This window comes from Neofelis nebulosa, chromosome 9 (genome assembly GCF_028018385.1).
Source record: "Neofelis nebulosa isolate mNeoNeb1 chromosome 9, mNeoNeb1.pri, whole genome shotgun sequence".
Classification (NCBI taxonomy): Eukaryota; Metazoa; Chordata; class Mammalia; order Carnivora; family Felidae; genus Neofelis; species Neofelis nebulosa.
This window is the reverse complement of record NC_080790.1, coordinates 13,170,032-13,242,120: the sequence shown is the minus strand read 5'-3', so window position 1 is coordinate 13,242,120 and position 72,089 is coordinate 13,170,032. Positions and strand designations below refer to the sequence as shown.

The 72,089-nt window shown below is 37.2% G+C and overlaps 2 long non-coding RNA genes across 2 annotated transcripts; both read right to left on the bottom strand.

The window, feature by feature from the left end:
- Positions 1-17,207: 17,207 nt before the first annotated feature.
- Positions 17,208-18,823, bottom strand: LOC131486163 (uncharacterized). The gene is made up of 3 exons (XR_009249212.1): positions 18,612-18,823; positions 17,675-18,253; positions 17,208-17,365 (listed from the first exon to the last, which is right to left on the bottom strand). It is a non-coding gene; the product is annotated as an uncharacterized LOC131486163 (long non-coding RNA).
- A 12,153-nt stretch (positions 18,824-30,976) lies between these two features.
- LOC131486162 (uncharacterized) lies at positions 30,977-66,703 on the bottom strand. Its single transcript, XR_009249211.1, has 3 exons — positions 66,583-66,703; positions 64,464-64,563; positions 30,977-31,096 (listed from the first exon to the last, which is right to left on the bottom strand). It is a non-coding gene; the product is annotated as an uncharacterized LOC131486162 (long non-coding RNA).
- Between the last annotated feature and the right edge of the window lie 5,386 nt (positions 66,704-72,089).

Below are 72,089 nucleotides of genomic sequence, written 5' to 3'. Positions count from 1 at the left end.
AGTGAGATATTTAATTTTAAAAGGAGCTGCTCCATGCACTGAAGCGGAATGCATAATTTAAATTCATGAAGAAATTCTTTTAGCATTCCTTTTGTTTTGTTTTACTCCCTGGAAGACTACCAAGAATTGAAATAAGAAATACAGATTCTGCAAGGAAAATTTAGGAATGTACAGTATTCTTTTATTTCGCATTTCAGTTATTTAAAAAATAAGTTAGGGAAATGAGAACACCTTGGTTTTTTCACTGTGGAAGTTGTGACAATAAATGGGCACTGTGATCCGTTAGGGATGAGACATGAATCATTAATGGGATCCTTGGAGATACTGGTGAAGCTATTTCCTGGGCTGACTACTCTTTTCTAACTTTAAATATTATAAGCTTTTAGTTTTTTGAAATTTTCTGAGCTATTTATCTTTCCAAAAATGTTTACTTTTCCTATTTCCCTGCTGAAATCAATTTGCTGTTATGTTTGGTTGTTTTTGCTAAATGATTTCTCCTCCTAAAACCTGATTTTTTTTTTCAGCCCTTTCTTTTCTTGACCACTCAGAAGCATTCAAAACTTTTTTGTTCTTTTTTTTTCCTTGGGTTTTCTGACGTTTTTCTGACATTTTTCTGCTCTTGCTCCCTTATCTAGATCTCAGACAGAGTTGGGAGCTCGTCTACATTCTAGAGCTTAAAATTAGTTAAGTGTGCTGAGTGAGCACTAGAGACAAATCACAAAAGGAAATTTTCAGTTTCTCCATCTCTGACTGAAAATCAGAAACTAAGCATTAATGAAGTATTAGTTTCTTATGAAATGATCCACTTAAATGGATGACATCTTAGTACATGTCAATATTGGATTTTATTTAAAATTCCATTTATATTCCATAGGAGGAATATGCTCACTACAGGGAGTAAAAAACTTTTCCCGATGTTTTACTGTCAAGGACTCCTATGGATCATTTCTCAGACAAAATTTCCTTTATCAAAGAGGTACTAGTTATGGAAACCCCTACTGTGTTGCAGACACCAGGCTCAGTGTTTTGGTCAGTGACGGGTGGAGAAATGTGAGAAGGAGGTGCTGGTATTAATAAGATTTGTTCTGCATTTTCAGAAAGCATACCATCTATTTAGAAAGATCGAATGAATACTTCAATAACTCAAACACAAAGCAGAATTTTGATGATTATATGACACAGGAACTAAGTATTATTTCCAAAGGGAGGGAAAGCTCATGCCCAGTGGTGACAGAGGAAATTTTCAAACAGTGGTAGCATCTGACGGTGGTCTAATAGGATGCATACAGTGTAAACAAAGCAGGATGATAGCAATTGATTCTGAACTGAATGAGAGAAGTCCAGGGGTGAGGAAGGATGGAGTCTATGTAGGATATCTGGCTTACTGTCACTGACCAAACTTGAAAGTAAAGAGGAGAGGGATCAAATCGGTTAGAATAGGTATGAGGGCTTTCCAAATGGCAACATTTTCTAGTCACCCTTCAAAATCCAGCTTAGATACAGCCCCTTCTTTTTTTTCCTTTTCCAGTTTAACATACAGGGTTATATTAGTTTCGTGTGTACACCATAGTGATTCAATAATTCTATACATTTTTCAGTGCTCTTCTGTAGAAGTGTATTTTTTTTTTCAACGTTTTTTATTTATTTTTGGGACAGAGAGAGACAAAGCATGAACGGGGCAGGGGCAGAGAGAGAGGGAGACACAGAATCGGAAACAGGCTCCAGGCTCCGAGCCATCAGCCCAGAGCCTGACGCGGGGCTCGAACTCACGGACCGCGAGATCGTGACCTGGCTGAAGTCGGACACTTAACCGACTGCGCCACCCAGGCGCCCCTAGAAGTGTACTTTTAATCAATCCCCTTTATCTATTTCACCCAACCCTGACCCCCATCCCCTATCCAGCCACTCTTCTGAGAAGCCCTTCCTGATATTCTTTCCTCACCTTTAGAATCACTTCGTACTCTATGTCACTTACATACATATGCCTACTGATATATTTGGCACACCATGTGATAATTTATTTGCCGATAGTCAAATTGATTGTCCAGGTTGATCCAGAGTTCATTGAGACAGAAGCAGGATGCCATCTCTGTATTTCTTTTCCTTTTTTAAAAACTTATTTTAATGTTTATTTATTTTTGAGGGAGGGGGAAGGGGCAGAGAGAGAGAGAGGGAGACACAGAATCTGAAGCAGGCTCCAGGCTCTGAGCTGTCAGCACAGATCCTGACGCGGGGCTTCAACTTAAGAACTGCGAGATCTTGCATAACCTGAGCAGAAGTCAGACGCTTAACCAACAGAGCCACCCAGGTACCCCTGACCTCTGTCTTTTTGGTAGCAGGTTGAGTGCCTGCTGCATAGGGAGGAGGAAAGCAGTACGTATTTGTGGACTTCAGTTAAATTTAATTAACAGATCTTTTTTCTATCAGTCTTTTTCCGGGATACTATCTAGTTAGGTGTGGTTAAATACCTGATGAGGTTATTGAAAGGCCCCAATATAAACTTTAAAATACATCTTTGGTATTAGGGTGAATTTTAACTGTAGGTCTGATGCACAAATATATCGATGATATTAGTAAAAAAAATGCTTAATAATGGGCTGTGATTTTACCATTCCATAGCAGATAATAAGAAATATGGAATCTTCCCAAAGTCTAAAAGTTCCAGAATGACTCACCTAGAAACTATATAATTATTTCAGCTATTAAAAATTTTTTTTATCTAAGGCAATTTCTATTTAGAGAGCAATGTATAGCAGAGAGACATTTGTATGCCTAGATAAAATGGATGCATAATTTAAGTCACTTTAGATCATATTATTTAAATCTATTCAGCTCAGAATGGAAAGGGGTGTTTAACGAAAACTAGAGGTTAGAAGAATTAATCACTTTTAAAACCTCAATCTCATGTTTGATGACTCATAAATCTTCTCAAAGTAAATTTTAAGATAAATTATTAAAAAATTGAACTTTACAAGTAGGCAAACCATGGTTTCTCTCCCTGCCTGGGCCCTAGCAGGCTGTTTGGCTCTGTACAAATTACTGAACCACTCTGAAGTGGTTAACACACGTTTAAAATAGTTACAATATATAGCTTGTGGGATTGTTTTGAGAATTAAATAAGACTTTATGTGTGACATATCTAGCCCCCTGGTGATATGCGCTCAGAAAATGATAACTGTGGCAATCCCTACCACAGATGCATTGGAGTGGATGATACTGAACTATTCTCAAGAGAGATAATTCTGATAAGAAGTGGGGCATATTTTTAGCCAACATGAAGGAGAAAAAACAGAGGATAATGTGAGAGATATGTGAGATTATTTTAATAACACTGAGTGGTAACAATCCAATGTATGTCATTATATTGTTTATATTTGTGCCTTGGAGACATGTCTATTCTTATTCTCCATGACTTGGAGAATAAGAATATGAAGGAGTTATTTATTCTAACTCTGAAAACCAAAACCAGAGGCAGATGCTCTGATCAATAAACGTAGCTTTTAAGGGCAACAATGGTTTCAAGGGTGACAGCCTTGTTGTAAAGTAACTGGAATGAGGGAACATATGGTTTTATTTTTGTAAAGTTGTAGGATGGCAAATTGTCCTGGTTTGCCTGAGACTGAGGGATTCCTGGGATACAGGGCTTTCGAGTACTAACACCAGAAAAGTCCCCTGGCAAAACCCATCATCCATCCACTGGGGTGGGGAGGTAAATATTAACATAGAAAATACCCAGATCTGCTGGGGGTTTGGGTGGGGTGGGGTGGGCATGTGTGGTGGGAAACCTGGCTCTTTGAATAACATTCTGTTAGGTAAGCTGCAGGAGCTGCTGGCCTACTTGGTAATCGACATCTTTGAGTATTTGTGTGTGTCTGTGTGTGCGTATGTCCTTTGGCTGCAATAGCAATACATCTTATAGATTTATTGCCATCTGCTTTATTGTGTATTTTACTGCTCTAAGTTTTTTTTATTGAAGTATAATTAACATACCATGTTATATTAATTTCAGGTGTACAGCATACTGATTCAACAATTCCATACAGTACTCAGTACTCAACATGGGTAGTCATCATCTGTCACCATACAACATTATTATATTATTGATTGTATTCCCTGTACTGTACTTGTCATCTGTATGACTTATTTATAACTGCAAATTTGTACCTCTATTTAAAAAAAATTTTTTAAGCTTACTCATTTTTGAGAGAGAGAGAGAGAGACAGAGTGTGAGCAGGGGAGGGGCAGAGACAAGGAAACACAGAATCCAAAGCAGGATCCAGGCTCTGAGCTGTCAGCACAGAGCCCGATGCGGGGCTTGAACTCATGAACTGTAACTGACTGAGCCACCCAGGTGCACCAGAAATTTGTGCCTCTTCATCCCCTTTGTATACTTCACTCATTTCCGCACCCACATCCCCTCTGGCAACCACAAGTCTGTTCTCTGTATTTAAGAGTCTGTTTGTTTCTTTGTTTTTTAGATTCCATGTGTAAGTTGAAATCAGGTGGTATTTATCTTTTTCTGTCTGAATTATTTCATTTAGATGTCTTTAAGTAATTTTAATGTTTATTTTTCCAACCAGCTCTGTGAGGTAGCGATTTTTGTCTGTTTCGTGTGCTTAGCAGACTATAGAAATATATAAAAAGCAAACTAAAATCACTTATTCAAAACCCATTACTTGAAAATCATGAAAAAACCAGAACAGTTAAACCATTGCTATTATTTTATATTTTTCTGGCCATTTCTGTAAGTGTATTTGTTTATTTTTATAAGTGTATATATGTGGGCATATGCTTTTGACATGTATTTTAATGCTATATACATTTTGAACATCGCAATTATTATTAATTTGCATAGTCAATATTTAGTCATTATTCATTTATATCTACATAATCATATACCTGTTTTATTTCTCTTTATTCTAGGCTGCAATTACATGTTAGATTCTGGGATCATTTTCCTTCTGTTTGAACATTTCTCTTTAGTAGATTTATTTTAGTGCCGGCTGTTGGTGGAAGATTCTCTCTTTATCTAAAAGCATCATTATCTCATCTTTATTTTTGAATGACATTTTCACTGAGTATAGAATTTCATGTGGCATTTCTTTTTCTTTCAGAATTTTAAATATATATTTTTGTATTTTTGTCATTTTTTTGGTTTCTATCATCTCCATGAAGAAGTCAGCCATCAGTTTTATTATTCTTGTTTGTAGGTAATGCATCTTTATTTCTCTAGTTTTAAATATTTCTGTTTTCCTTTACTTTTCAGCAGTTTAACTATCATTAATGCCATTTCCTTTGCATATATTATTTTTTAGGATTTTTCACAGATCCTTGAATTTGGGAGATGGTATCTTTCATCAATGTTGGAGAAGATTCTTAGCCACTATCTCTTAAATGTTGCTTCTTCCCCATTCTTTCTGTCCTATCCTTCTGGGCTTCTAATTTACATATATATTGCATCTAAGCTAATTTCTGATGTGGGAGTTGTCAGTGGGGGGACTTCCATTCAGTTCTTTCCTAAAGATTAAAATTCTCTGGTAAATTCTCCACAATTTTTTCTGTTTTATTTTAAAATCTTTATGAGGAAATTATAATATCATTATCAATTGTATATCTGTTCCTATGTGTTTTTTCATGGATTACAGTTATATAGACTTTTGGTATGTCTATTAATATCTTTTTTTAAATTTAAATTTTAGTTAGCTAATATATAGTGCAATACTGGTCTCAGGAGTAGAATTCAGTGATTCATCTCTTACATACAACATCCAGTGTTCATCACAAGTGCCTTAAGTAGTACCCATTGCCCATCTAGCCCATCTCCCCACCCACATTCCTTCATAAACCCTCAGTTTGTTCTCTATCATTAAGAGCCTCCTATGGTTTGCTTCCTTCTCTTTTCTTCATCCTCCCTTCCCATGTGTTCATCTGTTTTGTTTCTTAAATTCCACATATGAGTGAAATCACATGGTATTTATCTTTCTCTGATTGACTTATTTCACTTAGCATAATATATTCTAGCTCCATCTATGCCATGGCAAAATGCAAGATTTCATTCTTTTTGATGGCTGAGTACTACTCCATTGTGTGTATATACTATATCTTCTTTATTCATTCAGTTCATGGATATTTGGGCTCTCTCCATAGTTTGGCTATGGTTGATAATGCTGCTGTAAACATTGGGGTGGATGTACCCCTTCAAATCTATATTTTTGTATCATTTGGGTAAATATCTAGTAATGCAATTGCTGGGTCATAGGGTACTTCTATTTTTAGTTTTTTGAGGAACCTCCATACTCTTCTCCAGAGTGGCTGCATCATTTTAGTCCCACCAACAGTATAAGAGGGAACCCCTTTCTCTGCATCCTTGCCAACACCTGTTGTTCCTTGTGTTGTTAATTTTAGCCATTCCAAAAGGTGTGAGGTGGTATCTCAGATCTTTGATTTGTATTTTCCTGATGATGAGTGATGTTGAACATCTTTTCATGTGTCTGTTAGCCATGTGGATATCTTCTTTGGTAAAGTATCTTTTCATCTCTTCTGTCCATTTCTTCTGGATTATTTGTTTTTTGGGTGTTGAGTTTGATATGTTCTTTGTAGATTTTGGATACTAACCCTTCATCCAATTTGTCATTTGCATGTATCTTCTCCCTTCTGTCAGCTTCCTTTTAGTTTTGTTGATTGTTTCCTTTGCTGTGCAGAAGCTTTTTATCTTGATGAAATCCCAATACTTTATGTGTGCTTTTGTTTCCCTTGCCTTCAGTGATGTGTCTGGTAAGAAGTTGCTCCAGCCGAGGTCAAAGAGGTTGCTACCTGTGTTGTTCTCTAGGATTTTGATGGTTTCCTGCTTCACATTTAGGTGAATCTCTTTTGAATTTATTTTTGTGTATGCTGTAATAAAGTGGTCCAGTTTCATTCTTCTGCATGTCACAGTCCAGTTTTCCCAACACCATTTGTTGAAGAGACTGTCTTTTCCCCATTAGATATTCTTTTCTTTTTTTTCAAAAGTTTTTAACATTTATTTATTTTTGAGAGACAGAGAATGAGTAGGGGAGGGGCAGAGACAGAGGGAGACACGGATTCCAAAGCAGGCTCCGGGCTGTCAGCACAGAGCCCAACACAGGGCTCGAACTCATGAACCATGAGATTATGACCTGAGTTGAAGTCAGACACTTACCCAACTGAGCCACCCAGGCACCCCTCCATTGGATATTGTTTCCTGCTTTGTCAAAGATGAGTTGGCCATATAGTTATGGGTTTATTTCTGGGTTTTCTATTGTGTTCCATTTATCTATGGGTCTGTTTTTGTGCCAGTACCATACTATCTTGATGACTTCAGCTTTGTAATATAGCCTGAAATCCGGATATATGATGTCTCCAGTTTCTTGGATTTTGTTTTTGTTATTGTTTTTTCACAATTGCTTTGACTATTCAGGATCTTTTATGGCTCTATACAAATTTTAAGATTGTTTGTTCTAGCCCTGTGAAGAATGCTGGTGGTATTTTGATAAGGATTACATTAAATGTGTAGATTGCTTTGGGTAGTATAGACATTTTAACAATGCTTGTTCTTCTAGTCCATAAGCATGGAATGCTTTTCCATTTCTTTGTGTTTTCTTCAATATCTTTCATATGTCTTCTATAGTTTTCAGAGTATACATCTTTTTCCTCTTCAGTTAGGTTTATTCCTAAGTATCTTATTGTTTTTGGTGCAGTTGTAAATGGGATTGATTCCTTGATTTCTTTTTCTGCTTCTGCATTATTGGTGTATAGCAATGCAACAGATTTCTGCATGTTGATTTTATATCCTGCAATATTGCTGAATTCATGCATTAGTTTGAGCAATTTTTTGGTGGAGTCTTTTGGTATTTCTATATAGCTTGTCATGTAATCTGCAAATAATGAAAATTTGAATTCTTCCTTGCCAATTTTTATGGCCTTTATTTCTTTTGGTTGTCTGATTGCTGGGTATGTCTATTAATTTCTCATTGAATGATATAAATTGTATATTGAAGCTATTTAAAGGTTATTTTCCTTCTAAATGGGCTCGCCCTTCTTTTAACTAGTAGTGTCAGATTATTACTTCAATTTAATCATGGACTGTCTCAGTGTAATCCCTAGTAAGGCTGAGTCTACCACTGATTCACTGTAGCTTTTCTGAGTTTTTAGCTGAAAGCCTGGAGTGAGTCATCTGTGTAGGGAGTTTAAGGGCTTTGATTTGGGGCTAACCAATTTAAAAGGTGTGGCCATAAGAGGTAGTAACACATAACAGACTTTATTGGTGGCCTTGGACAGGGTGACATGCGATGGGGTCACCATCCCAAAAAGGAGGAGGGCAAGGGAACTCCTAGGGTACAGAAGAATGGGAGAGAAGGCTGAGCAGTAGGTGGGGAGTCTCTGGGTCAGAAAACTCCAAAGGATAGCTTGGCAGGTATAACTCCAAAGACCCGGGCTATCAGTGGGAGGTGTGATGGGGTATTCAAATCAGGCCAGCTCTAAATGACTAAAACTTTGATTGTTTCAGCTATCTTTAAAATTATTCCATGTGTAAAAAATTGAGTTTGGAGCAATCAGTCTTTTGAGCTGGTGGGTCTCAGCCTATAGTGAAGAAATAAACAGCTTAGGGGTCAGTAACCAGAGGCCATCTTTGGCTCATTTGTATCTATAACAGTCTGCAAGTTCCTTTCCAGGTATATCCTGTAGTTTCCTTTTTGTGTGTGTTTCATGAGCACTGCATAAATGTCATTTGCCTTTTCAGAGGTTATTTCTTGGAAGTCATAGCTTCTTTAGGTACTGTTGCCCCAGCTGTCTTCAGGCAGAGGATATCTATTTTTTTTTAACCTGGTTTTAAAATTGGTCTAGGAGAGAGCAGTCGTCTACTATTGACTAGTTCTTTCTACTTACAGTTGACAGTTCTTCTCTAATACATTTAACCTACTTATATTTATTATGAATTACTGGCATATTTGCGCATGTTTGTAATTTCTGTGTGTCTCATACCTTGTTGTTTTTTTTTCCAGTCTTGTTTTATTTTGGAATAATAGACTTTTTATTACGATTCTCTTTTCCTTTACAAGTTTGGAAGTTATAAATAGAGGTTCTGTTTCTATTCAGCTAGTGATTACTCTGCCAAATAGACATAATTTCATATTTTAATCAAAATCCAAATGATATATATGCAACGAAATACATTCTTGTGTGTGTATACTCTTCTCCTGAACCATCTAGGAAACTCAGTAAACTTTCATATTTCTCAGAAGATTCCATTTCCACAATTTGCCCTATCCCCACACATATAATGCCCAAAAACAATCCTTCATTTTATGTTTTAATTTATTATACATTTTTTAAGACTTTAATTTTTAGAAGCAGTTTTTCAGAGCAGCCTGACAAGTGAAAATTGAGAGGAAGGTACAGAGACTTACCATATACCCACTGCCCCCCCCACTCTACATTCATGACTTCCCCCATTATCAGTATTCCCCAGAGTGATACACTTGTTACAATTGATGAACCTATATTGACATGTCATAATCACATATGACAAATTCCAAATTCCATAATTTACTTTAGGGTTCACTCCTGGTATTGTACATTCTATGGGTTTTGACAAATATATAATGATGCATATCCATTGTTATTGTATCACAGGGTAATTTCATGGCTTTAAAAATCCCCTGGGGGCACAGTTAGTTAGGTGTCCAACTTTGACTCAGGTCATGATCTCATTGTTCATGGGTTCAAACCCTGAGTCAGACTCGGTGCTGACAGCTCAAAGCCTGGAGCCTGCTTCGGATTCTGTGTCTCCTTCTCTCTCTGCCCTTCTCCTGCTCGTATTCTGTCTCTGTCTCTGTCTCTCTCTCTCAAAAATAAAATAAAACATTAAAAAATGTTTAAAAAAATACTCTGCCTATTGACCCCTGACCTCCATCCCCTGGAAACCACTGATCTTTTTATTGTCTCTACAGTTTTGCCTTTTTCAGAGTGTCATAGTTGGAATCATATAGGATGTAGCATTTTCAAATTAGCTTCTTTCACTCAGTAATATACATTTAAATTTTCTCCATTTTTTTATATAGTTTGATAGTTCATTTCTTTTTAGCACTAAATAATATTCCATTGTCTGACTGTATCACAGTGTTTATTTATCCATTCACTAACTGAAAGACATGTTAGTTGCATCCAAGTTTTGACAATTATGAATAAATCTTCTGTAAACATCCATGGGCAGATTTTTGTGTGGACATAAATTTTCAAATCCTTTGGATAAATTCCAAAAAGGACAATTGCTGGATCATATAGTAAGAGTATGTTTAGTTTTATAAGAAAACACTGATCTATCTTCCAAAGTGGCTGTACCATTTTGCATTCCCACCAGTGATGTATGTGTTCTCATTGTTTCACATCCTCGCCAGCATTTGGTGGTGGTTAGCGTTACAGGTTTTTGCTATTCTAATATGTGTGTGCAGTGGTATCTCATTGTTTCAATTTGCATTTCCCTGATGACATATTATGTGTCTTTTTATATTCCTTTTTAAAATATTCCTATTTGACATCCATATATCCTCTTTGCTGGGATGCCTGCTATGGTCTTTGACTTATTTTTAAATCAAGTTGTACGTTTTCTTATTGTTGAGTTTTTAGAATTCTTTTTATATTTCTATATTTACATTTACAGATATGCATTTTAAAATGTTTTCTCTCAGGCTATGGCTTATCTTCTCACTCTCTTGACATTGTCTTTTGCAGAGCAGAAGTCATTAATTTTAATGAAGTCCAGTTCATTCATTATTTCTTCATATATCATGACTTTGGTGTTATATCTAAAAAGTTATCACCATTTCCAAGGTCTTAAGTTATCTCCGATCTTATCTTCTAAGAGTTTTATAGTTTCTCATTTTACATTTAGGTTTATGATCCATTTTGAGTGATTTTTGTGAGTAATCCATTATGAGTACATTTTGTGTGTCTAGATTTTTTTTTTTTTTTACATGAGGATGCCCAGTTGTTCAAAAGACTATCTTTGCTCCATTGTATTGCCTTTGTTTGTCAATTGACTGTGATTAGGTCAGTCAATTTCTGGATTCTTTGCTTAGTTTCACAGATCTATTTGTTTATTCTTTTGCTGGTACTACAGTGTTTTGATTACCTAGCTTCAGAGTAGATCCTGAAGTTAAGTAGTGTATTGAATCTACATATTAAGTTGGGAAGAACTGACATCATAACAATATTGAGTCTTCTTATCCATGAACACTGAATAGTTGTTTATTTAGTTCTTCTTTGATTTTGTTCATCAGAGCTTTATAGTTTCCTCATAAAGATCTTTAGATTTCATTAGATTTATACCTAAGTATTTCACTTTTTGGATGCTAATGTAAATGATATTATGTTTTTAATTTGAAATTCCACTTGTGTATTGCTGATATATAGGAGAGAGTTTGATTTTTTATATTCACTTTGTATCCTGCAAACTTGCTGTAATCACTTTTAAGTTCTGGGAATTCTTTTGTTGATTCTTTCAGATTTTCAACACAGATGATCATGTATCTGTAAACAAAGATTTACTTTTTTCATTCTCAAATCTGTTTACCTTTTATTTCCCTTTCTTGCCTTATTATATTAGTTAGACTTCCAGTAAGAGGCTGAAAAAGCATGGTGAGAGGGAACATTTTTGTCTTATTCTTGATGTTACTGGGAAATCTTTGAATTTCTCACCATGAAGTATGATGTTTGCTGTAGATTTTTTTGTAGATATTCTTTATCAAGTGAGGGAGTTCTTCTCTATTCCTAGTTTACTGAGAGTTTTTATTATGAATAGGCTTTGAATTTTGTTTTGTTTTGCTTTTTATGCATCTATTGATGCAGTTGTGTGATTTTTTTCTTTTTTAGCTTATTGATGTGATAGATTTCATCACTTGATTTAAAAATTTTGAACCAGCCTTATATACCTGGGATAATTTCTACTTGGTCGTGGTATAATAATTATTTTCATACATTGTTAGATTTGATTTGTTAATATTTTGTTGAGGGCTTTTACACCTATGTTCATGAGATATTGGTCAGCCATTTTCTTTTCTTGTAATGTCTTTGTTTGGTTTTGATATTAAAGTAATGATGGCCTCATAGAATGAGTTAGAAAGGTTTTGTTTTTTCCACTTCTATCCTCTGAAAGAGGTTTTAGAAAACTGGTATAATTTCTTAATTAAATGTTTGTTAGAATTCATCACTGAATTCATCTAAACCTGACCTACATAGTTTTCCTGCTCTCTAAAAAACTTTTAACATTTCTTGTAAGGTTGGTCTGCTAGCAACAAATTCTCTCAATTTTTTTTCTGAGAAAGTTTTTATTGCTCCTTCACTTTTGTAGGATAATTTTGGAGGTTCAGAATTTAGGCTGGTTGTTTTGTGTTTCTCTCTCTCTCTCTCTCTCTCTCTCTCTCTCTCTCAACCCTTTAAATATCTCACTCTACTCCACTCCTCTTGCTTGTATGGTTTCTGAGGAGAAGTTAGATATAATTTTTATCTTTGTTATTCTGTGAATTTTCCTGCATCTTTGGCTTCTTCCAAGATTTTCTTTTATCTTTGTGTAGTTTGAAAATGGTATGCGTGTGTGTAGTGTTTTGTTTGGGATTTGTTCTGCTTGGTGTTTTCTGAGCTTCCTAGATTTAGACCTTGGTGCCTGACATTAATTGGGGAAAATTCTCAGTCATTATTGTCTCAAATATTCATTCTCCTTCTGACATTTCCATTACACATATTACACCTTTTGTAATTGTTTCTCAGTCATTGGATATTTGTTTTTTTCATTTTTTGTCATTATTCTCTTTGCTTTTTAGTTTTTGAAATTTCTATTGATGTATCCTTAAGCTCAGAAATTCTTTTTTCAGCTGTAACCAGTCTACCATTAAGCCAATCAAAGGTATTCTTCATTTCTGTTATGGTGTTTTCTATCTGTTACATTTATTTCTGGTTCTTTCTAAAGATTTTCAGCTTTCTATTTACATTGCTCATCTGTTCTTGCATGCTGTCTACTTTGCCCTTTGAGCCTTTAACATATTAATCATGGTTGTTTTAAGTTCTTGGCCAGATAATTTCAGCCATAATAATGCCATGCCTGTTCTGATGCTTGCTCTGTCTCTTCAAACTGTGTTTTTTTGCCTTTTGGTATGCCTTGTGATTTTTTTCTTGGTAGTCTTTTGTGATGTACTGGTTAAAAGTAACTGCTGTAAGTTGGTCTTTCATAATGTGGTGCTGAGGTGTGGGAGTAGAGGAAGTGGCTTATAATCCTAAGAGTAGATCTCAGTCTTTTTTAATGAGCCTATTCCTCTGGATTGTAAACTTAGCATGTTTTTCAATTTTCTTTCTCTCCTCCTTAAGATGACAGGATGGCTAGAATGAGCTGGACTTGGATATTTTCCTTTTTCCATATGGAAAGTTACAGGGGACTAGAGTTGGCCATTTCCCTTCCCCCAGATCAGTTAGGCTCTGATAGAACCCCAGCAGGCTAGGCTCTGGTTAGTTAGTTTCTCTTGAGGGAAAGAACTGTTAAGAACAGAGGACTGTGATGTATTTTAAAATGGTCCTAGGGGCACTTGGATGGCTCAGTCAGTTGAGCATCTGACTTTGACCCAGGTCATGATTTCAGAGTTTGAGAGTTCAAAGGCTGCATTGGGCTTACTGCTGTAATCACAGAGCCTGCTTTGGATTCTCTTTCTCTGCCTTTCCCCTGCTCATGCTCTTTCTCTCAAAAATAAATAAAATTAAAAATAAAAATAAAAACGGTCTTTGGATTAAATCTCATAATATTGTGAGTCCTCCATATGGATGGGTCCTCCTGGAGGATTTTAACTCTCAGAGTTGTCTACACTGAGCCTCCAGCAATTTGTCAATTACAGTTCAGGTTTTCCTACCTTGGAATGGGTTCTCACGTTGGCTTTCACTCTTGTGTCTCTACTTGGTAAGCCATGGCTCCCTGTATTTGCCTTCTACAATCTTGGAGCAGTGGTTCACTCCGTGTCCTGCCTTTTCTTATGTGTCCAAGAAGAGTTGTTGACTTTTCAAGCAGTTCAGCTTTTTACTTGTTAGGATGGAGTGGTAGCTTCTAAGCTTCTTACATGATTAGAATTGGAAACTGGAAGTCTTCTCTTTCCCTTTAATTTCCTCTCTCTCTCTCTCTCTCTATATATATATATATATATATATATATGTATAATTGATAAATTGCTGGAAGCCCAGTGTGGACAACTCTGAGAATTGAAAACCTCCAGGAGGACCCAGCCAGATGGAGGGCCCACAATATTGTGAGATTTAATTCTAGGACCATTTTTATTATATATATATATATATATATATATATATATATATATATATATATACATACACACATATGTAAAATTATATATATATATATATATATATATATATATATATATATAATTTTGAGTTTATTTATTTTGAGAGAGAGAGCATACAAATGAGCAGGGGAGGGGCAGAGAGAGAGGAGAGAAAGAATCCCAAGAAAGTTCCATGCTACCAGTGCAGAGCCAGACACAGGGCTGGATCTCACAAACCATGAGAATCAAGAGTCCAACGCTCAGCCCACTGAGCCACTCAGGTACCCCCACAATACATTTTTAAACATACAGTAATAATTAATTTCACTGAGTTTTTATTTAGTGAAATTTAAAATTTTTAAATATAATTTTACTTATGTCTTTGTACACCATTGCTTCTTATATTCCTTTTCTCCTTTATTTTTGAAATATAGCCTTTATTGATTACTTCAGTAGAATCTGAATAAAAATTCTATTAGTCTTGGTGACACAATTTTTAAAAATTTGTCCTTAATTTTGTCTGTGTATGTATGTATGTGTGTGTGTGTGTGTGTGTGTGTGTGTGTGTGTGTATAAAAATGACTGGTGGTTGTTTTCTCTCAATATATTAAAGTAGCTTTTAAAATTTCTTTACATTAATGGTGGCTGATGATAAATCTTATTGTCTTCCTGATTGTTGCTATTTTACAGATAAACATTTCTTACTCTATGATAGCTTTAAAATTTTTCTATTTATCCAGGATACTTTAAATTTCACTAAATATACATAGAGGTATATATATTTACTAAATATACATAGAGGTATTCATAGAGGTATACATAGAGGTATATATTTCACTAGATATACATAGAGGTATATAGTGATTACATTTCACTAAATATACATAGAGGTATATACTGTTTTGTACTCTGCCTTTTAAATCTGAAGACTTAGCTCTTCCTTCAGTCACAACTATTTTTTTCTTCAAATTTCTGCATATTAACTCTCTCCCATCTTCTTTACTTCTGGAACTATTTTATTGTATTAATAAACTAATTTTTTTAGGGAGAGAGAGCCCCTGTGTGCAAGCAGGGTGGGGGTGAGGTGTGCAGAGGGAGAGGGAGAGAGAAAGGGTAAGCAGACTCCATACTGAGCACAGAGCTCTATGCAGAGATTGATCCCACAGGTCAAGAGGTCATGACCTGAGCTGAAATCAAGGGTCTGGATGCTTAACCAACTGAGCCACCCAGGTACCTCTGGAATTCATTTTGAAGTTATGTTATAAATTATATCCATTATTCATGTTCTTAATTTGTTTCTCACATTTTCTCCCTCTTTAACTTTGAATGCTATGGTTTTGTTATTTTTTTCAGATATGCCTTCCAAATTCATGATTCCTGCCTTGTACTATTTAATTCTCCTAATGAGTTTATTTATTTATTTAAAAAAATTTTTTTTAACGTTTATTTATTTTTGAGACAGAGAGAGACAGAGCATGAATGGGGGAGGGGCGGAGAGAGAGGGAGACACAGAATCGGAAGCAGGCTCCAGGCTCTGAGCCATCAGCCACAGAGCCCAACGCGGGGCTCGAAATCACCGACCGTGAGATGGTGACCTGAGCCGAAGTCGGACGCGTAACCGACTGAGCCACCCAGACGCCCCATAATGAGTTTATTTTTAAATTATATATTTTTACTTGACTTCTTTTGTTTTATGATCTTTTACTTGGTCTTTATTTACGTGTTCTTTATTACCTAAACATTTCACATATACTTATTGTAAAATTTTGTTATCTCCATTTCTACAATGAGAAATCCTTCCATTTGTTAATTCCACAGACTTTCTTGGCATTATGCTTTTCCATAACTAACATTGTGGATACTTCCTAGAATTTCCACATATCTTTGGTCATTAAAGGCCTCTCTATTAAAAGATCTCACAGGTGACTCTGTACAAGTTTGATGGGATTCTTCATTGTTAACCAGCTTTCAGACTACATTCTTAATTCCAGAGTTTTTGAAATATTCAGTTAATATAAACTTAAGAGTAAAAGTAGGTTTCTGATTTCTGGTAGTTGGTTCTCTTTCCAATCACAGTCTGGAATAAGCAACTTTATTCTTTTCTGTGATCTAGGGAAATGGGCAGGTATTTTTCAGTTCAGATGATGTCCACTGCTGGATTCCTATAACATGTGGGCTCTCTGACCTAATTCTAGGTTCCATGTGGCAATTAAAACTCTAATCCCTAAGGTGTGCTTCAGATTCCAGTCCTTCAGTGAGCTCCATAGGTTCAAGGAGTAGTGACCATTACATCTAAGTGTGTCTTTTTCATTCCTTTGACCTAGAAAATTCCCTTTTTTTAAAATGTGAGCAAATAAAAAATCTATTTCTGGTGGTTTGAAGTTGGAAAGGAAGTTTTTGCATCTACTCATGTTGTGTTTTTGCCCATAAATTTTTATTTAAAGGCCATTAAAACATTGCCATTGACCCTGCTGCTAAGATTTCCTGCTAAGGAGGTAGTTTGACAAGTGCACAAAAATTTGAGGTTATCCATTGCAATAGAGAAAAGTAGTAAAGACCTTAAATCTCCTGGGAGAAGAAATCTTCAAATAAATGATGTACAAAAATATATTGATTATTATAGAGCCAGCAGATGCAATAGTTAAATCCTATTTTTTTCATAGAGATATAAAATTATGATGAAGATGATGAAGATGAATATGGTAATATTTAATCCTTGTATAGAGCTTGCTTTGTGCTGGATACTATTCTAAATAACACACACACACACACACACACACACACACACACACTTTTACTTATTTAATCCTCAAAATAACTCTAGGATTCCAGTAGTATAAATTTTCTCCCATTTTACAAATGAGAACACTGCTGTGGAAACTTTAATAACCTGATCATGGTAACAAACAATTAATATGACATGTGTATGTAAAATATGGGAACATACACATGTATTTACAAAATATCCCTCTTGATTGAAGAACACACAGGGGAATGATTCTCTTGGTTGCTTCTGTGGAGATAAGTGGTGCCTGGGGAACAAAAATGGAGGAAGACTGTTAAGGTTTGATCTACGTGAATAGGTTAATTATTTTAAAATTAAATGGGGCACCTGGGTGGCTCAGTTGGTTGTTTCTGACTTCAGCTCAGGTCGTGGTCTTGTGGTTCGTGGGTTCAAGCCCCGTGTTGGGCTCTGTGCTGATAGCTTAGAGCCTGGAGCCTGCTTCTGATTCTATGTCTCCCTCTCTCCCTGTCCCTCCCCTGTTCACTCAAAGGTGTCTCTCAAAGGTGAATAAATGTTAAAAAAAAATGTTTTTTAATTAAATAAATGAAGTAGTTACCTGGGCCTGGGCCTGGGTTTATATGAATGTAAAAGAAAAATATTGAGGATTTCAGACAGAAGAAGCATATGGGGCAAATGGTCTGAGGCACATGGTCTGTGCCTGACTCCACAATGGTCTGTGGAGAACAGTGAGTATTTGTTGGTGTCCAGGATGTAGAGCACATGCCGTGGAATGATGAGGACATAATCCAGATCGATTTGTGCTTGACACCAGTCCCTTCTATCACCATTGCTCGTTGCTTATATTTGACTTGTAATGTGGACACAGTGCTGTTGCAATAGCAGGTTTTCAAAGGTGTTGGCACCACTCTGATAGACTCCTTCTCCAAATTCCACATCCTCCTTCTATTCTTACTCTGAAGTTTATTTATGCATTTCAGAAGAAACCAGATGCTACGATTGAATTAAATCATTGCGGTGGAACAAATTTCCCTTCTTGTCACTTGAAGGAATAGCAAGTTTTTATTCCTTTTCTTTAAAATTCTTAGTAGATCATTTATGTTTTCTTTTAAAATTTTCAGCCACAATTGGTTCCCAAGATATTCCAGAAGTTCATTTTTGCTTCATTAAACCTCTTCTGGATGAAGATATTAGAAATAGTTGTTTGTCTTAAAATGGAGTGTTTCTGCTATGTAAGTCTATGCAGGGAGGAGAGCTGATGGTGCCCATAGGGAAGACTTGAGATGACCTTGAGAACACCAAGAGATTATCTTACCAAGATAAAAAGTGAGCATTCTGACAGTTTTACTGTATTATGGAGAGAGAGCAGGAAGAGTGGGAAGGAAGGAAGGAAGGAAGGAAGGAAGGAAGGAAGGAAGGAAGGAAGGAAAAGGGAGGGAAGGAGGAAAGGAAGGAAGGAAGGAAGGAAGGAAGGAAGGAAGGACAGAAGGAAAAAAGGAAGGAAGGAAGGGAGGAAGGAAGGAAGAAAATCTTACCTATTTAATAATCAAAGCCTGGATGCTAAAACTGACTTAGTCTTTGATTAGCTATACGATGATATTTTGATTCCTCTCTTGCAACACATCCCCTTATTGTATGGGTCATATCGTCTACATCAAAGCAAGAGGTTTTATATTGTATTGTTTTACATTATATAAGAACAATTCTATTCTAATTTGAAGAGTGTCTTTGAGAGTGTGACGTAGAGTTAGTGTCACATTCTAAGAACATTGCTGGGTCACAGACAAGCCTTAGATAAGGCTGTGAGAACATTCTGGTTCTCTCTGGTAGTCTAATTCTGGGAATCTTATTTCAGAGCTGTGTTCTAATTATTGTACTATACAACCATATCTCTGGTGGTTGGTGAGAGAGTGTGGAGACAGGAAAAGAGATTTCAGAGCTCATGCTGAAATATACCAGTGGTCTATTTGTTCATCTTTACATCAACAAATGTATTAATTTTTGTAGTTTTATAACAAATCTCGATATCCTTTAGAGTAAATTCTCGGACATTGTTCTTCAAACCATCTTGGCTATTCTTGACTGTTTGAATATTCATATATGCCTTAAAACCAGCCTGTCAATTTCCACAAAAGAACTTTTCTTTTATTTTAATACTAATTTTTATCATTTAATTTGCACTGTGGAACTGCAAGTATTACTTCCTCCTAATATAGGAACATGTATCACATATATTAAAAGAGATAGGAAAACTTCATTCTCTTCCTTTTGAGGTTTTGAACTCTCATTCAATTCATTATTTTCATGGGAACTAGTGTAATCTTTTCCATAGCCATTTATAACAGTTGGCTTCAGTGTGGAACACCAATTTTTAAATAGTCTTTAAAATACAGACTTTGAAGAGGACACAAAGAATTGGAAAAGTATTCCATGCTCATGGATTGGAAAAACAAACATTGTTAAAACGTCTATGTACATTTGATGTAATCCCTATCAAAATACCACCAGCATTCTTCACAGAGCTAGAACGAACAATCCTAAAATTTGTTTGGAACCACAGATGACCCTGAATAGCCAAAGCAATTGTGAAAATACACACACACACACACACACACACACACACACACACAGCTGGAGACGTCATGATGCTGGATTTCACGATATATTACAAAGCTGAAGTTATCAAGACCGTATGGTACTCGCACAAAAACAGATACATAGATCAATGGAACAGAATAGAAAACCCAGAAAGGGACTCACGAACTATATAGTCAATTCATCTTTGACAAAGAAGGAAAGAATATCCAATGGAAAAAAGTATCTCCATTTTTTAAAATATGAAATTTATTGTCAGATTGGGTTTCCATACAACACCCAGTGCTCATCCCAACAGATGACCTCCTCAATGCCCATCACCCGCTTTCCCCTCCCTCCTACCCCCCATCAACCCTCAGTTTATTCTCAGTTTTTTAAGAGTCTCTTTTGGTTTGGCTCCCTCCCTCTCTGTAACTTTGTATTTCCCCTTCCCCTCGCCCATGGTCTTCTGTTAAGTTTCTCGGGATCCACGTAAGAGTGAAAACATATGGTATCTCTCTTTCTCTGTATGACTTATTTCACTTAGCATAACACTCTTCAGTTCCATCCACGTTGCTACAACTGGACAGATTTCATTCTTTCTCATTGCCACGTAGTATTCCATTGTATCTATAAACCACAACTTCTTTATCAATTCATCAGTTGATGGACATTTAGGCTCTTTCTGTAATTTGGCTATTGTTGAAGGTTCTGCTATAAGCATTGGGGTACAAGTGACCCTATGCATCAGCACTCCTGTATTCCTTGGTAAATTCCTAGCCGTGCTATTGCTGGGTCATAGGGTAGGTCTATTTTTAATTTTTTGAGGAACCTCCACACTGTTTTCCAGAGCAGCTGTACCAGTTTGCATTCCCACCAACAGTGCAAAAGGGTTCCCGTTTCTCGACATCCTCTCCAGCATCTATAGTCTCCTGATTTGTTCATTTTAGCCACTCTGACTGGCATGAGGTGGTATAGCAGTGTGGTTTTGATTTGTATTTCCCTGATAAGGACTGACGTTGAGCATCTTTTCATGTGCCTGTTGACCATTTGGATGTTTTCTTTAGAGAAACGTCTATTCATGTCTTCTGCCCATTTCTTCACTGGATTATTTGTTTTTCAAGTGGGGAGTTTGGTGAGTTCTTTATAGATTTTGGATACTAGCCCTGTGTCCGATATGTCATTTGTAAATATCTTTTCCCATTTCATCGGTTGCCTTGTAGTTTTGTTGATTGTTTCCTTTGCAGTGCAAAAGCTTTTTATCTTGATGAGGTCCCAGTAGTTCATTTTTTGCTTTTAATTCCCTTGCCTTTGGAGATGTGGTAAGAAATTGCTGCAGCTGAGGTCAGAGAGGTGTTTTCCTGCTTTCTCCTCTAGGGTTTTGATGGTTTCCTGTCTCACATTCAGGTCCTTTATCCATTTTGAGTTTATTTTTGTGAATGGTGTAAAAAAGTGGTCCAGTTTCATTCTTCTGCATGTTGCTGTCCAGTTCTCCCAGAACCATTTGTTAAAGAGACTGTCTTTTTTCCATTGGATACTCTTTCCTGCTTTGTCAAGGATTATTTGGCCATACATTTGTGGGCCCAATTCTGGGGTCTCTATTCTATTCCATTTGTCTGTGTGCCTGTTTTTGTGCCAATACCATGCTGTCTTGATGATGACAGCTTTGTAGTGGAGGCTAAAGTCTGGGATTGTGATGCCTCCCACTTTGGTTTTCTTCTTCAATATTATTTTGGCTATTTGGGGTCTTTTGTGGTTCCATACAAATTTTAGGATTGCTTGTTCTAGCTTTGAGAATAATGCTGGTGCAATTTTGATTGGGATTGCATTGAATATGTAGATCACTTTGGGTAGTATTGACATTTTAACAATATTTATTCTCCCAATCCATGAGCAAGGAATGTTTTTCCATTTCTTTGTATCTTCTTCAATTTCCTTCATAAGCTGTCTATAATTTTTAGCATACAGATCTTTTATATTTTTGGTTTTGTTTATTCCTAGGTATTTTATGATTTTTGGTGCAGTTGTGAATGGGATCAGTTTCTGTATTTGTCTTTCTGTTGATTTATTATTAATGTACAAGAATGCAACTGATTTCTGAACATTAATTTTTATCCTGCGACTTTGCTGAATTCGTGTATCAGTACTAGCAGACTTTTGGTGGAGTCTATCAGGTTTTCCATATATAATATCATGTCATCTGCAAAAAGTGAAAGCTTGACTTCATCTTTGCCAATTTTGATGCCTTTGATTTCCTTTTGTTGTCTGATTGCTGAAGCTAGCAGTTCCAACACTATGTTAAAAAACAGTGGTGAGAGTGGACATCCCTGTCGTGTTCCTGATCTCAGGGGGAAAGCTCTCAGTTTTTCCCCATTGAGGATGATATTAGCTGTGGGCTTTTCATAATTGGCTTTTATGATGTTTAAGTATGTTCCTTCTATGCCAACTTTCTTGAGGGTTTTTATTAAAAAGGATGCTGAATTTTGTCAAATGCTTTTTCTGCATCGATTGACAGGATCATATGGTTTTTATCTTTTATCAATGTGATGTATGACATTGATTGATTTGCGAATGTTGAACCAGCCCTGCAGCCCAGGAATGAATCCCACTTGATCATGGTGAATAATTCTTTTTATATGCTATTGAATTCTATTTGCTAGTATCTTGTTGAGAATTTTTGCATCCATATTCATCAGGGATATTGGCCTGTAGTTCTCTTTTTTTGCTGGGTCTCTGTCTGGTTTGGGAATCAAAGTAATGCTGGCTTAATAGAATGAGTCTGGAAGTTTTCCTTCCCTTTCTACTTTTTGGAACAGCTTGAGAAGGATAGGTATTATCTCTGCTTTAAATGTCTGGTAGAATTCCCCAGGGAAGCCATCTGGTCCTGGACTCTTATTTGTTGGGAGATTTTTGATAACTGATTCAATTTCTTCGCTGGTTATGGGTCTGTTCAAGTTTTCTATTTCTTCCTGTTTGAGTTTTGGAGTGGGTGCTTAGGAATTTGCACCCTGTGTGGGTGCTTAGGAATTTGTCCATTTCTTCCAAGTTGTCCAGTTTGTTGGCATATAATTTTTCATAGTATTCCCTGATAATTGCTTTATTTCTGAGGGATTGGTTTTAATAATTCCATTTTCATTCATGATTTTATCTATTTGTGTCCTCTCCCTTTTCTTTTTAAGAAGCTTGGCTAGAGGTTTATCAATTTTGTTTATTTTTCCAAAAAATCAAGTCTTGGTTTCATTGATCTGCTCTACAGTTTTTTAGATTCTATGTTGTTTCTTTCTGCTATGATCTTTATTATTTCTCTTCTTCTGCTGGGTTTGGGGTGCCTTTGCTGTTCTGCTTCTATTTCCTTTTGGTGTGCTGTTAGATTTTGTATTTGGGATTTTTTGTTTCTTTTTTTTAATTATATTTTTTATTTTTAAAATTTACATCCAAATTAACATATAGTGCAACAATGATTTCAGCAGTAGATTCCTTAGTGCCACTTACCCATTTAGCCCATATCCCCTCCCCCAACCCCTCCAGTAACCCTCAGTTTGTTCTCCATATTTATGAGTCTCTTCTGTTTTGTCCCTCTCCCCCCCCCCGTTTTCATATTATTTTTGTTTCCCTTCCCTTATGTTCATCTGTTTTGTCTCTTAAAGTCCTCATATGAGTGAAGTCATATGATTTTTGTCTTTCTCTGACTGATTAATTTCACTTAGCGTAATACCCTCCAGTTCCATCCACGTAGTTGCAAATGGCAAGATTTCATTCTTTTTGATAGCCAAGTAATACTCCGTTGTATATATATACACCACATCTTCTTTATCCATTCATCCATACAGGGACATTTGGGCTCTTTCCATACTTTGGCTATTGTTGATAGTTCTGCTATAAACATGGGGGTGCATATGTCCCTTTGAAACAGCACACCTATATCCCATGGATAAATGCCTAGTAGTGCAATTGCTCAGTCATAGGGTAGTTCCATTTTTAGTTTTTGAGGAACCTCCATACTGTTTTCCAGAGTGGCTGCACCAGCTTGCATTCCCATGGGATTTTTCTTGTTCTTGAGATAGTCCTGGATTGCAATTTATTTTCCTCTCAGGACTGCCTTCGCTGCATCCCAAAGCGTTTGGATTGTTGTATTTTCATTTTCATTTGTTTCCATATATTTTTTAATTTCTTGTCTAATTGCCTGGTTGACCCATTCATTCTTTAGTAGGGTTTTCTTTAACCTCCATACTTTTGGAGGTTTTCCAGGCTTTTTCCTGTGGATGATTTCAAGTTTCATAGCATTGTGGTCTGAAAGTATGCATGATATGATCTCAGTTCTTTTATACTTATGAAGGGCTGTTTTGTGACCCAGTATGTGGTCTATCTTGGATAATGTTCCATGTGCACTAGAGAAGAAAGCATATTCTTTTGCTTTGGGATGCAGAGTTCTAAATATATCTGTCAAGTCCATCTGATCCAATGTATCATTCAGGGGTCTTGTTTCTTTATTGATCCTGTGTCTATATGATCTATCCATTGTTGTAAGTGGAGTATTAAAGTCCCCTGCAATGACCACATTCTTATCAGTAAGGTTGCTTATGTTTGTGTTTAATTGTTTTATATATTTGTGGACTTCCGTATTCAGTGCATAGACATTTATAATTGTTAGCTCTTCCTGATGGATAGACCCTATAATCATTATATATTGCCCTTCTTCATCTCTTGTTACAGCCTTTAATTTAAAGTGTAGTTTGTCTGATATAAGTATGGCTACGCCAGCTTTCTTTTGACTTCCAGAAGCATGATAGACAGTTCTCCATTCCCTCACTTTCAATCTGAAGGTGTCAGGTCTAAAATGAGTCTCCTGTAGATAGCAAATAGATGGGTCTTGTTTTTTTAATATATCCATTATGTTACCTTATGTCTTTTGGTTGGAGCGTTTAGTCCATTTACATTCAGTGTTATTATGGAAAGATATGGGTTTAGAGTCATTGTGATATCTGTAGATTTCATGCTTGTAGTGATGTCTCTGGTTCTTTGTGGTCCTTGCAACATTTCACTCACAGAGTCCCCCTTATGATCTCTTGTAGGGCTGGTTTAGTGGTGATGAATTCCTTCATTTTTTGTTTGCTTGGAAAACGTTTATCTCTCCTTCTATTCTGAATGACAGACTTTCTGGATAAAGGATTCTTGGCTGCATGTTTTTACTGTTCATCACATTGCCATTTTGTTTTCCTGCCATTCCTTTCTGGCCTGCCAAGTTTCAGTAGATATGTCTTCCACTAGTCTTATGGGTCTCCCTTTATAATTTAGAGCCTGTTTATGCCTCGCTGCTTTCAGAATTTTTTCTTTATCCTTGTATTTTGCCAGTTTCACAATGGTATGTCATGCAGAAGATCATTTCAAGTTACGTCTGAAGGGAGTTCTCTGTGCCTCTTGAATTTCAATGCCTGTTTCCTTCCCCAGATCAGGGAAGTTCTCAGCTATGATTTGTTCAAGTACACCTTCAGCCCCTTTCTCTCTCTTCTGGAATTCCTATGATATGGATATTGTTCCGTCTGATTGCATCACTTAGTTCTCTAATTTTCCCCTCATACTCCTGGATTTTTTTTCTCTCTCTTTTTCTCAGATTCCTCTTTTTCCATAATTTTATCTTCAAATTCACCTCTTCTCTCATCTGCCTCTTCAATTCGTGCTATGGCTGCCTCCATTTTATTTTGGATCTCATTTATAGCATTTTTTTTTAGTTCCTCATGATTATTTCTTAGTCCTTTGGTCTCTGTAATAATAGATTCTCTGCTGTCCTGTATGCTTTTTTCAAGCCCAGTGATTAATTTTATGACTATTATTCTAAATTCTTGTTCAGTTATATTGCTTAAATCGGTTTTGATCAATTTGTTAGCTGTCACTACTTCCTGGAGTTTCTTTTGAGGAGAATTCTTCCGTTTTGTCATTTTGGGTAGTCCCTGTAGTAGCTCCAAACTGCAGGGCACTTCCCTTGTGCTGTCTGGAGAAACTTGTGTTGGTGGGCAGGGCCACAGTCAGACCTGATGTCTGCCCCCAGCCCATTGCTGGGGCCACAGTAAGACTGGTGTGTACCTTATCTTCCCCTCTCCCAGGGGCAAAACTCACTGTGGAGTGGTGTGGCCCCTGTCTGGGCTGCTTGCACACTGCCAGGTGTGTGGTGCTGCTTCGATAGGATCTGGCCAAGTGTGTATTAGACAGGGTGGATCTGCAAGGTACACAGGGGTGGGAGGGGCAGGCTTAGCTCACTTTGCCCTCAGTGGTCGACTGAGGAGGGGCCCTGCAGCACCGGGAAGGAGGCAGACCCGTTGGAGGGATGGATCCACAGAAGCACAGCGTTGTGTGTTTGCGCAGTGCGAGCAAGTTCAGTGAAATGGTTTCCTTTGGGGTTTCGTCTGGGGAATGGGAGAGGGAGATGGTGCTTTCCAGTGCCTTTGTTCCCCGCTGAGGTCTCTTCTTCCTGGAGTCAACAGCTCTCCTTCCTGGCGTCCTCTTGCCCTCCCCACTCTCCGAGAATAGAGCTGTTGACTTTTAACATTCCAGATGTTAAGCCCTGCTGGCTGTCAGAACTCATGCAATCTGGCCCCTCTGCTTTTGCAAGCGAGGCTTTGGGGGCCCTGCCTTGCCCAGAGGGCTGCCCCTCCACTGCTCCAGCTCCCTCCCACCAGTCTATATAGCATGCACCACCTCTCCTCCCTTCCTACCCTCTTCTGTGGGCCTCTTGTCTACCCTTGGCTCTGGAGAGTTCATTCTGCTAGTCTTCTGGCAGTTTTCTGTGTTATTTAGGCCAATGTGGGTGGAATCTAAGCAATCAGCAGGACGAGGTGAGTCCAGAGTCCTCTTATCCCGCCATCTCCCTTCCTGTCTCTAAAGACAGTATCTTCAATATATAGTGTTGGGAAAATTAGATGGCAACATGCATAAGAATGAAACTGGACCATATACAAAAATAAATTCAAAATGAATGAAATACCTAAATGTGAAGCAGGAAATCATCAAGATCCTAGAAGACAACACAGGCAGCAACCTCTTTGACCTTGGCTGGAGCAACTTCTTACTTACTATACTTACTAAACATGTTGCTGAACGCAAGGGAAACAAAAGCAAACATGAACTATTGGAACTTCATCAAGATAAAAAGGTTCTGTGCAGCAAAGGAAACAATCCACAAAAGCAGCCTAGGGAATGGGAGAAGATATTTGCAAACAACATGTCTGATAAAAGATTAGTATCCAAAATCTATAAAGAATGTATCAAACTCAACACCCAAAAAACAACCCAAGTAAGAAATGGGCAGAAGAGATGAGTAGACACTTTTGCAAAGACATCCAGATGGCTAATAGACACTGAAAAGATGCTCAACATCCCTCATCATCAGGGAAATAGAAATCAAAACCACACTGAGATACTACCTCACACCTTTCAGAATGGCTAAAATTAACAACACAAGGAACAACGGGTGTTGCTGAGGCTGCAGAGAAAGGAGAACCCTTTTGTACTGCTGGCGGGAATGAAAACTAGTGCAGCCACCCTGGAGAAAAGTATGGAGGTTTCTCTAAAACTAAAAATAGAACTACCGTATGATCCAGCAATTGCTCTATTAGGTATTTACCCAAAGGATACAAAAATACAGATTTGCAGTGGTATGTGCACCCCAATGTTTATAGAAGCATTATTAACAATAGCCGAATATGGAGAGAGCCCAAATGTCCATGAACTGATGAATGGATAAAGAAGACATGGTATATATACACAATGGAATATTACTCAACCATTAAAAAGAATGAAATCTTGCCCTTTGCAATGGCATGGGTGGAGCTGTAATGTATTATGCTAAGTGAAATAAGTCAATCAGAAAGACAAATACCATGTGATTTCACTCATATGTGGAATTTAGGAAACAAAATAGATGAATACATGGGAAGTGGGGGATAAAGAGGCTCTTAACAATAGAGAACAAACTGAGGGTTAATGGAGGGAAATAGATGGGAGATGGGCTAGATGGGTAATGGGCATTAAGGAGGACCCTTGTGATGAGCACTGGATGTTGTATGTAAGTGATGAATCATTGAATTCTACTCCTGGAACCAATATTGCACTGTATATTAGCCAACTAAATTTTAATTAATTAAATAAATAAATGTTTTTTCTTCTTTTATTTATCTCTCACTTCACTCATATTGGCCCAATTTTTTGAACTCTGTAAGTTATGCCAATGAATGTGTCTAAGTTAACAATAAGTATTATCAGGGACCTTTAAAAATAGACCCCAAAACTCAAGCAAAATGATGTTTGAAGATCCATATTTTTATGATGACATCTATTCTACTTTCTATTTTAAAAATGATTAATTGAATTAAGGTAAAGGAAAATCAAATAACTTGTCCAAGATCATACAGCTTGGGTGATATAGCTGATGAAAATGTTGGAGCTAAAATGAAATCTAGACTCCCTAACTTCTAAAAGGATATTTTGCTCCTTTTAAGACTGTCTCCTTGGCCTTATCATTCTTTCCAACATGAATAACCCCCTCCCCCACCCTCATTTTTACCAGGTGAGGGTCCATGTACTCATGAACTTGCAGCACCAGACTGTCTCACCCCAGAAACTGCTGCTGATTATCTCTGTCAAAGTAGTCTTTACTTGCTGATTCCTATAATTCTTTGTACCTCTCTCTCACATACTTCTCTCATTCTGTTTTTTATTTATACAAGTTACTTCTTTCTAGCCATATTGCAAATGCCTTGATGGCAGGAACTGACTTTTATAAATTTGGTATTCACGGTGCCTAGCCCCTTGTCCAGCATAGGATAGGTACTTACTGCTTGTTTAATAAATTGGATGAATTAAGGAATTCGGTAAGTAGAGAAAATGTCTCAGTATACCCATGGAAAGGCATTTGGGATATGGATGAGAAGGACAGAATATATTAACTTAAAAAAAATCCATATAGTTTCTCCTCTTAAATGAGAAAAATGTTAGTGTCAATAAGAAAATCAGGTGATACTTGTTGCTAGTACATTTATTGTTCCCATCGAGGGACAGATGTCCCTCCTCATGTGCTCTGCTGGGGCTGGGATGACTATCTCCATATTCTGGAGACAATGTGTTCTTTGTGGCCTTAGAAACAGAAACATAGGCTATGCTATAAGTCATATCAGATTTTGAATTGATGCTTTCACCTTCTCCTTAAGATAAGCCTGAAATTTCATTCTTTGAAGAAAAATGAGAATCTGGCTTGTTTATTGTGAGAACATAGGTCATCTGAAAAGGCAAACAGTTTTCAAATTAAAGATGGTATCTTGTGTATTAGAGAAAACAGGACCGTGAAGGCTGCCCGGAGCTACAGGAAGAGCACACCTCCCTGGTTGGGAGCGAACGCTGCCTCATCTTGGAAACCATGGCAAGTCACTTAATCTTTTAGGGCCTCAGTCTTTCAGCATCCAAGTGGGAAAGATAATTTTCTGGTATCATGTAAGGTTTAGAAATGAGATTCATATCTCTACAGTGTTGGGCAATTGTGAGGGAGTGTTCCTAATGGAAACAACTACTGATGTGGTCAGCAAATAATTGAACTGGGAATTTGAGGGCTCACAGCTGAGATCAGCAAAGTTAAAAATCTGGCTTTCTCTGGTCTGAGCAGTGGAGGATGGGGTGGAGTCAGTGGCTTCTCTGGCTTGGCCTCTCCTCACCCTTGAATCTTGATAAAATGAGAGTTTGAAAGCCACCATCTTACCTCATTTTATCGTCACTGCTCAGTTATGTTCATTATTCATGCTACTTCAGAGATCACAAACCTGAACTTTATGCCGTGCTCCAGGTCTAACAATCAATACGTAGTTGAGATAAAACCTGCACACAGATTGTATGACTCCAAATTATGCGTTTCTAGGAGAGAATGATGATTACATTCCTTCTGTGACAACAGCAGCTAAGAAATAATAAGCCTATTCATTTATAAAAACTGAGTCTAGGCTTTCAAAATGTCGAGTTTAGTGTGATTATCAAAGTGTAAATCCTCTTATGTTTGTAACTTGTAAACACTGAAGAGGATGAATTATTTAACAGATAGAAACAACTTGTCATCTATCATTGCAGAGTGAGGAAGAAAGTGTTTGCTGGTAGAATTTATGACTTTGACATCTCAATTTAGGTTGTCCCTTTGGAACACCCAGATATGCTGAATTTATATGATCTGCATTCACACAGTTTCATATAGGTAAACAAAACACACTGTAGAGGAAAAATTCCATTTTACAGATACCTATAGAAAATCTCAGAGTATTCTTAGACTTCTCATTGAAAGTGCAGATTGGAAAACATGTTAAAAGCCTTTAGCCCAATACTTGTCTGATATTTGGCCCTCTCTTTAAGTCATTAGACTGTGTTCACTCTACCTCTGTTTGCACCCTTCCACAGTGAAAGGGCTGGAAGTTCATGTGAGAAGCACAGTGTAATAAGGCCATGGCCACTGGAATCTGAGACGTGACCTGAAATCCCTGTTCTGTCCCTTAGAAGATATGATTATTGACTTGTCACTTAATAGTTGTGTTCATGCTTTCATTTATTCATCATTCACCCACAGATATTGACTGAGTACCCACCATGTGGTGGATACTGTGCTGAGAGCTACAGATTCCATGTAATATTTAAGTCACAGCACTTACCTCCACAGTGACTGAGGCCAAATAGAGTTGAAATGATAAGATAATGGACTTGAAAGTGCTTTTACGGTGGAAAAGTCTGATACGATGTTAGATATTATCTCCTCGGGTAGGACTTTAGTGGGGATAGCATTAAAATATAATTTCAGATCAAATGAAATTTTGGTTTAAATAGTTGATGGGAATAGATCTGGGAGAAAACAGGCTGCTCTGAGGGGCTATGCCAAGACAGAGATGCCATAGGAGCATGGTGCTTGCTTACCTTTCTAGGGGAGCACTGTGGATGGTGGAGAGGGTCCTGATTTGCAGCGAGGTTTTAGAAGGCTGTGGAGTATGAGGAGCTGAAAGGGGGTCAACAGAAGACTGTGTACTGTGAGCTGTAATCCAGTCACTCAGCCATCCAAATTTTCCACACTCACGGACTTCTGAATATGATGAGATTTGTTCCAGAGAACTGTGAAGGGGCTCGACTTCAGGACTGGGTTTACATGGGACAGAATCCAGTAACACTCATTGAAGTGAATGTAGAGAGGACTATGTAAGAGGAAGGGAGGCATGAGAACCTAGGGAGCAGTTTCAATTGCCACAGACCTGGAAATGATATTTGGACCTTATTTAATGAGATCTCTGCAACAGTCTTTTTTTGCTGAATAACTTACAAAATTAATCAAGCCTATTCTTCATGTTGTGTGAATCCACTGCAGCTCTGTTCCACGCAGTTTCATTCTGTCATCCAAGCTGAGGGAGCAGCCTCTAATTGGGACATGCTAGTCTCACTGCAAAAGGAAAAGAGTGGTGTCAGGATTATGTCAAGACTCTTAAACCTTCTGCAAAGAAATATTACTTCTGCTCACATTCATTGGCCAAACAAATCACATAGCCAAGCCTGATGTCAGTGTGGCAGGAAGGTATGATCTTGTTACAGAAAGAGGAAGTGAATAATTTAGAACAGTCATGAAGTTTTCAAAACATCTAAGGGCTGGGAAACACAAGCCCACATCAAAATTACATGAGTGCATAAGCAAAGTACTCTTTGGAGAGCTAGGAGTTATTCAGCCCTCAAACTCGAAAAGATGATGGAGCATTGGGGTGATGGAGAATTACGTAGCAGTAAAGGTTGCAGGTGAAAAGGAAGGTTCAAGCCAATTTTTAAATAAGTTTTGAGTCCCATGAAGAGAAATGTGCCTTTAATTTTTATAAAGTGAGTATTTTTTATGCAGATCATTAATATTTTTAGCACTCCTTTCTTGTGGCAGTATGAAGGATGAATGGAAGAGGTAAGAAATATAGATAGAAAAATCAGCTGGATATGGATAGAAAAGTCCAAGAAAGTAATGACAGTGGAGAAGTAAATGCAAATAAAAATATAAGGAATGATCAAAAGTTTCAGAGATGTGTTTGGCAGGACCTGGCAGCAGGTTTGTTGTCATTGAGCTGGAAGAATTATACTGTTAACAATCCCATTAACATGAGATTTACAAAGATATTAATAGAGAAATAATATGGCAGCAAGGTTTGCTTAGCTTCCTTAGAAGCAAAAGTTCCTTTAGAAGCATAGTAACAGTCTCATCCACCCATTGTGACCTTGAGGAGCAAATAAAAGTCACAGGGTGGAAATTCCACTGGTCCTCACTGGTATGGATGTAGCAGGTATTCATGGCTTATGTACATTCTTGTTGGCCTCTTCTGATCATGGTTGGGGTCTATGACCTATAAGCTAAGAAATATTTTGAATGCCATTTGTGCACACCAGGTCACTTTATCCCTTTATTTTTCTAGTCTACATGGTATCACTGAGTGGGGACAGAAATGGGTATCCAAATTCAATGATTCCATCCTCTTCCCCAGAACACAGAGTTATGTTGCTTTATTGGCTTATAGAGGACCTCATAGGAAAACATATTGACCCATATCTGAACATTCTGCATTGACCAATGGCTTCCTTATTTTTCCATTGGGAGAGAAATAACGTTTCATTCTTACTCCCAGCATAACTCATATCAATCTTCATGAGTCGTGGTTGTGGTCAAATATTCTTTCTCACTTCCCAGTTGTAGCACAAACATCTCGCATTTCCCTTGGTACCAACACTTCATATTCACTGAGCTAGCATCTGACTTTTCATTTGGCAAGAATCCATGCATTCTGCATTTATAATAAACACTGCTTGTTTAAACTTTGTTATATCTAAGCAGCCAAGTTAAAAAATCTTTCTCTGGGGGCACCTGGGTGCCTCACTCAGTTGATTATCTGACTCCTGATTTTGGCTCAGGTCATGATCCCAGGGTCGTGGGATCAAACTCTGAGTTGGGCTCACCCTGAGCATGGAGCCTCCTTGGGATTCTCTCTCTGTCTCCCTCTGTTCCTTTCCCCAACTCACACACTCTCGCTCTCTCTCTCTAAAAAAAAAAAAAAAAAAAAAAAAAAAAAAGTCTGATAGCCCCAGAGGTGGAGTAATCTGTTTTTCTTCTTTCCTTTTGAAATGATAGAGATTCATCTTGTCCTTTTGAGTACTTTTCTGCATTCACAGTCCTCAAATCTCACCTTTTTGTACATTACACACTGAATTACGGTCTTGTTTCGTTAATTATATACAAATAATATTTTAATAACATAACACTCTTATTCATAAGTTAGATCTGGTCCCCTAAGGCTTCTTATTAGCCAGCAGTTTATTATTTTAATTTCAGTTAAGTCCCGTTATTTCCTCTTGGAATATGTTTGTAGGCATCTTATTCTCTGTCCATGTCTCCTATGTTAGTATTTCTCAAGATACTTCATACCACCACCCCTCCCCCTACTCATTCTGCTTGGTTTAGTTCATCAACTGCTTATATTTGTAGAGAAAAACTGGAATTTTCTCTTAAATTCTCTTCATAATGCATATAGACTTGCTCTTTCATTTTGCTGATTAGCAAGGAAATTGGTTTTGGTTTCCAGCACCTAGGGAAATTGGAGGACTTTTGTATAAAGATAAAGAAGCAACGGCTTCTTGTCATGTATTCTCATAGTCCCATTTTTCTGCCTAATGTATGATTTCTTTGCCCCATCTTCTCCAAGCTTAGACCTTTCCATGACCATTTAAAACCTAGTCTCTGCAGGCTGAAATTTGTGTGTGTGTGTGTGTGTGTGTGTGTGTGTGTGTGTGTGTATTGTTGCTTGTCTTTTTGTTTTATTTATATTCTTTGCTTCTCGTGCTGCTTGTGGCTCACCCAGAAGAAATGTCACTACCTATACTCCACTGATTAGTACTTGGATGAGCGACCCCAATTCCAGAGCATGATAGCTCCTACACCAGCAGGCACAATAAACTGAATTCTTGCCAAATATTTCTTTGCCTTCCCCAAGTTGGAAAGCCTAGATTTATATGCTACCTGGCAGCTTTTATTCCTTTTAGGGACTTTATTCCCGAAGTGTTGCCAGAGAGCACTAAAAATGAATTTAAGGAGACAGTTACAGATGATTGGACAATTAGGTATAATTCAGAATGCCTTTCCTTAAGCAACATATGAATTATTACTATATTTCTTCTACATATTGTTAAATATAACACATCTTTCTTTAAAAACAAGGTTAAAACTTGGTAAAGTCACAAGAGATTAACTCATATAATCTCAAAAGTAAAAAGCAAAGGTTTAAATATTCAGAGCTAACCTTATTTCCCTGGCAACCATGAGCTCTTCACCTTCAGCATATATATATGCCCACTGGACTTTATTTATGTCACCGGACCACTGTTGGATGTTTTTGAGTGACCCATAGAACATTGCAACTCAGCACATCTAAATTAACTCATTATTTTTCCTCCCAATTTTTGCTCAGTTTTCCATGTCTCAGTGAATGTCACCACCATTCATTAATTCTTTTCAGTCAGGAACAAGGGTGTGATCATTAATATCTTCTTCTTTCTCACATATCAATTTCTTTTTTTTTTTAATGTTTTATGTTTATTTATTTTTGAGAGGGAGAGAGAGAGAGAGAGAGAGAGAGAGAGAGAGAGCGCACAAGCAGGGAAGGGGCAGAGAGAGAGGGAGACACAGAATCTGAAGCAGGCTCCAGGCTCCGAGCTGTCAGCACAGAGCCTGACATGGGGCTCAAACCCACAAGCCATGAGATCATGACCTGAGCTGAAGTCAGACGCTTAACCGACAGCCACCCAGGTGCCCCATCATGTGTCAATTGCTAAGCTCAGTCCATATTTCCTCCAAACGTTTTTGAATTCATATTCTTTTCACAGATCTCACTGCCATAGGTTAGGGAAATTCATCTGAATTCTAATCGTTGACAGTCTGTTTTTTTTAACTTCCAGTTGTGCTTAATTTTGTAATGCTGTATACTGCATACACTGGTCTCTTCTCTCCAGATAGATAAAGTATTTCTCAAAGATAAGTATCATATTCCATACATTTTGGTATCATTTTCCTGTGAATTTGGTACTAGAGGTATATATATTAGAAGTTCAAGTTCCTCTTAAGGGGTTGTGGCATTTTTCATCATACATCACCTCATGCCCCAAGTATCAAGGCTGAAATTGGGCCTATTGCTTAATTACACTTGTACATCTCTAAAGCAGCCTATTGTAGTATTACCATGTTTTAAGAACTGGAAAAATTTCAAGTGAGACCAGAAGCAGCCAAGCTTAACTTTCACTGAGGCTGCTGCCATTCCTGTGGGTATAATGTCTCTGTTCATCAAAAGACATTTTTTTTCCCCTACTTAATGCGCTTACCATGTGGTTTTATTAGAATGAATAGCTCTATCCCTGTAAATGGGTTTGGTTGAAAATCCAATTTCTTTCAGGGCCAGTGGGAGAGGTCGAAGGGCCATAAATATTCCTCCTCTAAACTGTTTATAAGTAAAATGGCATTGCTGCAAAGGCCCAGTAAATGTCTTGCTATACTAAGTTATGTACCAATCCCCGGCAATCTTTTCTTTCTTTCTTTGATGAAAACAGATTGCATGGTTATCCCTCGGTCAGGAGTTATGCTCATGAGTGCCTTGATGGATAGAGATGTTTATCAGAAGGAGAGTGGATCACCAGGGCATCAACTGTAAATGCTAACCTTTTTCCTAAAGTTGGAACATACGATGTCTCACCATGCTCTTCTCATCGTTTTATCTAGTGTTGGGCTGACGATACCTGTAAAGAACTGACTAACCCGTCTGCCTCTGAATTTGCTTGGCTTTGGGTAAGGGCTGTTGCCACTTTAGTCTTATTTTTCTGGCATTAAATGAAAATATTATCATCTATGCATTCTTCACACAGTTGAAGTAAATATGGATTTCACCCTGTTTTCAAAATGAGCTCTGAACCCATTCTATCAGATAATTAGTTTCATGAAAGATTTCTGGGTAGAATATATGTACAGACAGAGTGTATACAGTGCTCTTGCATATGCGATATCTCATGATTTTTCTCTCCAGAGGAATTGGGGAAAATGGGAAAAAATTGTATATTATTTTCTTAATTTGAAAAATGAGGTTCAGTAGAGAAGAGACCTACAATGCATTGAGTGTCTACTCTATGCCAGCCATTATGCTAGGTGCTAAATATAGAAGTTGGATAGTCACAAGCTGATTCCATTTACATCCACTCTTGGTTGGGCTTATATCTACTCCAGGATGGCTTCTCCTTATGTTTTTATCATCCCCAGAGGTATCTAAGACACCTATTATGGAGGCTAAATTGGGTCCAGTGTCATTGAGAGATAGATTAAGCTTACATAAGAGTTGATTGGAATGTGGATGGCAGCAATTCTGAAAGGCACATTTCATCCCAAATACTTATCAGTAATAGTCTGACTCAGGGTGAAGTTGGTGGTCCTCTCTTGCTGGCAGTAAGAGGGAGAACTAGTGTTGCATCAATATAAAATAGGATAACAAAATGAGACTCTTTGTATTTATTTTGGGCTAAAGGTCCCAAAGACTGAGAGTAATACAAAGCAAAGATAATAGATCAGCTTGCCAATGAAGTCCTCAAATTTGAGATCTCAATTTTGAGATCTTAGTATCTACTTAAAGGTACATTAAGTTATTAAAATACCTTAAATTGAGAAGGGAAACTTTTTTGGATGAGAAGGCTTTTTTTTGAGTAAGAGAGTTGTTGATATATGGTGTGTTTCTGCCACCCTCTTCCTTACCAATACAGGAGGGGAGACTTTGTAAGGAACTTTAGAGAAACACTCAGAATTTTCTAATTGACCCATGTCCCTTAGAATTTTTAAGGGGCATGTACCAAGGCAAAGCTATGCTCCCAAATTTGTCTCCAGAGGAGAGTCTGGAAGAAGCAACCTGTGTCAGAGGACTAAATTTAGAGGACTGTACAGAGAATTAACTCTGTGTTTTCCCCAGGAGGCAGAGGGAGCTGGTCTGGACCATCTCAGATCCTTCTGAGAGAAGTGCCCAATGGAACAAATAATGCCCAAAAAGGGAGACGACGATTACATCCCCCAAACCTATTTATCTTGTAATTGGAAGTTTGTACTTTTGACCACCGTCATCCATTTTGCCAGCCCCTGGTAACTACCAGTCTTCTCCGTATTTATGAGTTCGTTGTTTTCAGATTACACATATAAGTGACATTATACAGAATTTGTCTTTCTGTGCCTGCTCTCACTTTGACTAAGGATCCTCTTTACAGTATCTTTGAGAGCAATCATCTAGACTATGCCTGATTGTTAACACTAAGGATGTCTCACTGTTTCCCTTGAGGCTTTTCCCCATAGATAGAGTTTTCTTTTGAAAACAGAAGCATCAGATATAATTTCTCCAATCCATGTGTAGATTACTTAGCTCCAGACTGTAGTAAATGAGATTATTCACTTTTATTATAATTATTATAGCTGACAGAAATTCCCATCCCTTCCAGGGTAGTAAGAGAACAGATCATTGTATGTTTTCTTGTTGTTATTTATTAGTTCTTATTGGTGTTAACTCAAGGAAAGAATGATTCATCAAATCCAATTTCTTGTATGACCTATCATTTTGAGTCATAATTCTATTAGTTTGGATCAAAGGCCTATAGAGGTGCAATGTGCAATCTCTACTGTAAAATCAATGTAGAACAAAGCTAAAGAGTGGCCTTTTCAGCATATAACATTTCAAATATCACAGTATGTGGTAAACATATAAATAAGGTAACATACCTCTCATGTATAGCACCAGAGACCGGGTAGCTTATAATAACAGTTTATTTTTCTCTATTATGAAGTCTTTGATAAGTCCAAAATCAAGTCACCAGAAGATTCATTGTTTGGTGAGGACCTGAAAACTGGATTATAGACAGCTGTCTTCTCACTTGTGCTCACATAACAGAAGGGATGAAGGACCTCTCTGGAGTTTCTTTTCCAAGGATACTAATCCCATTCATGAGGGCTCCACCCTCATGATCTATGGTTCCCACCTCCAAATATCATCACATTGGGAATGAGGTTTCCACATACGAATTTTAAGGGACACAAACATTTATCTATAGTAGGGACCAAGTCTTAAACATAGGATAAATTCTTGCTGTGTTCAGGGCATCTACAGTAAGATATTTGGTCGAACGTATTCTTAATAAGTTTTGTGTGTGTGTGCACGTGTGTGTGTGTGTGTGTGTGTGTGCGTGCATGCGCACATGCGCGCACATGCATTATCATTGGCCTCTTTTCTTTTAAAGACTAAAGAATTGGAGAAAGTTGAATTAAATGAATTCAAAGCTTTGCACTGTAGGGAAGAAAAGGACAGTATATAGATTTGTGATTTTACTGTTTTATTTATTAGGCTTTAGTCTTTCTTCACTATCTGCATTTCAGATTCAAAGCCTAGATCTAGGTGACTCTGAAGCTATTGTAACATGTGTCCTGAGGTTTGAGATTATCTCCCTCAGTGATTGCATTGCTGTTTGGCTACATGTCTGCCATTTTACTAGTCTTCCCTTTTGGTTTTGGTAAATTTGCTAAGTTATGAGGTACAGAAAGAGCTCACAAATTTCCAGAGGGGAAGAAGATGTGCTCTGGAAGAACTAATGGACATTTGTACAACAACCCCTTATTAAATACTTTTTATGTGCCATACACCTTGTTGGGTGCTAAGCGTATAAAGATCAATTACACATGATGCCCTCAACATGCTCACATTTTCTGACATGAAAACGGATAGTGCAACAGAGGGTTGCAGGTGTTATGAGAAACTACTCCCACCATGTTAACTTAGATTCAATGCAAAGGTTGTGAGTTAGAGTGGAGAGTATTTTTCACGTATTGCTAAAAGTTTATGTGCCAAGAATGACTAAATAGATTTGCTATTCCATTACTTTCTCTTTTCATATAACTATTCACTTATAATAAGAAATCCTGGTAAAACAGTATGACCTAATATTTTGAGTCATAATTCTATTAGTTTGGAGGAAAGAGGTGGAATATGCAATCTCTGATGTAAAATCAATGTAGAACAAAGCTAAAGAGTATTTCTCAGTGTCAAAATAGGTGATATCTTTGCTTAACTATGTGAAAGAATCTTAACAGCGATGTATCATATTGTCACTTTAACTAAAGGGACTGAAATAATTGACTCAATATCAGACAGGATATATAGTTGTTTATGTTATTTAATTATATGAATAACCAAGTTTAGATTATGTAGTTGTATGAATATCCATGTTAAACAGTACGAATTCAGTTTTATTTCTTCCAGTTAAAAAAATAGTATTGATATCTTTTATAATGTAGGAAATTTTTATAAAGCCTTAAATTTAGAATTTTAGTGAACCTGAGTGAAATAAAGAATAAGCCACCAAAACAGACATTTGAAAGTTTAAATTTGTCATTTTCTTGTAAGATCTATATTATTCAGACCATAAGGTATATATAGTCAATGAAAGAGAGTATCAAGACATACTATTATCAGCAGATAAAAAAATTTCAAAATCAAGATATTACCTATAAAATTTAAGGAAAAGATTGGATGATAAAGTCTCAAGGATTAATATTTAATAGAATTTACTTATACACACAGCTTTATGTTATGATTTAGAATTAATTGTTAGAGTAAGGTATTTCCCTATAGGTTATGAATAGAAAATAATTCTAAGATAGAATCAAGAAAAAATAAATGAACCCAACCACAATAATGTATTAGCAAATATTAAAAAGAACATTATTACTTTTTATCATGAACTTAAATTTTAGAAGCTGACTTGACTATATTAAAAATAGTATTGGGGGGACACCTAGGTGGCTCGGTAGGTTAAGCATCTGATTGTTGATTTTGGCTCAAGTCACAACATCATGGTTTGTGGGTTCGAGTCTTGCATCAGGCTCTACGCTGACAGTATGGAGCCTACTTGGGATTCTCTCTCCCTCTCTCTCTCTCAGCCCCTTCCCCCTTCTCTCTCTTTCTCTGTGTCTCAAAATGAATACAAACTTTTAATTTTTTTATTTATTTTCATTTTATTTATTTATTTTTAAATATGAAATTTATTGTCAAATTGGTTTCCATACAACACCCAGTGCTCATCCCAACAGGTGCTCTTCTCAGTACCCATCACCCACCCTCCCTTCCCTCCCAACCCCCATCAACCCTCAGTTTGTTCTCAGTTTTTAAGAGTCTCTTATGTTTTGGCTCCCTCCCTCTCTAACCTTTTTTTTCCCCTTCCCTCCCGCACGGTCTTCTGTTCAGTTTCTCAGGATCCACATAAGAGTGAAAACATATGGTATCAGTCTTTCTCTGTATGACTTATTTCACTTAGCATTAACACTCTCCAGTTCCATCCACATTGCTACAAAAGGCCAGATTTCATTCTTTCTCGTTGCCACGGAGTATTCCATTGGGTAGATAAACCACAATTTCTTTATCCATTCATCAGTTCATGGACATTTAGGCTCTTTCCATAATTTGGCTATTGTTGAAAGTGCTGCTATAAGCATTGGGGTACAAGTCCCCCTATACATCAGCACTCCTGTATCCCTTGGGCAAATTCCTAGCAGTGCTATTGCTGGGTCATAGGGTAGATCTATTTTTAATTTTTTCAGGAACCTCCACACTGTTTTCCAGAGCGGCTGCACCAATTTGCATTCCCACCAACAGTGCAAGAGAGTTCCTGTTTCTCCTCATCCTCGCCATCATCTATAGTCTCCTGATTTGTTCATTTTAGCCACTCTGACTGGCATGAGGTGATGTCTCAGTGTGGTTTTGATTTGTATTTCCCTGATGAGGAGTGACGTTGAGCATCTCTTCATGTGCCTGTTGGCCATCTGGATGTCTTCTTTAGAGAAGTGTCTATTCACAGAATGGGAAAAGATATTTGCAAATGACATACCGGACAAAGGGCTAGTATCCAAAATCTATAAAGAGCTCACCAAACTCCACACCCGAAAAACAAATAATCCAGTGAAGAAATGGGCAGAATACAGACTTTTTAAAAAAAGAATAGTATTGGATAATACAGTGGCATGGTAAGGTAGTAGATCAGGTGTCAGAGATAAGAGAGTCTGTGATTTACACTACATAGTTGTTTGGCCTGGGCATGCCACCACGCATTCTTTTCCAATTGAACGTCATTAGTAAAGTATGGCATATGCACAGTTATATATGTAAGTCATTACTCTACATCTTGGTGAATGATCACAAAGTAAACACCCATATAACCACAACTCATACTGTGAAATGAACATCATTAGCATTCCAAAGGCTCTTCTCATGCCTCCAATAGATCACTACATAACACTCCTTGCATGAAGAAATAACTCATTAATTGTCATTGCGGTAGAACATTCCATTTTATGCCTATAACAAAGTGCATTATCCATATATTTGTACAGTCATTAGTTTGATACTATTAATACTATTTCTATGAATATTCTCAGACATGTTGTTGGGTGAACATACATATACATTTCTATAAGGTATATATCAAGTAGAAGTAGAGTTGCTGTGTCATAGGTATTGTTGTTTAGCTTATTAGGTAGCCCAACATGATTTTCCAAAATGTACCAATTTATTCACATACATGAGAGTTCCTGTGATTCAAATCTTCGCCGATGGTTGGTATCGACTATCATTTTCATTTTAGCCACTATTATGGGAGTGTAATGGTATTGCAGTGTGCTTTTACCTGTAATTTCGTGATAGCTGAGGAAGTTGAACAACTTTTCATGTATTTATTGGCTATTCAGACATTCCCTTTTGCAAAGTATTCTCCTTTTATCCATTACAAAAATCACCTGCTACCTGAAACTAAGATAACACTGGATGTTAATTATACCTTAAAAAATTACCTGCCAGTTTTTTTTTCGGACATTAGGAGTTTTACAAATATATAAAAATAGATTCTGATTATAAATACTCTGATGGCTATATCATCTCTGATTCTGTTGTTTGTAGTTTGATTTTTTAACATCTCTTAACAAAATAAAATTATTAATTTTAAATTTAATTTGTAAACTCCACAGAAGTATAACTTATAAAATTCACCTATTTAAGTGTATATAATTCAATGGTATTTAGTAAATGTAGGGTTCTGCAACCATATTCACAATCCAGTTGTAGAACATGTTCATTATCGCACCCAAAAACTTCTCTTGTGTTAGTTTTCAACCAATTCCTATTTCCACCAAGGAAGAGGAGGATATGTAGAAAAGAAAACAATATGAAGACAGGGGCAGAGATTGGAGTGATGTGGCCATAAGCCAAATGCTCAGTTCTGTTTACAAAGTACTGATGAAGCTTAGCTTTGATTGGCTTGAGTTCTGTCTTCTTGGGGAAATCCATTTGTACATTGATTGACTTGGTTCTATGTCATAGTCATATTTTCCTGCTTTTGTCTTTCACTCTGGCTCAGCAAGAATGGCCATTTCCTAGTGTCAGTGCTAATATATTCAAAGGGAAGGAAGTGCTTCATCTCCGTCTATAATTGCTTGAAGTTCAATAAAAAAACCACAAGTTTTCTTTCTTTCTTTCTTTCTTTCTTTCTTTCTTTCTTTCTTTCTTTCTTTCTTTCTTTCTTTCTTTCTTTTTTCTTTCTTTTTGCTTGCTTGCTTGCCTTCTTTCACTTATTCAAGTTTCAGATGTATAATTTAGTGATTCAACACTTCCATACAATACCTGGTGTTCATCACAACCGTTGCACTCCTTAATCCCTGTCATCTATTTCACCCATATCCTCCCTTCCCCACCTCCCCTCTGGTAACCATCAGTTTGTTCTCTACATTTAAGAGTCTGTTTCTTGGTTTATTTCCCTCTCTTTTTCTTTCCCTATGTTCATTTGTTTTTTTTCTTAAATTCCACATATTAGTGAAATCATATGGTATTTCTCTTTCTCTGACTGACTTACTTTGCTTAGCATAATACTCTAGCTCCATCCACTTCATTATAAATGACAATATTTCATTCTTTTTTATGGATGGCAATATTCCATTGTATGTATGCACACTATTTTCTTTATCCATTCATCAGTCAATGAACACTTGAGCTATTTTCACAGTTTGGCTATTGTAGATAATGCTACTATGCACATTGGGGTGCATGTATCCTTTTAGTTACTATTTTTGTATTCTTTGGGTAAATACCTAGTAGTGCAATTATAGGATCGTAGGGTAGTTCTATTTTTAAACTTTTGAGGAAGCTTCATAGTGTTTTCCAGAGGGGTTGCACTACTTTGCATTCCCACCAAACAGTGCAGGAGGATTCCCCATTCTCTGCATCCTTGCTAACACCTGTTGTTTCTTTTTTTTCCCCCAAAGTTTATTTATTTATTTTGAGAGAGAGAGAGAGAGAGAGAGAGAGAGAGCATGTGCAAGCAGAAGATGGGAAAGAGAGAGGACGAAAGAAAATCCCAAGTGGGCTCCATGCTGACAGTTTAAAAATTTTTTTAATGTTTATGTATTTTTGAGAGGCAGAGATAGAGCATGAGTGGGGAGGGGTAGAGAAAGAGAGGGAGACACAGAATCCGAAGCAGGCTCCAGGCCCTGAGCTGTCAGCACAGAGCCCGACGTGGGGCTTGAATTCACGAACTGTGAGATCATGACCTGAGCTAAAGTCGGATGCTTAACCATCTGAGAGCCACCCAGGCCCTCCTCCATGCCGACAGTTTAGACAAACTGTGAGATCATGACCCAAGCTGAAACCAAGAGGTAGACACTTAATTCACTGAGCCACCCAGGCACCCCAACACTGGTTGTTTTTTATGTTGTTGATAACAATACAGTTTTCTGAATTACTTCCTTTAGAGTTATGGCATCCCTGTTACTCCTGAGCTTATAATTTCTGTCCTTTGATTACTACTGCACCAAACTTTACAGCACAAAATTCAAACACAGGTGTCTCTCTGTCAACCCCCTCCCAAATGAGTTCTGTTTTACAGATATTCTGTGGTTGGCTAGAGGGTGGAGCATATCCTCCAGGTTGATTTTTTTCTCTGTTTTCTTATTTTGTCTTTTTGTTTTTCCTAACTCTCACTACCTCACTTCATTATTCATTCATTCATTTACTCACTTAAAAACAATTCATTAAACTCTACCATAATTGTGCATGGTATTTACTAAGACCTGGAAATAAAGAAATGAATAATATAGCCCCTGACTTTAAGTAAAGGAGGAGGGGCATAAATTCACAAACACTAAACATTTTGAAAAATGCTACCATGCTAATAAGCAGAGAATGCTATGGTGATATTGAAAAGACGCACGCTACTCTAAGGTTGACCTTACGCTTCCCACCTGAGCTGTGGCTTTGCTATGTATGTTTTACCCCAACCAACTGAATGCTCCGTAATCACTTTAGTCAAACCCAGTGACATAAATATGTACCTCACGTGAGTCTGAACAGAATGATGGTAATTATAATGATAATGAAAATGGTAGGAATTCATTAAGTATGTGTAATGAATGAATGGATTTTACAGATGGAAAATATGAGGCTTAGAGAATTAAACAGCTTGCACAAAGTCATGTCTAGTAACTCAGAGCTGAAACACAAAACTGAGGTGGCTTATTTTCAGAGTATGAGCTCTCAACTATTATATGCTCTGCATACTTAGTTGAGCCAGAATACAGACAAAAACATTCTGACAGTATTTACAACCCCAAATTGCTTTGCAACTAAGAACACCCTTAATGACAATCAGGGGAAGTTTTCAGTTTTAAGAGTAATTGTATGTGCCATATTACCATAGGCGAAAATTATGCCTTTCATTATGCTATCTAATTACTGAAAAATCATAGAAGGAGATGTGAAATATTTTAATAAATAAGGATTTTTATTTTTGGAGAAAGTTTGAGATACAGATGATGTAAGAAATGGAATATATATATATATATATATATATATATATATATCCTTTTTTCATACAGAGGAGTATGAGTGGTAGGGAAAGGCAACAGATCTTGTTTTTCTCTCTTCTTAAGAGCCATCTTTTTTGATGTGTTTTTCTAGGGAGAAAGGTATACATGAAGTGGTACTTGACAAAGAACCAGTCTTTGCGTTTGAACTCAAAATTAGACCAAGTGTTTCTGCTTAGGTCCTAGCTGGTTGAATGAGCATCTGGATTGAGGCCTCCAGTCTAACATAGTCACATACAGTGAGGAGCCCCCAGAGAGCCAAAAGAAAAAAAAACGATAGTGGGACAAACTGGCATTTGTAACCCCACAGGACCAAAAAGGAGGCAGCAGAGAGGCATGGGTAGCCCCAGAGCCAATGTGGAGATACAGAAGAATGAACAGGTCTTACTTACAGAGTAATTAGATATGGGAGAATGCAGAATCTTAAGGGGAACAGCAGCCATAAAAGGCCCTCAAATGAAGTCCCAGGAACTACCTTGCTGCAGGAGCACGGACCTAAGGAATACAGCAGGAGGCTTCATAAATTGTCCGTTTCCCCTAAGAGGACAGTTAACAAACTTTTTTCAGATAAAGAGGATTGTCAAATGTAACTTTCTTAAAGGTGCTTCTTGTGTGAAAACCAATCAACCAACCACAGGATACCTTTCTATTTATTCATGTCTTCTTCAGTGTCTTTCATCAGTGTCTTACAGTTTTCAGTCTTGCATCAATGTTTACTGATCATTCACCTCCTTGATTAAGTTTCTTCCTAAGCATTTTATTATTGTTGATGCTATTGTAAATGGGATTTTCTTAATTTCTTTTTCATATAGTTTCTTGTGAGTGTGCAAAAATACAACTGATTTTTGTATGTTGATATTGTATCCTGCAACTTCACTGAATTTATTAGTGCTAACAGTTTTGGTGGATTCTTTAGGATTGTCTATATATAAGATCATGTCATGTGCAAACAGAGACCATTTTACTTCTTTCTAGTTTGGATGGCTTTTATTTTTTTTTCTTGCCTATTGGTTCTGGCTAGGACTTTTAGTACTATACTGAATATGTGGCCTTGCACATGATAGACACAATTAAATGGAATTGAGTCGTGAAGAACCCCAAAGTAATATATCCAATTAAAGCGTAATATGATGAATTTAAGAAAAAAGTCATTCTGTCAGACTTTAAATGTACAAAGGTGATTATAAGACTGTGCATGAATATCAGTGCAACTCTCAGAAGTAGGATCCAGAATTTTGACATTGTTAATTGTGGGGTAAGATGTGCAGAATAAAGTAACTTATGGACATAAAAAGTAAGTCAGAGTGCTGGAATACTCTAATAGAAACAGTTATCTAGTCAATTTTTTATACTGGTAAATTATTTTTGTTACATTTTTCTCTGTTAAATTAAGAGATCTGGTTTCTGCCTCCTGACTAGACCTTAATTCTGTGTTTGTGTGCAAGCTTATGTGTGGATATGCATGTACATGCATAGTCACTGAGTGCTTGGTCATATAATCCTTCAGTCTGTTTGATTATTTTAACGACATAGCGTGGTTATTTTCGGAGGTAAAGTTTCTTTGTTTTACATTTGAGAAAAGGACAGTAGGTTCACATTGAAATATTAATGTTTGGTAATCACTTTTCATTGTAAATCCAGATTTGTTTTATAAATAAAAAAGCATAAAATTGCAGGAAATAAAATGGTTTCCAAATCCTGAGGTCCAGAAAGGATTCTGTATCATTAAGAGAAACTATGCTGACAATAAATTTTCATAGTGTGAGCCAATAGTTTATTGCTTCATCATCTAAAATAGGGATCACATTTAAGCTAAAATATATTAGAATTCATTTATAAAGATAACCATAAGTCCACTATTATGTAAGGATTGCCTCATGAGATTCTTCAAAAGGACCAAATTCCTTGATTTGACATTCAACTGCATGACTGACTTGATCTTTTCCCACTTTTCTTTTTTTTTTTTTTTTTAAAGAATTTTTTTTTTCAACGTTTATTTATTTTTGGGACAGAGAGAGACAGAGCATGAACGGGGGAGGGACAGAGAGAGAGGGAGACACAGAATCGGAAACAGGCTCCAGGCTCTGAGCCATCAGCCCAGAGCCTGACGCGGGGCTCGAACTCACGGACCGCGAGATCGTGACCTGGCTGAAGTCGGACGCTTAACCGACTGCGCCACCCAGGCGCCCCAATTTTCCCACTTTTCTAAACCCTTTTCCATTATTATTTTGTTTTTTAGTTCAAAACAACATGTGGCTGCTTGCCTGCCATATGTCCTCCCTTCAAAACATACTTTAAACTGTGCAACTTTTGGGTTCCATGAAATATGAAAAAATTCTGCAGAGGCTACAGAACAGTAGGACATTAATTTCACTACAGTGTCCTAGTCAGTGAAGAACAGAACTGCTTGTTAAAATGGGGAAAACATTTTCAAATCAAAATAGCAGTAGTCATAAAATTAAATTAGGAAATAGTGAATTTGGTGTAATGATATCAAATATATCAAATATATCAAATATATCAAACTGTCACATCACAAAGTAAATCGTAAATGGCTCAGCTTTAGGATATTCATCTTGCTCAGTATGGTCCCTGGCACGGAAATATCCAGACCTCCCTGAAGATAAATATGTGGCATGTCTCAGAATTTTGTCATCAACACAAGACACTATCATACTTACTGTTACTACGTATCTTCTTCTATGCCTTTTTGATATGTTTACCTATTGCTGGATCTTTCTCTGCCCAAAAGGAATTAGTAATGTTATGGTGATGTCACCCTTTTATTTATTCACGTATTTATTGGCTTATTGGCTTGTTACTTTATTTTTACTCAGTTGCCTGACAATGAGGTTAGTAATTTGAGGTCTCTCTTATCTGGTAGTCAGAAAGTGTTATTCAGGAAAGCCCAGTGTTTCTCTCCAGATCCTTTGATCGACATAGTGATGGGTTGACTAAGTGATAATGGTTGTGGCCTGGGTTGTTTGGACTGAGAATGGCATTCTAGGAAACGGACTTTACCCAAGAGCTAATCTGGCATCTGCTTTCTATTCAGCCTTCTAAGTGCAATGGAAAACAAATACCAATAGCCGAAGTGTCTGCCTTCATAAATTTTCTCCTCCTATCACTGGAAGAGCAAAATCATTGTATGCCATTTATTCATTTATTTGTAAAAATATTTACTGAGTATCTACATAGTGACAGGTCCTCTTCTAAGCAGAATACAACCACCATGGCTGAATTTTGAATTAGTCATAAGGCTCTGTATCATTTGTCACATAGTTTTATAACTGACTCCCTTCCTTTATATGGTTAGAGGAAAGTCATACCTACTTCCTCTACTTCCTTGACAGTTAGTCATTTTCTTTTATACTCTAGAATTAGAGAAGTGTTATTATTTTCCTGAACACACTGTGTTGTTTTTTCTTTCACGCCTTTGCTTATTCAGTGACAGCTGCTTGGATTGTCCTTGTCTGTCTCCTTGTCTGACCAACTTTTAGCTAACTTCTAGTATAAAATGACATCTAGTTTTCCCTAAAAAAAGTTCTGATTACCCAGAATGTGGCATGTATACCTGTTCTTCTTTGTGAGGATATTTTGCATTTAACACTATAATAACATTTCATGTTGTATTGAAATTATTGTTTGTGCTTCCCTTATTAGAATGAGGTTTCTTGAACACAAGGGGAATCACTTATTTTGAATCTGGAACACAATATGGAAACACATCTGAAACTCTTTCAAGTTTTGACCTGAATTAAAGTGCAAACAGGCTGTTTCCTCTCTTGATCAGAGCAAAAAATCTTCTACATTTTTTCCTAATCCTGGACTTCAATAGTGTCCTCTCAGGCATCAGTTCAACCTTACCCAGGAAAAATGCAGTAGAGCCTTTGAACACCAGAGTGGAAAGGGACCTCAGGGATCAAGTTCAATGCCTTTCATTATTATTTGGATTTTAAAGTCATCTTGACACAACATATATAGGATTGGGGAATTTTGAGATAGTTACTGTGTTCAAGACCTAAAAATCACCGGGATTTATCAAATATAGTCACTGACCCATAGAATTATGTATTTTTAAATAATTTTTTTATTGAAGGGAATAAAAATATTGCACTTGGTAAAATGCTTACCTAACTCAGAGCTTTTTTGGCATTGTCCTGTAACCCAGATTATATCACAAGGTCAAAATAAATGTGTCAAACATTAAACTCCTTGAAGTGTCTCCTGGTGATTTCTAAAGAGTTCCACAGGGCTCTTTCCCTGTGCTGAAGATTCTTTCCTTCTCTGCAGGAAACCCTGCTCTCCCATGGGGGTGTTTATTCCTCCATTAACTCCTCATTGGTCTATAGAGACAAGGCTTTATCCTTTAATGATATTTTGTTAAAAAGTCTCAGATAATGGAAGAGAAAACCAATGCAGAGAATCATTTGCAGCCCTGTGGCTTTCCTTAGCCTGTCACAGAAGAGTTGACATGCAAAGCTGACGTATTACTGATGTGGTCAGTATAGTACAAGCACTCTGAAGTAAAAAAGCAGATGTGCTAGTTCAGGCCACCTTTGCTGTTGATGAAGCATTAGAAATTGAGTTCAGACCATATTTTTGTTCCTTATCATCCATTGTTAATACCCATGTAACAACACACTCCTAACAGGTCTCATCCCAGAAGCTTTAGAATGTAGCTCCTGCTATTCTAAATTAATCCTTTTATCATCATTTCAAAATCAAATTAATGACCTCCTTCCACGTATGGTTATAAATAAATATCTTGATCTTGTAGACCATACCTGACTACTGGTGCCTCAGTTAAAGTATTCAGATAGACACTTTTTTTTTTTTTTTTTTTTTTTTTTTGCACAGTGCTACATTAGCCTGACTTATTTTTGTCCTTGTGTATGGTGTTGGACAAAATGTGAGTGAATTTCTGAAAACTAATAAGTAAGCAAGATATACCTAGGAAAATATTTAATATCCTGTAATTAAGATGTAATAGTTTATAGGAGGGAGAATGGGAAGTTAGTTTGGATCCATGGTAGGGGATGGGTGGTATTTGAGTAAGACCTTAGAGGATGCATGTGAAGAAGGAAAGACTTTGGCAGAATTCCATGGGCTGAAGAGTTTTGAGTATATTTGGAGAATGTCAACTAGACTGATAGGGCTGAATTTATGGAAGGGAAGTCAGGGAGAAGACAGTGTGGCAAGTGATGAAGCCAGAAGTTCATCTGGGGAGAACTAAATGTGGAGAGTTTTGAATTTCAGGATCAGGAGTAAGAACCAGTCTGTTGCTTGAAATAAGATTGAAGTGTGTGCTGGGGACAGCAGGGGCACTTCAGCAGTGGTTGGTAGTTGTCAGAAAGCCTTTATATGACTTTTCCCTTCCTGTAGCTCTTGCAGATTTAGAGCACAATAATGATCCTTGGGTAATGTTCAAGGAAGCAATGACTGTGCTTGACACCTTGGAGCTACAGAGGATCTGAGGGCATAGGGCGAGATGAACCAAACCTCAAAGCAGTGCGAAATTGATGGCTATGAGTGACTGCAGCCCCAAGTTGGATAGTGCTCCAGTGCTGCCACATTGATTTCAGCTCCACCTTCTAATTGCTGTAGCAGGCGAAACAAAGCCTTCACTCTTGAGTGTTTAAGGCTCTATAGACTTTCCTCAAGTATGAGTGAGCGCTCTTTTTTTGCTTCCAGGGCTTCTGTGTATTGCTCATTTGAGAGTTCCATTAAGTCGTGATCTGTTTAGAAACTTCTCTGTTTCATGATTATGTTCTATCTTCCAGGATACAATGTGGTATTCAAGGACAGAGGCCTTGGCACAGGTGTTCTTGTATGTTCTATAGTATGAAGAATATGCTTAGTTGACCAATCCTTGATGAACTGAATTGTATTTCAACTCAAGTTGTGGTTATTATTGAAGCATTTTTGCTATGATATAGAAAGATATTTTTAACATAAAAAAATAATGGCACTTTTGTAACACAATAATGGTTTCACTTTTTCAAGTTCACTTGTAGTTTTTGGTCATTTTTAGACCTATCTTGACATGGTTGCAATCCATTCATCCATTTATCTAGCAAATGATCACTGAGTACTTTTTAAATAAAAAGCTTTGATGATATGATATACAATAAAATGCAATTAGTAGAAATCTATAATTTGGAGGGTTTTATCCTCTTGGTGTTATATCAAAAGATTGTCTATTATACTTTTCATAATAATTTTTCAAGGACACATATGTGGTACCTTCCTTTTCTCAGAAGCCAGCCATGGTGTTATGGAGAGCTCAAGACAATGCACTCATGTCATGTTCTAATGAAGCTGGAATTCACATCCAACCTAATCAATTCAAAGAGGTCAGGCAAGTCAAGCCCATGATGGGTGGTGATGATGGCTGACACTCAAATTGTATAGTCTGCAGTGCTGAAGACATTCTGTGCTGTATTTATGGAAGAGTTCCATAAAAGCCAAGTTCAGACTTTCATGATTAGTGTCCACATCTTGGAATGATCAGAATCTGAGAAAATAGGTCATAGAGGATTTTAACTATATGGACACGAAAGCAAACTCAACTCTTTATCCTATCGAACCCTTTTGCCAAATAATCACCCTTATTGGATGAAAATGATTCTACCTAAGTGGGTGCTTTTCTTCCCATCTTGGAGTATCTGTGTTACCCCAAACCAGCTGAGTAGAATGAAACTGGAGAATGCTATTATATTCATTGCTACTAATGAATTTGGATACTCGTGACTCAGATGGGCATCTAAAAAGGAAACATCCAAAGCTAGTTAACTGAATCTCAGCTTTCTTTTGTTTGTGAAAATGCTGATATTTTCCCCTGGTTAGTACATAGCACACATGGCTTCAGACAGGCGTGATTAAACAGTAATGCCCTGGGCAGTCATATTTCCAGCAACTGTCATGTCACTGCCCAAATCAGGATTTACTTTCCTTCTGGACCTTGACAGAGTTTGACTCTCTGAACAAAAAAGGAAACTTAAGCTTTTATTTTTCTTATCTGAAGACTGCAAAGGATAATCACAGCATGGAGAATGTAGGTGACAAGAGCAGGCCTAGCACTCAGACAAGGAGGAGGGAAGATGTGGCATCACTCGTCCATCCCTCTACGGAGCAGTGAAAGAAGTCAGGTGGTTGAACTAGAACTTCAACAGCCTAAGAAATATTGTTTACCTTTACTTTTCATAGACTGTGTACAAAAGGTTAAGCATTCAATTTTCAAAGTATAAAACTGGAGTATTGAATGCATCTTTATAAAATATACCTGGGGTTGTCCAGATATTTTTACATGAGCCCCTAAAAAGTCTATGTTGCTGCCCTTAAATCCTTAATCATGAGGGTGCCTGGGTGGCTCAACTGGTTAAAATGTCTGACTCTTGGTTTTGGCATCATCATCTTGCAGTTTTGTGAGTTTGAGCTCCATGTCTGGCTCTGCACTGGCCGTGTGGAGCTGCTTGGGACTCTCTCTCTCTCTCTCTCTCTCTCTCTCTGCCACTCCCCTGCTTGCACTGTCTCTGTCTCTCTCAAAATAAATAAACTTAAATAAATAGACAAAATAAAAGAAATCTTTAAGCATGCTTGTTAGATTCCTGGTGATGAAGAATCTGATACAAAACTCATTAAATGTTCTTTTTTGTTACATTGCATAGTAAACTGTATATATTCTCATTCCAGAGGGTGAATAAAATTCTATTTTTACTATTTTATTTGTTACATACTTTCCTAGGTTAAGAAAGTCCCTCCAGGTATCATTATAGCTAGATTGCTAGCTAGCTAGACTTAGATACAGATAGATAGATATATAGAGTTAAAGCAATTAACCTGATCAGACCCTCAAACTATAGATTTCTATACCAAAAATTTAATAACAACAGGTGAGTAGTTTCCATTATAAGAAAGTGTTTTAACTAATCTTATTTTGTGCCCATGTGTTCAGAGTATTAAAAATGACTTATATTTGTCTAAGGCCTTCAATTGCACATTTGCTTTCTTCTCATAGTATAACATAAACTCCTGCATTTCCAAAGACTTGATGGTGGGTTTTCTTGGCCAATTTGAGTGTCAGTTAAGTTCAAATGTTTAAATGGGTATGTACTGAGGGAAGCTCAGCATGTTTAGATGTATTAGGGTATTTTCTTGTGGTGACTAGAATTGGTTTTAGAATTGCTGGGTATTAAAAATTAGCTTAATCTGATTAAAAGTTATACATACATTGTGGAATATCCTGAAAATACAGAAAATATTAAAGAATTATCATCTAATTCACCACTATGTGGATTATTTTTCAAGTACTATTTTTTGTTTGCTCATCCAACAAATACTTATTTCATACCTAAAGTGGATCAGAATCTGTAAAGAAAATTGATATGCTAAGAAGGAAGGAAAGACAGTGCCTGCCTTCAAGATTTAATTGAGCAAGGAGACAGCCAAGGACTCAAATAACTACCTGAGGCAAGGGAAATTCGTGAGGCTGAAAAGTGGCAGACTGGGTAGGAATAGATCAATCATAGAAACACAAAATACCATGGAGAGTCAGGGAACCAAAACACTTTTCACTGAGAGTTCTGGGTAGATTTCATAGAGGGAAAGGCATTTGTACGAACTTGAAAGTCTAGATAGTATTTCATTGGGTAAAGATGTGAGAAAAGGCATTCTAGGCAGAAGGAATGCCCTGAGCTGAGACATAGAGGCAGAAGGATGTTCAGAGTTTAGAGAGGGAAATAACCAGGAAAGGTATTTGAGGACCAAATCACACCACAATAAGGATATTGAAGTGTTTTTAAGCATAGGAAGAGCCATCAAAGTGTATTTGGTTATATTGTTGGGAAGATTTATTTTTATTCATATATAAGTATGGATTAATTCTGACGATTCAATATATTTGACTTTCACTACAGTAGTTTCTTGGCAACAGTAGAGGAAAAAAATTAAATTGCAAATAACAACTTTACTGCCCATAAATGCTATTAAATAATTTCTAATATTTGCATGTTTATATACTTATATATTTATATGTCAGTATCCTTCTAGTATAATTATATCTGGGTCAGAAAATAGATTTATTTATTTTTTTCATTTAGGTTTACTTTTATTTTATTTTATTTTTTTTTCAATATATGAAATTTATTGTCAAATTGGTTTCCATACAACACCCAGTGCTCATCCCAAAAGATGCCCTCCTCAATACCCATCACCCACCCTCCCCTCCCTCCCACCCCCCCTCAACCCTCATAGAAACTAGATTTAAATACAGGTGTCTTAGTGAATTTTTACATTATTGGGATGGCAATGGAGACTTTTAATAACGTGCATTCATACTACAGGTAGACAATAGCTTGTAAAAACAGAATTTCATATCAATTATGAAGAGCCATGTGATCATTTATGAAACATAATTAGTCTTCTATGTAAGTTCTCAAGTGGTTATTAGCAAGGGGGTTATGATTATCTTTTGAAACAATATTCATTTTGCAAAAACCAATTCTTTTCCTAAATACTTCTTCCCTTACTATAAAATGGATATGCTCTTTCAATATCTCTTTTTCATTTTTGTTTTGGTATTTTTATTTTTACACATATCACATAGTTCTTAAAATTAACATTTCTATGAGTGGACATTTCTGATTGATTTGTGTTGGTAAAATAACTTTTTCTAATACTAATTAATATATCTCTCTGAGTAAATGAAATTTGTGGCTGCAGGTCCAAATGGAAGTAAGTGCCCATTTATGTGATGGATATATGAATGATTGAGCTTTGAGCAAACACTTACAAATGCATTTGTTTATGCCGGGCCTGTGCTTTAGGTAGAGAGACACAGTTAACAAGTAAAATTACTTGCTAATGCCATTGTAAAAAATGTTTCCTAATGAAACTGAAATCATTAGACCTATGAATTGACTTATTTTCCTGTGGGCATGGTGGCAAGGCTGGTGGAAGATGTAAACATGAGATCATGTCATAAATTCAGCTTCAGGTGTATTTATGAAGTATCCATGGGTGTCATTTGGTGGGCTTGCACAAGAATCCCTTTCAGAATTCTAGTCAAAGCACTAACTCCACAGTTTGACCCATGTGACCCAGGTACCATGTCGCCATATATTGAGAATTTATTCTAACTCAGAGAAAGATTCTTCTGCTTTCTCTCTCTCTCTTTTTTTTTTAAAGTTTATTTATTTATTTTGAGAGAGAAAGAGAGGGAGAGCATGCAGGAAGGGCAAAGAGAGAGGGAGAGAGAGAATCCCCAGCAGTCTCTGTACTGTCAGCACAGAGTCCGATATGGGGCTTGAACCCAGGAACTGTGAGATAATAATCTGAGCTGAAAACAAGAGTCAGTTGCTCAACCAACTGAGTCACCCAGATGCCCCTTTATGCTTTCTCTTGAGTAAAACCTTCTTAGACATTCAGTGGTTGAGATTTAGCCTGCCACATTTTTTTCAGGAGTATTTATTAAGCGCCTGCAATGTACTAAACAGTCCACTCACATGCTTCTCCTATCTGCCTTGAGAATGCGAAAGGAAGGGATAGAAACCACAGGTGATTAAAAGAGGGTGTTCCTGGACCTGGTGGGGAAAATAATTAGAGATATGGATCTCATTAAGGGGAGCAGTGATGAAGTCAGTGCACATAACTTTCTGGGATGTCATATTTTTGGTTTCGGTATAACAATTTGCTGATCTTGAGACAAAAATATTTGAGGACCTTTCTTCCCTTTGATCATTGCCACCATTTGACCTAAGCCCTTATAGTAAATTTTTGCATAGCTTAGAACTACTGTAGTTGATTCATATGTGGGCTTCCATAAATGTATGTGTGTGTGTGTGTGTGTGTGTGTAGTGAAATTATCCCTTTCTCCAGAATATTTTGAACTAGAATGAATCTCAAATCCATTGAAGCCAGCTGGAATAAGAACTCGAAGATCCTAGTTTATCATCTGATGTGATCCCTTAAACCTCAGAGCTGTGGTGCGTCCATCTTCCTCCATGCAGATTAAGTAGCACAGAAAGCTGCAGAGAGAGATAAGAATGAAGCAGCTCCCTTTTGAGCCTTAGCTGCGTATCTGCCCTTGGGTCAGTGAGACATGCCTATATCCTGAGAGTTCTAATACATCCCTTTAATGTCAGCTTAAGAGTTATATCCTGTTCAAAGAACATATCCCTGTAGGCATGGCAGGTGGCGAAGGAAAGCAGCGAATATTATTATGAATAATATAGAGCCCTGCAGTCCTTAAACTGGAGTATCCTTTAGAGAGCTTCCAGTTCTACCTCGTTTTGCAGGTGAGGACGCTGAAACCCAGAGAGTGGAAACATGTTTTAATCAGGTTAGGCCACTAATGAGTTGTTAGTGACAGTCAGAACTGGAATCGTAGTCTTTTAAATTGCCACATATATGTCCTGTGAATAAGATGTCCAAAAATGATATTGTAATGCCTGTACCTCTGTAGGACGCTCCATGACAAATATTGCACAGCCTGTTACATATATTTATGTATTATGCTTTATCCAAATGCTTGTTTGTATTCTCTCTCTCTTCCTTATATGAAATATGTATTGACTTATAAGCACCATTTCCATTTGTGTGAGTGCTTTATATCCCTTGGCCTCCCTTTAACTTATTCTGTGGATAGGAAATTCATTATCTCTTTCACTTCCTTGTGCAAGCTGCTTAATCAGCTGTTTTGCTCTAAGCTCAGCAGGGCCTTCATGGTTGCTCAGCAATCTTTCTCTTATTCCCATGGAGAAATTTTTATTCTTCCTCGAGGTCCCTACACAATCCCTCTCTCAGTGCTTACAAATGAATTTCTTTCTTCATACAAAAAAATCTGAAGCCACTAGGGGTTAAATTCCACATGCTTCCCTCACACGGTAAGTATTATACATGTCTCTGTTCTCTCTTGTAACCAGAGTCTTTCTTTTCAAAAGCTAAACTGTGCCACTGTGTTCTCTCCCCCATGTATTCCTACGTCCTCCTTCACCATGATGCATTGATTAGCCGCTTCCTAATATATTCACCCTTTCTCTCCTTACTGGTTCCTGTCTCCATATGAAAATATGGCCAAGGCGTCCCCATTCTATAAAAGCCTGCACTAAGCTTTCCCTTAAGTTGTATGTTACACTGACATTCTCCATTCATACTTCTACACTTACTGCATTTATTTCCCTCCTTTGCAGTCATTTCTTAAATGGTTCTGCTTCGGGTTTTTTCTATCCATTCTGCTCAATCCTCTCTTAACTGTTCCAGGAATGTCTGACTGTTGAATCTCACAGTCTTGTATTGCATTTCCTCTTAAAATCCTCTGAAGTTTTTGAAATTACTGGCTACCCCTTTCTTCCAATAGTTTAGCAACACCATCCTCCCTGGCCTTTTCTGGTAGTCTGACCATGCCTTCTAAATCTATTTAACCTACTTCTCTGGCTTCTTCTTTCTGTTAAATGTAGGCATTTCCCAAGGTTACCGTCTTGACTTATTTTTCCTTCTGCACATGAGTCAGACTAGTGTAAAGGTTAAAAGTGGACTTGGGAATGGATGACACTAGCCATTTATTTAGCAGTGTGTCGTTAGTTATTATTTAATCTCTCTGACTTATCTTCAATTATCTGTAAAACGGAATGGAAAATAATTGCTCACATTTATTGAACACTTACCAGGCATGGAAACTGTGATAAACATCTTATTTGCATTGAGTGTATATCGCTCTCATCACAGCTCTAGGGAATACTACCCTCATTTCACAGATAAGAACAGCAAAACACAGATTAGTTAAATAATTTGCCCCAAATGACACAGATAGTAAATAGCCAATGCAGAATTGAATATAGATAGTTCCACTTCAGATATTAATGTCTACATTTTTCTCCTCAATAGTGATGTTCCTTACTCATAGAACTCACATGCAGTTAAATAAAATAATGCATGTGAAACTCTTAACATAGTTACTGCTGAAGTAAATAACTAATGTTAAAGAAAAACATTTTCTCTTAATATCCCTCTTATTGTTAACAATTTTTCCTTGGGGGTTTACATCTGAGGTATATATCCACTCATTATCCGTTGAACACCCAGCTATATATCTCTAACTCATATTTGTCTCCGGAAATACATAACTATATCTCTTTATCTGCTTGCAAGCCTGGATATGAAATCAGCATATATAAAATGGAAAAGGTCCCATTGCTTTTCTTCTCTTCATCTTATGATCCTTGCCTCAGTGAATGATACACTCATATTTCTAGGCCCTTGAACATAAACGTTAGAGTCATCATTGTATGTCCACTTTGTATCTCAATGTCAACATTCAGTAAACAGACAGTTCCTGCTTATCATAACTCAGAAATATTTTTTGAATGTTTCCATTTTCTACTAGTTTTGATTTCTCTAATAAAATGTTAGTCATATCTTACCTAAATTGTTACAATATCTTCCTAAAGTATCCTTGCCTTTCTATAGTATCTTGTACTTGACAACCAATTATCTTTTCAAATCTTTGGGTAGTAAACATTTTATTTTTTAATTTTTATTTAAAAGTTTTTTTAATGTTTATTTATTTTTGAGAGAGAGAGGGAGACAGAGACAGACAGAGCACGAGCAGGGGAGGGGCAGAGAGAGTGGGAGACACAGAATCTCAAGCAGGCTCCAGGCTCTCAGCTGTCAACACAGAGCCTGCCGTGGGACTTGAAGTCACAAACTGCGAGATCATAACCTGAGCCGAAGTCAGATGCTTAACCAACTGAGCCACCCAGGCTCCCTGAGGGTGGTAAACATTTTAAAAACTTATAGGTCTTTTTGTTTAAACCAAACCCTAAGTGGAAGCTGAACATGAAATGATATTCGGAGCAGAGCTATTCTGAGTTGAAGATGTGGAACTTGGAAGCAAGTGCTTTCTTATTTTCTTCTGATCTTGTCTTCTCTGGATTGGCTCCTCAGTGGTCCCTGCATATCCTGAGAGAATGGTTGGAAAAGTTTTGTTTTAAAACAGACTTAACCATAAAGTTAATAATGCATGAATCCTTTGCTAATATGGCACTCAAGACCCTTCACAGTTTTTAGCCCTTAACTGTGAAGACCCTTTCACCTATTGTCAGTCTCATCCACTGCCACCTGCACCTCATAGGCACACTTGTTATTTAACATTATTTAATCATCCAATTTCTGCTTGCATCTCCATTCCTTTGCTTTTTGGTCTGGACTTTCTGAAATGCTCTCCTCTTTCTCTGTCTCATTTGATATAATTTATTCTTAGAGACTTGGCTTAAATGTCACCCCCTTTATATAATCTTTATAGAATATCACAGTCAAATTTTAACTCCCTCCTTTGTACTCTATAATCTGGGGTTTGGCTTACACTAAAGATTGAACTGCTACCTTATTTTATTTGAGTTACTTGTGTATATGCCTATTTCTTCCTCTCCTGTATCAATATATCTTGAGCTCCTGTGGTTCAGAAACATGTATTTTTCTTTTTCTTTTCTTTTCTTTTCTTTTCTTTTCTTTATTTTCTTTTCTTTTTGTTATTCCTTCAACACTTACCTGTATTATATATATATAATATATTATATATATATACATATATATAATATATATATATATAAATTTTATGTATATATGTATATATATATATAAATTTTATGTATATATACATATATATGTGTGTATATATATATATATATATATATATATATATACACACATATATATATAAAATCTGGGGCCTGATAGCTTTTGCTTTAAATTTCTCATTATCAGGTATTATTCATGGTATTTCTACCTGAGATATTCTGATACATGATCAGTTTTCGATCTTAAACTGTTCTCATTATCATTTCTGATGTTTACTCTTTTATCCATCCATCAATGCATCCATCCATCCATCCTTCCATGCTCAGCATAATCATTCTTAGGGGGTGCCTCGGTGGCTCAGTTGGTTGAGCATCTGATTTTGATTTCAGCTCAGGTCATGATCTCACAGTTCATGGAATCCAGCCCCATGTCAGCCTCTGCACTGACATCCCAGAGCCTGCTTGGGATTCTCTCTCTCTCCCTCTCTCTCTGCCCCTCCCCTGATCGTGCTTTCTCTCTCTCAAAATAAACAAATAAACTAAAAAAAGAGAAATACCTGAGCCATCCATTTCTTTTATGTAGTTTTCCCTTACCACACAGAGGGATTTATCCTTTCTGCAAATACCTACAGCTCCACTGTCTCTGCTTTATCTTCTTAATCTATTTTTAACAACTTCCTTTCTTTTCTTTTTTTTTTTTTGGTTACATATATGTGCATTATTTCCCCAACTGGAATCTTAAGTTCTTTTAGAATAAAGACCATAGAGGTGCCTGGGTGGCTCAGTTGGTTAAGCATCTGACTCTTGATTTTGGCTCAGGTCATGATCTTACAGTTTGTGAGTTAAAGCCCCACATCAGGCTCTGTGCTGACATCACAGAGTCTGCTTGGGATTCTGTCTCTCCCTCTCTCTCTCTGCCCCTCCCCCACTTGTGCATGCATTCTCTCTCTCCTCTCTCTCTCTCTACTCAAATAAAAAAAATGAAAAATAAAAAATAAAAAATAAATACCATAAATTTATAGTATTTTGTATCTCTCATAGAACATAATTCACAGTTAGAACTTGTGACTTTCTTTTTTTTACTATATGTCAACTTTTCCCACATGAGGTCCTAGCATGGTGACAAACATATTTAAGTCAATGAATCTTCAACCCCACATGATTTCCTGCTACCAAAAGATTCATGAAGACTTTATCAAATTCAACACCCAAAAAACAAATAATCCAGTTAAGAAATGGGCAGAAGACATGAGTAGACTTTTTTCCAAAGAAGACATCTAGATGACCAACAGACACATGAAAAGATGTTCAATGTCACTCATAATCAGGGAAATACAAATCAAAACCATGATGAAATACCACCTCAAGCCTGTCAGAATGGCTAAAATTAACAACACAGGGAACAACAGATGTTGGCAAGGATGTGGAGAAAGGGGAATCCTCTTACACTGTTGGTAAGAATGCAAACTGGTACAGCTACTCAGGAAATAGTATGGAGGTTCCTCAAAAGAAACCTAGCAATTGCACTACTAGGTTTTTATCCAAAGGCTACAAAAATACTTATTCAAAGGGGTACATGCACCCCAATGTTTATAGTAGCAGTTTGGCTATCAACAGTAGCCAAATTATGGAAAGAGCCCAAAGGTCCATTTACTGATGAATGGATAAAGAAGATGTGTGTGTGTGTGTGTGTGTGTGTGTGTGTGTGTGCACGCGCGCACATACAGATATAATTGAATATTACTCAGCCATCCAAAAAAAAAAAAAACAAAGAAATCTTGCCATTTGCAACCATGTGGATGGAGCTAGAATATATTATTTTAAATGAAATAAAAGTCAGTCAGAGAAAGACAAATACCATATGATTTCACTCACATGTGGAATTTTAAGAGACAAAACAGATGAACATGGGAAAAGGGGGAAAAAGAGATAGAGACAAACCATAAGAAGCTCTTAACTATAGAGAACAAACTGAAGGTTGATGGAGGGAGGTGAGTGAGGGAATGGGCTAATGGGTGTTGGGTATTAAGGAAGGCACTTGTGTTGAGCCCTGAGTGTTGTATGTTATGTGATGAATCACTAAATTCTACTTCTGAAACTAATATTACACTATATGTTAACTAGCTAGAATTTAACTAAAGGTTTGAAAAAAAGTTTTTGTTTGCATTGAGAAAAATATTATTAAAGATCAACATACTCTTCCCTCCTCCAACACCCCTCCCCCTCCACTTCATGTTTTATATCAAAGGATTCTCCTATGTTTGGCCATTGGCATTCCAAATAACAAATTCAGCACTATCACAGGAGGACAGCTCAAAGCAGGATTCTGCCTATGTAATCTATCTAAATGCAGTATTGTGTTGTAGGTCTCTAAAGAATTTGTTTGCAACTCTCAAATGTTGCCTCAGAGGACATTCCCAAATTATATATCATAGATATTGTCCTAAAAGGTTTTCATAAATACATTTTTCAAGCATTATGCTAAACAAAGATAAAACTGTTACATTACTGTCGTACATCTTAGACTAACAGACTAATGCACACTGAATATATCAACGGGGAAAATATGCAACATTTTCTAAAATTATTTGACCATGGAAAGCTGTTCTTCAGAACTTTTATCACATATTGGAATCAAGATGAATGCTCTTTGGGAAGCACTGCATCAAGAATTCAATCCTGTACTTTGTCACTGATCTTAACAGCTGGATGAGTTCATTTTTTTCTGTGTGTGTGTGTGCGCATGCACACACAGGTGTGTATGAGAGTGTGGAGGTCCAGAGAAAATATAGTTCACTTTTTAAAGATCATATGGCTATCCAGCAGCATAATTATGCTCAGAACACCTGCATTATTCTGTTGTTCATTTCACTATGTTACCTACATCCTTCAATAGGTTCCAACTCCCTGATTCCATATCTGGTTCTTCTGCTTCCCTGAGGCAGACACAGTGAGGTTCTCTCTTTGCTCATGGTAAATGCATGTTAAATGTTTATAGTTCTTTTGTTTGTGAGTTACAGGTTATTTCTCCTTGACATTACAAGTACATCAAAATATGCTTCTTTTCATACTGCAAAAGTGTACCTACACAAATAAATTCCTGGAATGGTATAAGACCCTGAAGCAAACTAACTTTAGTAGCAGACTTAAGTTATGTATTTATTACAGAATGATTGTTTTATATCCTTAGGTTAACTATTGGCTTTCTGAAAATTTTTATAAGGCAGGAGAATGTGCATATTTGTTCCAAGATTTAGCAAACACCCAAAGAACTTAGGTTAATAGGTATATTCTACAGTTAAGTTGATACATACACATTGGTGTTTCCTATGTTTTGCTATCAGTTCAAAGAATTTGAGTCTTTTATTTAAATCAGTCTTTAGACCCTTTCCAATGATACATCATTATTACCCTTTACTCATTTTTTCATAGGAAGGAACATCCATGGAGAGGGGATATTTGAAGAAACACTTGTTCTGTTCCTTTCCAGCACTCCACCACCACACACACATTCAAAAAAAAAAAAAAAAAAAAAGGTGAAGCTAATTTAATTGGGTACATCCTTATCTACTTTGGAGAACATTTTTTTTTAACTACCACAGTGATTTCACTGTAAAGGCAATGTGGATGTTGGATTTCCTTTTATTTCTTGTCCTCTTTGAACTCAGTGTGCCCAGGTGCATTGAATAGATGGGTTTCCAGTTTGTATGAAATGAACATATGGAATAGGCTTTCCAGTTTCAGGAAGACATGAAATATTTTCTACCTGCTCTGATTGTGACTGGTGGGTGAGTCAGGTCTCATTGCCTCCCATGTGGGACAAAATAGGCCACCCAGATTGGCTTCAGGTCTCCCTTGCATGCTTTGGAGCCCTATGATAGTCTTTGGGTATCCATTAATAAAAGTGATATTTGATCTCCATTTTGTTCCTAGTGCCTTTATCTACTGATTAAATGCTGGAGGTCAAGAGGATAATTAAGTGCTACTTGGACCACCAAAAGTACTGTGTATATAGACAGTTCAGGATCTGAGTGAATGTTGAGAGGGGATTGACTGATGCAGATTTTATGGGACTTCAAACACCTATTTTGGGGATTTTCCTTTTAGAAAAAAAAGAAAAAATGAGATACAAAAGTAAATATTAATTTAGACTGAAAAATATACATGCAAAAAAATGAAAAATTTCAGCACATGAAAAATTTTTAAAGTTGAGAGCTATCATAGTTTTTATTAACTGCTTTTCTTACCTCTATAATATTTTTTCTTTGTTTATTTGGTTAAGCTGTATTTGATTATATTTTTGTATGATGATATTTTATAATATTATCTATAGAGAGAATTAAAAAAATCACCTTTTTGTCTATAGGTGTTAATTGAATTAAAAAATATTGACCAATAATAATTTTAGCAATGGTATTTATATTTCTGGGGTCATTGTTAAATTTAGGAAAATCTCTATCATCTTTCATATTAAATTATAGGATTTGGAAGAATTTTCAGCTCTGTTCCTTTCAAACTTTGTCTCTTTTCTATTACCCACTTAATTCTAGCACCAGGTACTATGGGACTTATTCCTATCAGCCTTCAACCTCTGCCCTATACCTTCATGTCAAAATATGAGGTCACTTGCCACAGTTGGTGGCAGTAGTGTCCCTGGAAGACATCCCTATACAAAACGACTATCAAAGACTTAACTATACATGGAAGTGTTGTGAGCCACATCAGTATATTTCTTTAAAACCAAACTGAATATATCTCAAGTTCAGTTTTCCTTTTTTCTAGGTACTCCATACCTTTTGGTTAGGTGCTCTGTGCCTGACAGGAAGGGGAGTGTGACAGATAAAGTGGAAAGTCAATGGTCTTAACTGTCTGCTGCTAAAACACACTTATTCTGCAAATTTTATAAAATCACATAACTGATTGAATACACTATTTGCTTCTTCTAGAACCTCAAGGGGACTTTGCAAAGTAAGAGCCCTGGAGGATTAAACTTCATACTAAATCTGAGCAGAAAGTCTTGTCATTGCAGAAACCAAAAAACCCATGAGGGTATTATATTTGTAACTTGAGAAATGAGTCAGGTTTTTAACTGAAGAAGAGCTTTGGTACCTATTTTTAAATCAGAAATGCTCTCTAACAATCTCCTGTAGAAAGACAATTTAAGATGGGAATTCTTTCCTGGAGTTTTAAATGCATAGAATAACAACAATTACTTTTTACTGACCATTTACATATGTGCCAGCACTTACCATATATGATCGCTAATCTCACAAGAGCCCTGTAAAACTGGGAGAGCAAAGACTCATGGCAGTAGTTCTCCCAGGTGTCATCTTTGCTCTCTAAAGACTCCTGTTGGAAAGAAAAAATCATGGAATGAGGATCATGCTTTTACAGACTTACTTCATTTGAATTTCAAAGGTATCCAAAAGCTAGATAGATAAATCAATTTTGAGAGTTTAAACCGTGATTCAGAATAAGGTTAAAATTTTAACAGTTAGTAGAGTTGAGATACAGTTCCGTTTTTCTTTGGATGTAAGCCAGGTACTAGATGTCATGGATTTGTTGTGTATGATTAATATTGCATATGTTTGCGTTTTTCCGCATCTTTGCAGAAACGTGCAAGGAGAGTCAAAACCTTCCATTAGCCTAACTCCCAGCCCCTGTCCTTATAAGAGCAGCCTCTTTGAGTATTTCAGAGTGTAGTTTCATCTCTTTAAAATCCTGCTTAATGCCTTCACTTGATTTTCAATTTAAAACTTGGTGTAATAATATTTCTGCCTCTGGATGTCTAAATAAAATATGTATTTCAACTGTCTTCTGATTAACTTAGTGACTTTGTTCATCACACAAAAGAATCATAGGATAAGGAAGCCAATATCTGCTTCACTAATCATGAGGTAAGTGAAAATGTACTGATCTCAGTTTTCCAGTCAGACCTTTCAGAAATGGATAATTCCTTGAACACATTTAAAAATGAGTAAAAACTAACACCCTGAATAAGCCAGACTTTTTAATGGTTAGGTGGTTTTGATGAGAAACTTTATGGAGTCATTGCCTGTTACCTTACTTTAACACATTTCAGACTTGGAATCTTAACCAGTCTCCTAGTCAGAAGGATCATTACAAAGTTATATTTTCCTGTTATATGCTCTGGGAGCTGGATGTATTCTTACTGGGGGAAGAGAAGGACTAGTGAGATGATTACTAGATTTCTGCATTTTTCTGTTCTTTTTTTCTTATTCTCAGTTTATGTTTTCCCTTGTGTATGTTCCCCAAAAAAACTATTGAAGACTGTGTTTGTCAAATGAGTAAACTTGATGTCACATGAAGCATTTACCTACCTAGGTTATTGTTCTGAAGATGGTGTCACCATTCCACAAAGAAATCAAGTGCATGGACTTTGTTATAGGTTGTGCCCACGTTGAGGAGCCCTTTCCGGGTCATGTTTTGGATGATTAAGATTGCCAGATATTAAAGGCATTACTGATTGGTACTTGAGCAATGCTAGAACTATCTGTCTGAATGAGAAATATTCCTTGCATTCCCAAAGGATGTTGTTCTTTCATGACTAGGTTTTCTAAACATTCTTCCTTCTTCTGGAATGTTCTTTGTCTTCAAATGTATTGGAGCAAAGCCCACTCATCCACTAGGACTAAGCTTCAGTATCACTGCCCCCTTCATAGCCTTGTCTGGCACTGTCTTCTTCTCCCAGGAACGGTTTCTCTTGGACATAAAACTTGTCTGTTTAAAAAATTACCATTATGTATAACTTCCTTCTTCACTGAAGAGTGAGATCTTTGAGAGCAGAAACCATATTTTATTCATTTTTGCATCTCTGCCTGTTGGCAAAATGCCTATCATATACAGTCCCTCAATCTATACCCATTAATTAAACTATTCATTCATTCACTAATTCATGCAACAAACGTGACTTAAGAAATGTCATTGGCAGCAAATAAACTACATTGACAATTCCCTCAAAGAGTTGGTGTATTGGATTTAGGATCTATCATTACTCATTAAGCAAGCTGAGATCTGCTTTAATCAAAAGTCTCCTTTGGCTGTTTAACTTAAAAGCTTCATATCCACACAGTTGCCTGTGCCCATGGCAACTGAAATGCATGAATGCGGGTTCTGAAATATAATCTTTCTAGAAAGCCAGGGCTCCTATTAAAGCTGTAGTTTACATCCACGTCCATCCTACACAGGTGTTAATCACAGGCCTGCATGGATGACTATTTCAGCTAGGCAGTAGTGACTTCATATGATATCATGTCTACAAAGTGGTTTCCCCTTAGAGCATAGTGAGCTGTTGATAGATCTAGTGTGGTGAGATCACAGGATCACATCATTTTGTGAGAGGCCTACCTGCAATGAAGGTATAGCCTGTAATATTTTATGTATGTGCCAGGCAGCATCACAGTTTTCCTTCCCCAGCTTAACAGAGGTAGCAACTCGATCTGTGTTTTCTCCGGATGTCTGGAGACAGGGGAAGCATGTATGTCCTATGCTACTTGGTAAAGGAATTCTGAGTGGGAATGGCTCCTGTGTGAGGTCGCAGAAACAAGACATGGACAATGCAACTTGTGATGGGAAATCATTGAATGGACACACTTAGGAATATATTATTAGATCTTTAGGTCTAAAACTTTGGGTAGGTGAGTTTAACTCACCCTTAACTTCAGGATCTCCATTTTGATGGGAACTAGGAACTATAGAGAATTGTATAGATTTGGGATATTTATTACATTCCCATATATTATATATATAATTACAATATGTACACATCTTATTCTCTAGAGAGCTTAGAGGTAAAATCCTTACAATGTGAAGAGAACATGGCCCTGTCTTAAGGTGCAATGAGGAAGTGGTGAGCTGAGGAGAATGTGCGTATCCTTCAGCCTCTTGCATGGAGAGAGTAAACCAGCCTAAATAGGTGGTTGAAGCTTTCTGAGTTCATGAGGCCTTAAACCTTTACTTTTGTATCATGGGGGGAAGCCCATGGGTCCCAAGAAAGGAGTTAGGGTGGGCCAGGACGCCAGGGGTGCCTAACAGACTCAGAGCAGTGACATAACTATCCACATACTAACTGGAGGAAAACTAGCTCAATGTTTTGACAACTCATCAGTGGTACCAGTGCATACTGAGTATCAGCCTATATTGGTGTGCTAGGGTGGCCATAGCAAAATAGCACCACTGGGTGGCTTAGAATGACAGAAATTGATCATGTCACCATTCAAGAGGCCAGAAGTTCAAAATTAAGGTGTCGGCAAGGTGGCTCTCCCTCCGAAGTATGAGGAAAGGGATCTGTTCCCGGCCCCTCCCCCAGCTTCTGGTGGCTCCTTGGCTTGTGGTAGCATCGCTACAGTCCTCACGTGGTGCTCTCACTGTGTGTGTGTTTGTCTGTGTGGTGTTCTTCTTAAAAGAAACCAAAGGTTTCAGAGGTTCACCTTACTTTGGTGTAACCTCATCTTCACATAGCCAACTACATCTGCAGCAACTCTGTTTCAAAATAAGTTACCATTGTGAGATACTGAGAGGTTAGGGCTTCGACACATGAATTTTAAGGGGACACGATTCAGCCCTAGGCATGAACTTTCTTGAACATATTTCCTGGCATACATGCCCAGGAGTTTCTCTATAATAGATGCTTGGCCATGAATGGCTGGGTCAGTCACGAAGCGTACAAAAAGAACTTGGGAGTTGGTTTGAAGCTTAAATGCAATGATGGGATCAAACTTGCAAGAGGTCTGTGTGTCCGTTTCCTGGCACCGAGAAGCTGCTAGGTAAGTGGATGCTGGAGCAGTGCCTGGTCTTTGCTGAAAAAGTCCACTGGAAAAAAGGACGAGGAAGCCCACATCTTAAGAGGAATCCCATGATGTGTTGAGGGGTGGATAATTTACAAGGTGACATTTGGCAACTGACCAGTCACCAAAGAGTGGCTGTGTTTTTAGCAAGAGTTTATTGAGGGTGCTTCTTCTTCAGAAAACAGAATTGAGCTTTGTGCTTTTCTTCCTTTTTACCCTCTTACTTCTGATGACTTTCTTGATGGCTTTCTATTCTGAGGTGTCTCCATTTATCTCAATGGATTTCAGAAAATTATTTTTAAAAATGCAAAACACACCAATTTTTAAGGGAAAGAAATTGAAAAACAAATGCTTACTCAGTGACTTCTTAAGCAGGGTGTAGCCTAGGCTAGCCTCACATCAGCCCTTAAGAGAAGATGGTTTTATCCCCCTTTTTAGAAAGTAGAAAACTAAAACTCCTAGAGATCAGATAATTTTCCTGAAAACAAACAGTAACTGAGAAGATTTTTAAATTTTTTTAATGTTTATTTTCAAGAGAGAGAGAGACAGAGCATGAAAGGGGGAGGGGCAGCAAGAGAGGGAGACACAGAATCCGAAGCAGGCTCTGAGCTGTCAGCACAGAGCCTGACACGGGACTCGAACTCACGAACCATGAGATCATGACCTGAGCCGAAGTCGGATGGTTAACCGACTGAGCCACTGAGGCACCCCAGTAACTGAGGTTTTAATTGTAATATTTTCCATCCCAAACTGAACAGTTACATCATATTGACTCCTTAATATGTTTATGCTCTACAGGTTGATTGGTTGGTTAAGTGGAAGGTAGTAGTTTTATGATTAATACACACCATGCTAACATATCATAGGGAGAAAATGTATAAAAGAGAGTCAAAACTGTATTAAGGGTCTGCTGTAGAATACATGCGGTAATCTGTAATTTTTTGGGTGCTCCTGAAAAACCTGTTCTTCAGTCTTATGAATCCAATATTATGATGAAGAAATTAAGATTTAGAGAGACACAGTGACTTGCTTAGTATCATGTTACAAAATATAGTAGAAATGTGGCTTGAACCACAACCCTTTCATATGAAATCCCATACTTGTTTCTTTGTTTTACTTTCCTCCTGCTCATAATTTATTAGAACATAAATATGATGAAACTAGGAGCATTTATTATTTTTATATACTACGCAGAGTAAATGTGAAATAAATATCTGTTTCAGGGTTGAATGAAAACAGTTTGCCTATTCTGTTATGAGAGCAGTTTAATATTAGAAATGAGGATTCCAGAAGACAATATCTTAGCTGTGGTTTGTAGTTTATGGTAACATTAAATTTATGCTACCCATAATCAGTTGTGTATCCTACTTCGGAAAAATATCCCCAGCTCTCCAAAGTCAGATCCTCTGCTTTCAAGGTGAAAAGCATATTATTTTATAGCAATTTTCCCTGTTTCATCATAGACCATGAGAGACCACGGAATGCACATAAGGGAGGGTCAGCCTGGGGAGATTTGACCCATTATTGTGTTTACCTGGGTAATCGGTGAATTCCGTTCTTTTTGAGTTTTGTATTTCATAATCTCTTTTCTCCTGTAAGAACTTTACTGTAACTTTGTATGAGAGCCTTACTATGATCAACCTACAGATTTTAACTCCCTCTTTAGTTGCCATACTCCAGCTTCATTTAGCTTTGCTCAATGTCTTCTTAAGAAGGAAAAAGTGGTCTCTGGATTGGGGTAGGCGAGAGGAGAAAAGCTCCTAGGGGGTTAGAGTGTCTACCCCTTTATTCCTAATTTATAGTAAACTGGTAGCTCAGGAACTTAACTTTCACTTTCACTTATTTTATATTTTAATTCTAAATTCTATTTTAAATAGGTAATACATACAATAAAAAAATATCTAGTGAAAAATAAACCTCTTTATTATTCATTTTGCTCCGACATTGGTTCCATCTTGCCAAAGAAAAACCAATAGTAGTTTTGGTAACCAGTTACCAGAGATATTTCGTAAAGGGTAAGGAAGGGTCTTATGAATGTCTTCCCAGGGCTAAGTCCTAAAGGATGAGCAGATTTCCACCAGGCAGACAAGAGAGGGGGCCACACTGTAGGCAGGAAGTAGCATGTTCAAAAACGTTGAAATATGAAATCGTGTAGTTATTCCTCAGCAGATCTAATGCTTCAGTATCCCTTCCTTGGAGTACATCCTTTCCCATCCTCTCTCTAAAACAGTTTTCCCTATTCTTGAACTTCATATAAATGGAATCATTCAGTTACATGTATTCTTTTGTTTATCACTGAGTTCACTCAACATTTTGTCTGTGAGATTTCTTTATGTTGTCGTGTAGGAGTATTTTTGTATCTCAATGTAATGTCATGTCTTAGTGTGTGGCTGTACAAAATTGTATTCACTCATTTTCTTAGCATTGGGCATTTTCTCCTCTACTAGAGTACTCATCACCTTGCCCTATATTAACAAGTTAGAGTTTGTTTCTCTCACAGATCTTACATAATTCCCAAGAGTCCACTTCTTGCCAGAAGTGAATAAGACAGGAGCTTGATACTGGGAAACTGGGAGGTAGTACCTCAATGCTATTGCTCATTCCTTTGGCCTTGATGCCCATGATAGTACAGATAATGCAGTTTAAGCTCATGTTCATACTGTTAACACCTACCTACCTACCTACCTACCTACCTACCTATTCATATTGCTAGTAACAAAATAATTTCATACAGCAAGTAACCACATAATTTTCCTATCTTTAAGAATTTCATTTCAGAGACCCAGGAAACTTATAGTTCTGCCAAAATTATGGATAAAAGGCAGACTTCTACTTGATTCTGATTAAATCTTCAGGACAATGGTATTGCTTGTACCCACTTGCACCAGCACTTGTGCCCATCTTCTCCCAAGGGAAATAGTTTACTGAAGTCTGTGTGGACTACATAGTTATTGGGAGCTACATCTTTTCAGTCTCAGTGAAGGCCTTGATTGCAGATCAGAATTATTATATAAGATCAATGTTCAAATCACTCTCCTGCAACTAGACTTAAGTACCCTATACTTTCTACAAAGGATTTGTGGTGAGAATTGCTAAGAGGGAAACCATGGCTGGGCAGGTTGGGTTCTGCCCCTCAGACCTCTGATGTTGGTGATGGAGGCTGCCATCCAATGACCTGTCACTGAAAAAGCTGAGTCTGCAGAGACCTCTGCTCAAAGCATTTCCTGAGCTGTACCCTCCTGGAATAACCCAGAAGCCTTTTTCATAGACCCGTCTATCCTTTGAAATGTTTTTCAGCCTCCTGGACAAGTCAGACTCCTTCCTCACTTTCTATAATAGCAGATGCATGAATAAAAGCAAATGCAGCTAGCTTTCTAGCATGATAAAATATCCGCAGATACAAACACCAAGGAGTTTATGCAAATGAAACCACAGAATATTGAAGTACAAAGTGAGCTGATGTGTTATAAGAACTCAAAAGGTCATCTAGATGGTATAAGAATAGATCATAGAATTTAAATTGGGTATCCGTAGAATTCAATTAAATCGGTCAAATACTGACTCAGTATCTAGTCCCACTGGACGGGGAGGTGGGGTGGGACAGGCAGGGTAGGATGAGAGGTGAATGAGACAAGCCTGCCTTCAGGAAACTCTCAGCCTTGGGCCAGAGGGTGAGGAGGGACAAGAATGATGGGGATAAAATATGGAGGCAGAAAGCCATAATGACTGCCCATGTTCTGAGGTCAGGCTGCCTGGGTCTGAAGCCAGGCTCCAGCACTTAGAATGGCGTGACCCTGGGCAGAGTGCATCTCTAAGCCTCAGTCTCATCTTTGGGAAACTTGGGTTTCATGACATTATCTACCTCATAATGTTATTCTGAAAATTAAATCCAATAACCTGTCTACAGTGCTTAGTCCAGCACTAGCCATAGAGCACTTAGTAGACAGTAGTAGCTATGAAATGTCAGGAGGAAGTACAGGCAAATAGGAGAGTTGCACCCATTGGAGAGTTTAGGAAAGACAGGAGGAAATAAGTAATATTTGGAAGAGAGGGGCAGTATACCAACTG